This window comes from Thamnophis sirtalis, unplaced genomic scaffold (assembly GCF_051295495.1).
Source record: "Thamnophis sirtalis isolate CommonGarterSnake01/CBP01778 unplaced genomic scaffold, rThaSir2_p1.2 scaffold_1, whole genome shotgun sequence".
NCBI classification, from domain to species: domain Eukaryota; kingdom Metazoa; phylum Chordata; class Lepidosauria; order Squamata; family Natricidae; genus Thamnophis; species Thamnophis sirtalis.
This window is the reverse complement of record NW_028261381.1, coordinates 47,085,887-47,157,975: the sequence shown is the minus strand read 5'-3', so window position 1 is coordinate 47,157,975 and position 72,089 is coordinate 47,085,887. Positions and strand designations below refer to the sequence as shown.

The following is a 72,089-nucleotide window of genomic DNA, read 5'->3' as shown; positions in this document are numbered from 1 at the left end:
AACGTTTTAATATCTTCAATTAAAGTACTGAGACAGAGAGATGGATTAGACAGGGTGTCTTTTGTCTTGCCCTGGTTAGGATTTCTTAAGCAAATCCACTGGGCTTTCAACATGAAGCCAGAAAATCGGGACTTTTTAAAAACGCAGCGGGAAACGGGAAAAATTGTTATAAAGCGTGACCGTCCCACCATAATCGGGATGTCTGGTCACCTTATCATAATTCCCAACATCTATACAGAATTAACACTAGATAAATCAGAGTTCTTATATTGCTACCACAACAAGAGGATAGCCAGAGTGTGATAATTGTGTGAACAGAGGCAATGGAGAACTAAGATAAAATATTATCTCAACCTGGGGAACTCAATTTTTAGGACAAATTCTGTTTAATCAACACAACACACTGGCCTGATTCCTTATATGCATTTTTAAAATCTGTTCCAGCATCTAAAATACTGGAACCTTCCTGGGAGGCTGAATGGGGCACAAATAATGAAAGATTTGTATACTCCAGGTGCCCCAATATAAATCCCACTTTTTGGATTCGGCCCTTGATTAAATGTTTTATTTATGGTTTTTTTTTTTTTCATTTATTGTTCCATACATTGGTGCACCAGTGTTCTGCAACATCACTTAGGCTACATATCTAGAACATGTATCACAAGGTGAATTCATCCCTTGATTTTCACACATAGTATATTCATAGAAAGGCATGTATATGGACCTCATGCACCATTGGCCTGCCTTCTAAGGCCAAAGCTTGCAAATATGCTAGCAAACTCGAATAACAAAAGCTGCTGCTGGTGGCATGGAATGACAATGATATGTTTGAAGATAGAGCTGTCCTTTTGTCCACAGGAGTAGCGATGTTCTCCACTGACAAAACTGATGAAAGATTCAGCTGTTGGAATAATCAATTGCTGTGAGGAGTGAAAGACATATCATCTTGGTCTTTTCTGTAGACAAAATAATTTAAAAGAGGAAAAGCCACATCTCTAGGGAACAGCTTTATTTGCAATGGATTTTAGGTTCAATTTCCTAGCATTTCCAAGTAGACCTGGAGACTATGAAAATCTCCTATCTAAATACTCGGATTTACCCACCAGAACTACCATTCTAGTAATATCCATCGATAATACAATGTCTGTTGAGCATTTGTAATTTGATAGCATTTTATTTATATTGTCTGCAGGTTTTATATAATTTTATCTTTTTATATTGAAAACCGGCCCATGTTACCCTATGGTATGATGGGTGGCCAATAAATTAAATAAATAAATGATCCATGATCCTATTCACTAGAAGATTGTTACTTAAGTTCATTAGAGAACAAGTTCTATCTTAGTGAGATAAAACCACGTAAAAGAGGATTTTAGCAAGTTTGTAAGTCTGGAGTTTTATTTTAAAAAAATCATTCATCACTATTACCAGGCCTATTTTAATATAATTTTTCATGGAAATCTGCCTAAAAATGGATATGAATACATAACCAGCAGCAAATAAGTCACACTTTAGATTACGTATTTTAAAAAATTTCCTGTCAGGAGAGATGGTTGGTGGACAGACTTTTTGGAGTATATTCCACATGCAGAATATAAAAATAAGTCTTAACGGTATCTTTTGCAAATCTGAGGTAGTCAGTGAAGCTTTTCATTGACATTTATGAATTGACATAAGCTACATATTCTTTGATCTGTCCTTCAAATTTATTGGCAGATTTATTGGCGTGTCCCCATAACTAATTTAAGAAGCAGCTGGTATCCATGCACTGTATAAAGCATAGACTGATCGGCAGATTAAGGCATAATGCTTATTTTATTGTAGAAGAGGGTATAAATATTTGTCAGCATGGTCTGTGTGTCTCTGGTTTCATGCTGAGAGGATGCTACCCTTCAGACATTCATCTGAACTAGAAGGGCTCAAATTCAAGATCTCTGGGCAAAATCTATCATCAGAATTTGATGTTAACGCATTCTTTGCAAACAATTGTGATGCAATCAGGTATTTGCTGCTAGAGCGCCTCCAAATGACCTCAATTATTTGCTTTTAGTACTAGATCTGGGATTTCATAAAATCACTATCTTCCATAGATAAAGAAAATCATGGTCACAATGTTTCAATGGTCCATATTTTTGCCTTGGAAAGAAAGAACATTTCAAAACAAATCACTTATTTTAAAGTGGGTGTCATTTTGCTTATAAGCTCTAAGTTAAGCTTGGCAGTGGGCCCGTTCAATTTTTAAGGTTGAAACTACTTTGGTTGCAATTCCATGTGCGTTTATAAAAGAAAATGACCCACCCAACACAGGATTGTTTGTGTGCTTACAGCTTTTTAACACAAGCTCAGTGGACATTCAAAAAGCACCCAGCTGTAGAATCATCCATCTGACTCCATCAAACGTGCAGCTTGCCCATTTCCAAACTCAGACTTATGTCCAAACCCAGGACATTATTATTTTATATTCAGATAAATATGTGTGAAATTCCCCTTGACATTCAGTATGACAAGGCTGGGGAACTGGGCAGTCAGGCTGGTCCCTATTGTAGTTCTGCTGCATTCAGAAAACATGTGACAAGGGCTTTAGAGATGTCTCAGGGGTTCTATTTCTTTCTCTTTGCGTGTTGCTGATCGGAAACAATTCTACTGAGCTTCACAACTGAATTCCTCCTTCTTGAGAACTTGGATTAGTGAGATCCTTGCTTTCTGGTTGATGGCACTAAGGGGGACAGTATAATGCAAGGCATGCATTAGGGGAGGGTGTCTGTATCAATCTGAATTCATTGATTCATTTATGCATTAGCAGCACAAGTGTGTTGTGCTACAATCTGTATGTTGTTATTAGCAATATTTGCAGAGATGCTGGAGGCACTGGTGCTTCCATAACATTCTTGTATTTTCTGGTTATGTTACTTTGTCAGTCCCTCTTCTATTAACCATATACAAGGAGTCCTCAATTTACAACAATTCACTTAGTGACAGTTCAAAGTTACAATGGCACTGAAAAAAGTGACTTATGACCATTTTTCACATTTATAACCATCACAGCATCCCCATGGTCATGTCATTTACATTCGGATGCTTGGTAAGTGGTTCATATTTATGACAGTCCTGGGATCATGTGATCACCTTTTGTGACTTTCTGACAAGCAAAGTCAATGGGGAAGCCAGATTCACTTAACAACCGTGTTACTAATTTAACAATTTGCAGCGATTCACTTAACAAATGTGGCAAGAAAAGTCATAAAATGGGGCAAAACTCACTTAACACATTTTTCACTTAGCAACCTAAATTTTGGCTCAATTGTGGTTGTAAGGGGAGGACTACCTGTATTGAATTAGACTTCATTTGACTGAGCAATGGTCATTTTCTCTTCCTCTCTAATGTAATATGCCCAAACTCAGCTCTGTCCTAAGTGTTTAAAAATGCTTTTTTTTTAAATGAAAAAAACATGCACGTGCAAGTTAAGCTTCTAGAAATGATATTTTGTCCTACCTCATGAGAGTGAATGTATATTTGGCATTTGGGGCTTAAACTCCATCTAAATTATGCACCCACTTTCTTGCTCAAATGGTTTACCTTTGAGTCTTATGATGAGACTATTGGGGTTTCAAAAGAAAGATTTTATATTTGGGATGCCAGGACCATTATCGTTGACCTGCACTTCTCTTTTAGGGAAATTCTATTTGCATTGTAGAACATGGTTGTTTTGTTTGATGACCACAGCCATTTTCTGAATAAACAAGCTTAGCTGGCAGCCATTTTGTGATCATTTTGTGATAGTACCCAGGAGACTCTTGAAATTTAAATTGTGTCTACTAGGCCCAAAAACGCATTTTTAAAAAAAATATCCAGATAGACCAATAAAGTATCTGAAAAGAAAATATATAATTTGGCATATTTGTAAGAGAGATAATAAAATCATGAACTAATGCTGGAGCTTTAATTCTAGTTAGAGCAGTGTACTACCCTACTGAATGGCTTCCATTCATGTCAGAAATGATTAGAAGTGCATAATGAGGAACAATTACTATAAAATATGCTATTCTTCCTGCTACATTCCTGAGAGCCCGATCAAAGCATGTTGGGCTCAGTTAGAAACCCCTAATCCTATTCTTTAGAAAATACATTTCTAGAATATCTGGTAAATATCTCTGGTATAACTGTGCATCATTGATTAAATGCATTGCAGATAGAAAAGAGAAAGGATGTAATTTCTTTTTAAGGCTCATGTACCAGCCATACTGTAATTAGTAACAGTGAGATTAGGTTCATACATTGCACTAAGCAATAATGTGATTTTTCTTTTTGGTTTTTTGGCTTAGCATATTGGATTGTAAAGCAGTATTTATGGTTTAACATAGTGTGTAAATCCAGCCAATATATGGATGACAATTACCGTAAGTTCATCTGAAATGATACATATCATATTTCTAGGACATATTTTACGATGCTCTATTTAATGTGGGCTAAAATCAAGCCAACTCCCAAGTTAGCATTTAAAATTAAACTAAAATATGAGGGAGGGGACAATTGGCAACCCCATGGCTGATTTTGGTCTCTGACCTATACCCCGATTGTTGAAAACTTATGTAAAACTCATATAATATCTTTCTTTCAATTTTTAATCAGCATATACTAACAGCACAAATTTTAGAAAATTAAGTATAGGTAATTTTCAATTTACGACCAAAATTGAGCCCAACATTTGTTGCTAAGCAACACTGTTGTTAAGTGAGTTTTGCCCCATTTTACCTTTCTTGCGACAGTTAATTGAATCACTGTAATTATTAAGTCAGAAACACAGTTGTAAAGTGAACCTGGCCTCCCCATTGACTTTGCTTGTTAGAAATTCACAAAAGGTGATCACATGACCCTGAGATTTTTGCAACCATCACAAATATGAGCCAGTTACAAGTATCCAGATTTTGATTACGTGCCCATGGGGATGCTGTAATGGTTGCAAGTGTGAAAAAAGGCCATAAGTCACATTTTTCAGTGCCATTGTAACTTCAAATAGCCACTAAACAAAAGGTTATAAGTCTAGGACTATCTGTGTAACACAAAAAAACATCTGGGTCTAAAAACTATAATCACTTAATAACTGATAAATGATTAAGAGGTTAAACACTGTTAAATCTACTATAAAGCCAAACTCTCTCTGTGCTATTCATAGACATCTATGAAATTATCTCCTGGGTACTAGAATATTCTTTGATTTGCAGAATTTCCTAAAATATTTGCTTTGTATGGTAAGCTGAAAGTATTGTTTGTTATCTGACACCTTGAGCCGATTGTGAAAAATATTGCACAACTTTACGTTGGTTATATTTGTACTGATGGAATGAATCCAGCAGCTTTCGCTTCTGAACCCTTCAACAAATTATAAGAGAATCAGGCAACATTTAGCCAGCCATCCTTGTGCAAACTGTTTGTACCTCCCTAATTGTTACGTGTTTTAGTTAATTGCTGAGCCTAAGTGGGTTTTATTGACTTAACAGTAGTGCTCCTTTTATGATTGCTGTTCTAACTTATTTTATGAAACATTCAGGGGAATAGATTTTATGGCATAGAGATTTCCCAAAGAAATAAATACCTGGTTAAATATACTTGTTGGGCCATTCCCAACCAATGATTGAAGGTTGAACATGTTCTGATATTTGGTATATTCCTCTTTTTTATGGCATTGACTTATACTAATGTTAGTGCATTTGTCACACGGGTATAGGAGAGTCCAAATATGGACTGCAAAAATGCTACTTTCTCAACCGGGTTTGAAAGTATATTTTGGGGCTGGTGCAGTGGTGGGATACGACTGGTATGCCCCAGTATAGGCGTACCGGTCCCTACTGGGAGCATCAGGTACAGTTCTGGTACAATGCTCCGGAGGGCTCACCCGCCCGCCCACACACCTTACTTGTATTTGAGCCGATCGGGGCTTTCACACACACGCACAGAGCGTACGGCACCTGCGCGATGCTCCGCCAAGCAGCTGGAGCATTGCTGAGCCATCGTGGAACATTGCGGGCAGTAAGTACGCATGTGCATGCTATGCACATACTGCATGTGTGCATGTGGTGGACGTGCGGCCCCTTTGCACCGTACCGGTTGCAATGGGATCCGGAACCCACCACTGGGCTGGTGGCTGTTGAAGTAACATGATCCCCCACTTTTTAGTTGTTCATGCAATCCTACTTTTTCAGTCCACTCTTCTACTACTTATTACAAGTCATTCTTCTTTGCTATATATAGTTTAAGATGGATTTTTTAAAAATGTCTGTGCTGCAGAAACAGTTTTTCTCCCTCATGCAGGGGTTGGGAGAAAACCCTGTCTCTAGAGATGGCTTACATCTCTAGTATCCCTTCATGACCCATATATATTACACAGTTCCGAAGGAAACTCCAATCAATAGTTTTAGGAGGAGATACACATTGCTGTATGTGTAGAAGGCTGCTTCACTTCATGCTGGCAAACCATATAATACTTTGTGGGCTTCATATCTTTGTAGATCAGGGCTCTTTAAATAAATTAAAATAATGCAGCAAATACTTCAGATTCCTAAATGCTTCTAAACCTTTTCGTTGTGAAAACAGCAGCAACGCCAAAAGTAGGAAAAAGGTTTCAGCAAATCCTGGGTAATCTTCACGGGAACTAACAATGCACATTGATCATCAAAGAAGAGAAAACACTAGCAGAAAGGATAAATAAAGGAAAAAGCAGGCGGCTCTTTGTGTTGTGCTCATCATCCCCAAACTGGCAAAATGCAGATGCTTACATGAGGGAGGTATCAAAATTTGATATTCAAATTTTATCCATCTATCACATATGTAACTCAACCTGATGATGTTCTAAAAGTAAATTACCAATAAAGGAGAATATTTGTAGTTCAGGGTTGAAATGAGGTGCTTAGTGCTCTCTGAGCTTGGTTGTTTTCTTGCAGACGTTTCATTAGCCAAACTTGGTAACATCAGCAGTGCTGCTGATGTTATCTAGTTTGAATAATGAAATATCTGCAAGAAAATGACCAAGGACCCCTCAAAACTAAATTAGCTCTGATCTCAGCCATACACACATCCCAGCTGCTTCAATTCCTGTTATCTTTGGTCAATTGGGAGGAGTTTTCTGGGCAGCAAGTGCAGGAGTTCCATATATGCTGGCGGTAATAGCAGAAAAATTTAAGTTCGATGTAAAAAAAGAGAATTTATGTGCCTTTGTGTTTTGAGGCATGGCAGAGGATCATTGTAACCAGATGTAGTAATTGCCTCTTGCTTTGATGGCTTTCAAATACAATCAGATAAATTCAGGAGGACATCATAACTAAAAGGAGAACTCAACACTTCAAAACATGGTGGATGTAAAAAGGACAGCTTTTTCCATTATGCCCTGTTTAGGAACATCTCAAAGAAAAGAGATCGATGAAAGAGTAAAACTAGGGTGCACAGGTAGTCTGATCTGGCAGATCAGCACCCAACTGGATAGGAATATCCAAGCCTATGTAAGAGATGGGGGGGGGGGTCTCAAGGCATTCCAGAGCTAATATTTAATATACTTTTTCTATGTGTGTAATTGGAAAAGAGATTGTACTTGCCTGCAAATAGCCCATTCTGTATTTAGGATCAGTAAATAATAGTTACATCTCAAGCAATAGGTGTTTAAACAATGTAAAATCAAGCAAGGAAAAAAAAATTCTTAATTTAAGTTGTGTGATCAGTTTAGATACTGGAAAATTTGGCTTTCAAATTAAAGGACAAGTGTTATTAATATGCACCCAGAGGAGATTTTCCTTCTGCAAGTAAGCTGATGCCAAAGAGGCTGGAGTGGTAAAGGCTCACTCATCTGTTTAACTTCAGCGCCATCTGTTGCGACTTCAGAGAAAATGCCTGTAAATTGTTGAACAAAAAAACCAAGGCAAAAGTAGAGGGTGAAAAAGTAATTTTAACTTTCTATTGTGAAAATAAATAATCAGTAAAGGAAAAAATAGTATTCTCAAAGAAGAAGGAAAGTACTTTAAAATGATTAAAGTTCTTACCTTATTATATTGGTTGTGCTGGGGTTTTTAACAGTATTCTGAACCATAATTATTTTACAGCAAAAGAACCTTTTTCACCACCATGGCAATAAAATAATGATTTTATCATTTGGACTATTACGACCTGCAAAAATAAAGATTTATGAGCAAGTCAGTTTTTTAAAAAGTGCCAATTTTAGTGACATGACCTTTTCCGCTTATTCTTCTTCTCTTGCCATAGGTCCCAGTAAAACTAAGGATCTGTGAAACTACAGTATCTAACCAATATTTTCCTTTTCTCTCAGTAAAGACATGTATTTAAAGAATGCCACTGTAGTCAATCTGTCAGACAAGGACTGCTTTTCTTCAACTTAGCCCAACATAGTTCTATGGTAGTAATTAGGTAATTGAAAGAAAATGGAGTCTGGGTTTGTTTTAACCATTGACTGCTGATCAAACATTATGCAATTTATGCCATAAGCCAGCTATAGACCACAATGGAACAAAACCAGAACAAAACCAACCATATTATGATTTTTTTGGTACATGTTTTATTTACAGTTTTTTTTAACAATCAACGTTTTTGTGGACAGTGTAATGACTGAGTTGACATATTTTTCACACAGTGCTCACAGTACAATTACAATATAATTACATATACAACTTCTAGCATTGATGTGCTCATTATAATTATAATATATTTTTATATATCGATCGATATTACACAATTTTTCCAATTTATTACTCAGTGTTCCACCACATTTTCAATATATCAACTTTTTATAAATACCAATAAAACCAGTTGTCAATAAAATTTAAGATTATATCTCTAAGTCCCCTGAATTTATAGTCCTTGAAAACTATATTTTCCAATATATTTTTACATCCTGTTGATCATAATGCCTTTAGATATACCTAACCCTAGTCTTCTACCGCCTAATCTTAATGTATCTGTATTTATAATAAATTCCATTGTATGTATGTGTATACATATGCATATGCATATGCATATACATCATATACATATATATACACACACACATACATACACACACACACGCACACACACACAATTTTCCCAGTTTAAACTTTCTACTTATTTCTATTGTTACTATATTGCAAAATATTTTATCTCTATCCATCATCTCTCATCCGTTTTAGAATTTAATCATTTATTGATTTTGTAGTGATTCTTTTGTTTCTCTCTTGGAGTCCTATATCTCTTTCTAGCATTTTTACACAGACTAATTGTTCCCTCTCTTACCCTTTATCTCCTTCTGCTTCATTTTTTGAATATCCATCCATGACCCTTTCATTTTTTGAAAGATCTTCCTTTTTTTCTTCTCTATTCTTTTATAAGCTCTTAGGGTATTGTCTATTGGATTTTTAGTATTTATTATTGCTATCTTTTCATTATTTTTATCTATTTTTAACTTATTTACCGTGTTTTCCCAAAAATAAGACTGGGTGTTATTTTCTTTTGAGCCCCAAAATAAGCTCTTGACCTTATTTTCAGGGAGGTCTTATTATTTTTGAGGTGCAGGGTGAGCATGGTCACCTCATGGCTGCTGCTGTGTTGCAATATTTTTGGGAAGGGCTTATTTTTGTAACAAGTTAATATACTTCTAATGTCACAATATCCCAATATCTGAAAACTCCAGAAAAAATCACTTATTAATAAGATTTGGTCAATCCCAAAATTATTCTTCCAAGTCTCTAGATTTTCTATTAGTTTGTGCTTTTCAGTTTTTATTGTTTTCAATTTACACCCTCCCGATTGTTCAGGTTTTAAACTCTTTATTTATCTTTTCTTCTTTTGTTCCTTCAAGTCTTTCAAATCTGCTTTTCAGTGTACAGTTCCAATAGAGTTTTAGCATTTAATTTAATTTGCCTTCTGAATCTTCAAAAAGCTCAGCAAATATTTCCCAGCATCCAAATCACCTACTAAGATAAAATCAAGAGCAAGTACTGTAGCTTTCCAGATGTTGTTTACTTCTCTCACCACTTTCTTTTGAATTTTAAATGTTGCAGAAATCATCTTCCTCCAGTAGATGGCTTCCTGCTCCCAATTCCAGCTTTCCACAGAATGTAAAAATCAGAAACAGCTGATTGTCATCCAGTCAGGGGAGTTAGAAATAGAATTTAGAAAAACAATTTCTTCCAATAGTCACTTTTCACATTGTTTCCAGGCTTTCTATGTTTTAAATCATTCTTTAGGTTTTTTTCTTTTCCTTCTGAATCTTAAATCTTCCTCTTTAGTTTTTAGTCTTTAATATTTCTCCATAAATCCAGTTGCCACTTTTTAACATATGGATATCATTTTTGGGAACTTTTAACTTAGGTTATTTTCTAAGGTAACAGTTGGAAATTTTCTCACCCAGTTTCACTGTTCTGTCCACACATCTCTCCAGCACAAGATTATAGTGTCCTGGTTATCTCAGCTTATGACTGACCAAAAATGGCTGTCATCCCTGCTGCCATTCAGGAGAGCTTTCTTTGGATCCGTTAGAAAATTGCTGTTTCCTCACAATCAACAAAGTGCCTCTCCTTTCTTCACCTCCCCTCCAGGGACGCTTAATCCTGTAGGGTCTCCCAGCAAGCAGTTGCCAGCTGCATTTCACAGAACATGGCTCCACTATTTTCCAGCTATTCTTACTGCAGCATCAACTGGAAGTCATGATTTTATATGATGAGTGAATCCAGCTACTACAGGGCTGTCAAACTCCAGGCTCGCGGGCCAGATGCGTCACGCACTGGCCATGCCAATGCCCGGTTTAGTGAAGGGAAAAGTCCCAAACATCATGTGACGACATGAGTTTGACACTCCTGAACTATCACTCTAGTAGCCACAATTCTTTATACAGTTCAATGTGTGTTCTGTTTTCTTCCATTTAACTAGAATTTTGCTATTTTTTGACTCTACTCACTCATTTAATCCATAGAATTGTCCATGTTATACTTAACTAGTAGCAAGATCTTTCTTGTCTGACACCAACAATTTATTACAGTGTTGAATTCCTCCAGAAAGAGAATGTTTTATAGACATACCATAACAATGAAAGTTTAATCAAATTATGCTAAATACATGTTCGTAAGTATAGGCCTCAGCATACACCCTACACTTTCTAATCAGAACGCCTAAGCAGAAGAGACCTAACATGATGTAATGGTTAAGGCAACAAGGTAGAAATCAGAAAGCCATAAATTCTAGTTCTGCTGTGAACCCAAAGCCAGATGGGTGATTTTGGGTCTATCACTCTCTCTCAACCCTTCCAAAATCTTGCTAAGAAATCAAGTCAACAATGACTTGAAGATACAAAAAAAGAAAATCATCAAAACCCAGAAGTTAGATTTAACTTAAATGATTTTTTCACTTTGCAACTGGGAGTTCCCTCCAGCTGTAAAACTCATCTAATGATTTCTCACTGACCTTTGAAACTATGCTAAATGTGAAATAATCCAGAATACAGTATGATTTGCTTGGTAAACATGGGAAATATCAAATGCATTGTACAAAGGAACATATTAGGTCTTTCTATTTCACCACTATAACAAATGGTGCTTTCTGTTAAGATGAAGATAAGCATTTCTTTAATGTAAATTATAATATGAATAATGATGGCCTATATTTTGATTAAGTTAGTCAGCAGTACTAAAAACATATTCTTATCTGCATCTACAAGTAGATATTTCTAAATACAATTAAATTAATTTTTATAATCTAATTTTCATAGAAAATTAAACACATTTTATCTTTTCTGCATAATTATTTTTTCATATAAAATGCAAACACAGAGCAATTTTTGACATTTAATGTTAAGCTAAACAATCATAATTGTGGCAAAAATCAGAGCAAACAATTGTACAAATGCATAAAGTGCATACTGTAAAGTTGAAAACGAGGAATATTGTTCTGAAAAACGCTTATGAAAAGTTCTTTCATATCTGATATAAATTATTATATTTCAGAATATGATTAGTTCTTCTCTTTTTTTTTTTTGTAAATTATTTTTATTTCATTTTCATTTTCATTTTATACAATCACTTATATACTGTGCATAACAAAAAAAGAAACCAAAAAAAAAGAAAGAATCCACCATAAAAAAAACCCCCAACATAACACTTCAATCCCCCATACACCCTTTCTTCTCACCCTCCAACTTTCATTTCTCCCCTCCAGCATTCCCCTCTTCTACTTCCCTTCCCCCTCAAACATCTCCCCCTCCCTCCATCTCACCCTCCTTACATTCCCCTCTCACTCCCTCTTTACTTCTCCCTCTTCTTTCCCTCTTCTCCTCACTTTGGTGTATCCCTACAATTAATCTACTCAATTTATTTTTTAGAAAATAAAAGAGAAAAAGAAAAAAAAAGGAAAACGAGCCGCAGTATACAAGTGAATTCTTATTGTTCTAAGAATTGAAACTGTAATTCCACCCTCCACCCTCCCCCCTATAATATCCCCTCCCTAACCCCCTTACGGCTTCCCAGGTCCCATACCCGGCATAGTTCTTTAACAAGCATTTCAGTATAATAAAGCCAGCTAACTTTAAAGTTTAAAAAAAAAAAAAAGAAAAAAAAAGGGAATAATAAAAAATAGAAAAGAAAAAAAAAACACAAACACAAAAAGAAGAACAAGAAAGGTCAATAAACCCACTACATTAACACAGCTTCCCATCATCTGTAAATCTTAAACAATGTAGCTCATTCCAAATTTCGGTTATTTTACTACTTGCAGGGTTTCAAACTGTATTAGAGCCAGGTAAGTTAATCAATTAGGATTCCCCAACTAAAAGTCACATTGCTTTATCTATCTATTCAGACCTTTAATTTATCTCTTTTTTATCTGAATATCCAAACCTTTCTATAAAACCATTAAACTCAAGTACTTCTTTCATTTTTCATTTCCAACACTTCCCATTCTATCCTTACCCGCATCCACATGTAAATTTTTACCTTCCACCCTGCCTTTATCCATATCCACATATATATTTTATCCGCGTCTATTGCTCCCCACATATTTACTCCACTCCTGGAGACTCTCTGACTAATCTTTTTTAACCTTATATTGAAATAGCGACCCATACAAACATCAGCTTGCATTCTAGCCCCAATTAGTCTAGTTAAGCTTTCGCTACCCTTCCCTCTCCCACGCGCCTCCCAACTCCGTTCGTCCCAGACCACAACTCAAAAAGATCGCAATCTCCGCTCTCCTCGCCTAGGAAAATAATTCATGCGCAATTTGAATTAGAGTTCAAACAAATCTTATATACAATATGTGTCCACAATCAGCAACGCTTCTTTCAGTCTCCATATCTCATCATCGATATGCACCTTTTCCATTTTATCCCAGGCAGAAATCATAAAGTTTTAAGAACATCGCTAAGTCTTTATTCTTTACTCTTCTGCCCTTCCGGAAGAGGAAAGCAGCACCCTCCGCCTTGTGGCCACGTGTCTCGCTGCTTGTCTTCTCCTTCTCCTTGTCTCTCTCCAGGTCCGGATGAATCAGGAAGTCCCGCCTTCAAGGTCTTGTAAAAAAATTCTCGGGCTTCACAGACAGAATTAATGCGGTGTTTTTGATTGCCAAATGTAACTGTAATGCCAGCTGGAGCTTCCCATTTGTATGGAATCTGAGAGTTTCTGAGTTCTTCAGCTAAGAAATTATAATCTCTCCTTGTCCTTAATATTTGAGATGGTATCTCTTTAAAAACAATCAAGTCTTGTCCATCAACTCTCAACCTCTTGTTGTAAAGCCTCTGTATTATCACATTTCTGGATTCCCTTGTGGTAAAGTATATAATTATGTCCCTCGGAAGCTGTCGCTGTTTTGCTACCCACGAATTCTGGCGATAAATTTTTTGAATCTGCCAATCAAAGTTAAGTCCCGGACTTCCCACCGAGCGGCTAAGAGCCTCAAAGAAGATCTGTTTCAAATTCTCCTGTTCGTTTTCACGCAGTCCTCTAACTCTTATTGCGAAGGCAGTCTTGTTATAATTTATCATGACAAGTTGTTTTTGAGCAATTTCAATTTCCTGTTGTAACGTTTGAATTTTGGATGTCAAATTAAAGTTAGTTTCTTCCAAAAGTTCCAATTTATCCTCCGTTTCAGCAATATAATCTGTCATGACTGTCATTACTCCGATCATATCCTGCTTTGCTTGAGCAATTTTAGCATCAAATTGATCACATAAATCCGATATCAGTTGATTAATTTCCTGTCTAAAATTATTAAGCGTTTGGAGAAGAAATTCTTGTGTTAACAAATCTCCAGTGGTGGGCGTAGGAGGCAAGGGTAGCGGCTTCATAGCAGTTTTTTGAGATATGTTATTAAGGAAGCGCTTCTGTTTAGATTTGGGAGCCATTCCAGAATAAAAATAAAAGACAAGCAATCAAGCAAGCCAAAAATCAAAGTCTCTGCTCCCCTCAGTTAATCTTTTAACAGTTAATACGGAGAAGCCTTCAGGAGAGCAGGGCTGACTAAGTACGTCACATCAAACACAAAAGCTATAAGATCGCCATCTTGTGACGCAGCTGGAAAAGGGAGCCTTTTGCAAAGTTGAAGCTGGTATTTTAGATAGTGATAGAAGAAATTCCTCAGGAATGGTCCCCGCCCGGATTAATTTCTAAATAGCTTAGCTTTGTCCTGGGGGGGGGAGGGCAATCTGCCTAGGGCTGCAAAAAAAGCAGCTGCGGAGAACTGGCCGGAGTAAAAGCTCAGCTAATGTTGAACCTCTTCTCCATTCACAGCAAAAAAAGGCTATGAATTACAAAGAGATCCTAACGACTGACTTTCTCCCTGCCCCTTTCTGCCAGAAAGGGGAGATATCTATAGATCTTATAAGATATACGAACCAGATCCCTGAGAGGAGCTTCGTTAAGCTCCTGACGGCGGCAGCTCCTCCCCCCGAAGCCACGATTAGTTCTTCTCTTAAATAAGAGCTCCGTGTATGAAACAAACAATGTACTTTCTTTTAACATTCCTTCAATGTCTATGCAGACATCACCTCTTGCAATATTTCATTGTATTTCAATTTATTATAGTGTCATTTGTTTAACAGCCAAAACAAACCAAAATAAAAAGGCCTAATGAAGATTAGTTAAAGCACATTTGTCAATTACTACTTTATTAATGAAATAGTGAATCAAAGAACCATCGCCAAATACAAAATAATTTATGCACCCTATGAACATTCATAATCTTATTCCAATTTATTTCTATTGAACACAGCCAATTGTACAGGCATGCCATGGATGTTTTGCATGTGCACTTTTCTATTAAAAGAAAATAAGGAATAATAATCACCAAAATAATTATCTTACAGCTGACAGCAACCATATTTGCAACAAGACAGTTTGACAATAATTTCAACTTATATTAGATCTCTTTGAATCAGGACTATTTGCAGTGTGATAAGTACTGTAGTGCTAGAAGTCAGCATTTGCATTAATGTTAACAAATACTCATTTTGAGATCAAAATAGCTGATCTTGCTGTTATCTCATAATTTTAATAGCTGAGGTTCCAACCCTCAGAGGTAAAACCATGTACAAGCAAGTTCTACATTTATTATCTGCTTTGTTTGGCGAGTCTGTTTTGCATTGAAATGTCGAGTATCACCTACTGGCAGATAAAAGATACTCAGTGGGGCTGGCACAGCAGCTGCTGCAACCTGTTTGGCTTTCTAACAAATAATTATTATTACAGAAAGGCACATAATTCAGCAGCATTGTAGACTGAGATATTTTATCACACTTTTCCCATGCAGCAATAAGGAAATTGCCATCCTCCAACAATTTTCAAATCAGAATTACAGGTGCTGCTGATAACAGGTGTTGAGCTGGGAAGCAGCAAAAACATGACTTGATTTTCAGATACTGAGCTGAATTCTGTTACCGATGTAGTTAGAAATAATCTCGTAAAATGAGCATATGTGAATATAAATCTTAGCTGTGCTGAAATGGCATTCAGCTGCTGCTGAAGTAGGTTTCTAAAAGAAGTAAGTTGGCAGAGTGGCACAGAATATCAAGGGGCATTCTGATTGGATTTTCTTTAGAACCGAGAAATACTGTTTATTTATTTAACATATTTCCATATGGAAGTCAAAAAAGACACCCAGCAGCTTACATGGAAAGGATGCAATTTAAAACATACATGGTTAAAAAAAAAACTGCTATTAAAACAATTTAGAGGCAGGAACTGTTCAATATATGATTACCGGTATTTTTTTTTAAAAAAAATTAAGATGGCAACATTCACATCAGAGAACAGCTGAAACCATTTCAGTTTTCAAGAGCTGCTCAAAGGCCAGCAAAGAGGCAGTCGGACTGATCTCCATGGGGAGGCTGCTCCATAACATCCACTACGAGATATATGTGCTCTTGTAAATGTGTATCTTATATGTTTTTACAATACATACTAAATGTGTATCTTGTATGTTTTTACAAACCAATATGTTCCCAAGTGATCAGTAGAATTTATTGCCAAATAAATATGCATAGTATAGCCCAATTTTCCAGATCAACTGAAAAATGGGGTTACATGACACAATAAGTTATAATGTGCTTTACTTAAGTTTCACTTAGTATATCATACATATCATATGACATCTATGATTCCGCTGCTGGTCATTCAGTGCTATGAGTGATAAATTCTAGCATGTGTCCCAGTGTGGTAGAGTGTTTAACATGTCCAACAGGCCATAACAATAGTGTCTCTATTTTGAGTGGCCCACTCTCTTCTGGGGAAGCTAGGGCTTGAGCTCCACTTACTATTGAGGAATACACTCAGCTTCTTATGAATAAAGCCTCTCAGATTTGGAATCAGGCCTTAGTGCATGACCTTTGGAGTTGACTGAAGTGCGTTTTAGCTCCATTATCTGGGTTGAATTAAATGATGTTAGTTTTGAGATAATAGATGGGGTCCTTGGCTGTAGGTTCAGTTACCTCAGAGTTAGATCCATATCCTTTCTGACTACAAAGACTACCCAGGAGCCATGTGATTGAGTCTGAACAATGGTGAATGCATTATTGAAACGTATCTTAAGAAGGCAGTGGTCTGCTCATTCTTAAGAGGCCATCCCAAGATCCAACTGTTTTGGACACTTTCTGCCCTGCCTTCAGATTTTTGTAGAAATTGTTGTTAAGAATATGATTGTTGTGTAGTTTTAGAAGGCACTGGATGAAATATAGACTCCTTCCAATAGAGTTTCAGGCCAGGCTATGAGTCTGAAATGGCATCAGTTAAACCTGTGGATAATCTTTGGAGGGAGTAGGATGAAAGTAGTTTGTCCTTCCTTGATCTTTTTTTATTTCCATTAGCCTTCAATATCTTTGCCTATGATTAGGACACAATGCCATGCTAGTTCGTCTTCCTCCAGGGTTGGTTCCAGTAGGTATTAATGGTGGGATAGACCTGCCCTATAGCCATTCTTATAGGGTGACTCAGGGATTGACCTTCTCCCTACTTCTATATGAAATTGCCAAGTAAGATCATTCAAGTACTTGGGTTGTGGTGTCATCAATGTACTGATGATACTGTTAAATATCTCCATCTCTACACTCCACCTCTATCCAATGATTGGATGGAGATTCTGCCTCAGTACCTAAATGCTGTGGGGGAGGGGTCTCAATGGTAATGATCAGGCTTCAGCTCAATACTAGCTTTTGGATGTAAGGGCTCCCTGGATCTGGTTATTTCCCATCCTTAGTTCTGGATGGTGTTGCAGTATTGCAGACAGTACCAGTGGACCATATGGGGTCCTCTTTGACTCCAAAGAGTAAGTGGCAGATGGGTCTTGGGGAGTGGTGTCTTTAAACAACTTTGCATTGGGCACAGATTCTCTCACTTCATAGATCAAGAGGAACTACACACAATCATGCAAGCTTTGGTCACCTCGTGAGTGAATACTGTAATATGTTCTTGAAGAACATCTAGAAAAGCAGATCTCTCCATTGATCAAGTTCAGTCAGATGACGGCACCCTAGCAGGCTCACTTCAAAAGCTAATTTGGGATAGATTTGGTCAATACAAGTACTCCTCAATTTACGACTACAATTGAACCCAAAATTTATATTGTCAAATGAAACATTTGTTGAGTTTTGCCCCATTTTACAACTTTATTCACCACAGTTGTTAAGTGAATCAGTGCAGGTGTTAAGTTAGTAACATGGTTAAGTGAATCTGGCTTCCTCATTGCCTTTGCTTGTCAAGAGTTCGCAAAAGGGAATCAAATAACCCTGGGAGACTTCAGCTATCATAAATGGGTCAGTGGCCAAATGCCTGAATTTTGGTCATGTGACCATGGAGATGCTGCAATGGTCGTGTGAAAAACGGTCATAAGTCACTTTATTCTCATTGCTGTTGTCAGTTGTAACAACCGCAGTCATTAGAAGTCATGTTTACAGCAGACGACTATCTTTCCAAATGTGGGGTGTTTTCACTAATTTCCATAATGAATAAGAAACAGAAGGAATCAGACGAGAATAAGGGCCAGGCATTCCTTTACCAAAATCTGATTTCGGCCTTGGCGCATTCCTTCAATCATCAACTCGCCAGCCAACCTTCTGCGCGCCAAAGAGCAACTTGAGCGCCTCCCGTTCTCGCCTCCCCCTTTCTTTTTAAACAGAGTGGTACGGTCCGCGCTAGATCTGCGCGCTTTGGGTGAGTAGTGCGGTCCAAACCAAGGGAAGAAGAGGGGAGTGTAGGATTATGCGGAAGAAAAAAGAAGGAGCGCCACCCAAGCTTTCCCCACTTAAGTGGGCGAGTCTTTAGTCCGGCGTGAGCGGATGTGACAGAAGAGAAGGAAGCGGTGCTGCAGCAGCAGCACCAGCAGCTGAAGAGAAGGCGCGGACATGGGTACCCTTAAGGGGCAGGAACATCAGCCTGCACAAGAGGTAAAGGAAAGAGTCGTGGGATTGTTGGGTCCCCGAGCGAACCTTGTATGCACGTCCCGTGGAGGAGGAGGAGGAAAAACGATTCGAGAATGAGTCGCTTTCTTTGCAAAAGAAAGGGAAAAACAGTTTCTTTCCGAGCTTTTTTTTTAATGTTCTCTGTACAGCTGAGGACATGGGAGTCCGTGAAGTGTTACCTTTTAAGCATTATGTCCTGTGTGAAGTGTTGCGTCTCTTAGGTTTAACAACGGTCTTGCTTAGCAATAGAAATGTTAGGTTCAGTTGTGGTCGTAAATCAAGGACTACCTGTATTTCTGCCTCATTTTCCTGCCGATCCCTAACGTGCTTCATTAAATGTATTTATTTTATTTACTTTTATTTATTTATTTTATTTATTTCTTCAAGCATGTATTAGATAACATATGTAAGTATAAACATGATTTTGAATACATGAAATGGATAAGAATAAAAGGGAACATTAGGACAGGGATGGTAGGCATGTTGGTGCGCTTATGCACGCCCCTTACAGACCTCTTAGGAAGGTCCACAGGAGACAGTTTAAGGTTAAAGTTTTGGGGGTTTGGGGAAGAAACCACAGAATCAGGTAGTGCATTCCAGGTGTTGACCACTCTGTTGCTGAAGTCGTATTCAATCGAGTTTCGAGTGGTTTACCTTAAGTTTGTACCTATTGTGTGCTTGTGTATTGTTGTGGTTGAAGCTGAAGTAGTCATTGACAGGTAGGACATTGTAGCGGATAATTTTATGTGCTGTGCTTAGGTCATACCGAAGGCGGCATAGTTTTAAATTGCCTTAAGCTCAAAATTTCAAGTCAGGTGGCATAAGGTATTCAGAGAGACAGTTTTCACTGGTGTTTCTGTTTTTGTAGTCTCCATTACATGAAATAATCAGTTTGTCCTTCTACAGTAGCTTGATAATGTCTATTAAAGGAAGTCTACCGTATATAGAACATAATAGCCAAAAATAATGTGTTGTACAGAAGAGCATAATTCAGCTCACAAAATAGCTTCCTATAAATTTAAAGGTAATCCCATTTTGCAGCAGAGGGCTGTCATTTTGAGGGCTGTCATGACAATAGGAACACCATTGAGCCAATGGTTCTCAAAACAACAGATTTTCCATCCTTCCTAAGAACAAGGGAAAAACATATTGAGCTCTGCAGATGATCCCTTTCTGGATTATTAAATAAGCATTTAAGTGTTTGCAGGAATCCCCCACTTCCCTATGTCTTCATTCCTAAAATCATGGAAGTTCACTTTTTATTATGAACTAGAGAGTTGTTATGGTTGCAGGTATACATACCTTTCTATATCTTCCCATTTTTAAAGGCATCTTTAAGAATTGTACCCCAAAATTTCTAAAACTAATATTTTTTTGAATGTTGTATAATGACACTCATTACATAACCGCAACAGGTTTTAATAGGAGCTTGCTGGGATCAAGAAAGTTGTTTATCAAAAAATCTGATTTTTATGTGACTAGAAAAGCACAGTCTTAGATATTCATCACTGCATTTCCTAATTGCACATTTCTTTTGGAGTTGCTTATAAAATAATTATAGTTATGTAGACCCACACTTGGTAAGAGTTTTGAAATTTAGTTAGTGGAATGTTAGTTCTCCTGCTATTTGTACTGGGTTTTGTGAGTTTTGATGAAGTCGTTTTCAGCCACTGATCCATTCTCACAAACAAGCTGCCTTGGTTCCAAAAGAATGGCCTGAAACAATGCGATTGGGCATTGAGCTGTGAATATAGAGAGGCTGCAGTGCAGTAGTCCAGGTGCTGGATCTATAATCAGTGATCCCTTTTTACAATGATTACTGAGATTTAGAGGTTTACTTTTATGGTGCGTTTGCAGATACCCATGATTTTAAATTTGAAGTTTGTTGTCTTCACTTACATTCCTGTGTTGTGACATGTAATTGGGATTGGTACAAATCAGTGGTGGGCTCCTGCAGCCACTACTGCCGGTTTGCTCGGGGATGCACTATGCACTATGCACTTGCTGTGTGCTTCCTTCACGTGCTTGATGTGTGTTGTGCGTGCATGTGCAGTACTATAAAAATGCTTCTGCACATGCACAAAAAGCAAAAAGAAGATGGCGCCACCGGGAGAACTGGTTTGGGGATGTAGGAGGCCTGGGTCACTGCTGGTTCTAGCGACCAACACCGCCAAGCTACTATTGGTTTGTCCAAACCCATCCAAACTGGTAGAAACCCACCACTGGTACAAATGCAAAACCATAGCAGTTATTTCTATTGAATTAGTAGCATATAGCACAATAAAAATGCTCTTTATTCACAATTTTTGATATTCCACATGTACTGTTAACCATAACTGACTAGATACTTGAATTGTATCACTGTCTTTGAGATTGTAGCATACTTTAAGCTTTAGCAGCATTTTTGAAGAGATCTAGATAGCAATAGCAATAGCAATAGCAGTTAGACTTATATACCGCTTCATAGGGCTTTCAGCCCTCTCTAAGCGGTTTACAGAGTCAGCATATTGCCCCCAACAACAATCCGGGTCCTCATTTTACCCACCTCGGAAGGATGAAAGGCTGAGTCAACCCTGAGCCGGTGAGATTTGAACAGCCGAACTGCAGAACTGCAGTCAGCTGAAGTAGCCTGCAGTGCTGCATTTAACCACTGCGCCACCTTGGCTCTAAATCCACAGAATTGTATAAAAGGGTTGCTTGGAGTCAGGTAGCATCAAATTGAATAAAATAAATAAGCTAAACTTAAGGTTTATAGGTTTATAGGTTTATAGGTTTATTGGGATTTATATGCCGCCCTTTTCCCTGAGGGGACTCAGGGTGGCTTACAACCACAGGGGAGGGGAAGTGCAAGGTCAAAACAAACACTTTGTGAACAAAAGAAAAATAATAAAACACAACTTTCATTCAACAATCAAACACTCGGGCGGGTAATTGAAGCCTATCCCCAGGCCTGCTGGGAGAGCCAGATCTTGAGGGCTGCGCGGAAGGTCTGGATCGTGGTGAGGGTGCGGATCTCCATGGGGAGCTCGTTCCATAGGGTCGGGGCAGCAACAGAAAAGGCTCTCCTCCGTGTGGTCGCCAGTCGATATTGACTGGCAGATGGAATTCGGAGGAGGCCCAGTCTGTGCGATCTGATTGGTCGATTTAGGGAGGTAATCGGCAGAAGGCGGTCTCTCAAGTACCCAGATCCACTACCATGGAGTGCTTTAAAGATGGTCATCATTATCCTGAAGCGCACCCGGAGACCAACAGGCAGCCAGTGCAGCTCGCGGAGGACAGGTGTAACGTGGGCGAACCGAGGTGCGCCCACTATCACTCGCGCGGCTGCATTTTGGACTAGCTGTAGTCGCCGGATGCACTTCAGGGGCAACCCCATGTAGAGCCCATTGCAGTATTCCAGTCTAGAGATCACAAGGGCTCGAGTGACTGTTGTGAGGGCCCCCCGATCTAGGTAGGGCCGCAACTGGCGGACCAGGCGAACCTGGGCAAATGCCCCCCTGGTCACAGCTGACAGCTGGTGGTCAAAAGTCAGCTGTGGATCCAGGAGGACTCCTAAGTTGCGGACCCTATCTGAGGGGTATAAAATTTGACCCCCCAGCCTAAGCGTTGGTGTATTAGCCAAATTATTAGGGGGGAAACACAACAGCCACTCGGTCTTATCCGGGTTGAGCACCAGTTTGTTAGCACTCATCCAGTTCTTAACGGCCTCCAGACCCCGGTTCATCACGTCCACCGCTTCATTGAGTTGGCACGGGGCGGACAGATACAATTGCGTATCGTCCGCATATTGATGGTATTTTATCCCGTGCCTCCGAATGATCTCGCCCAGCGGTTTCATGTATATGTTAAATAGTAGGGGGGATAGGACCGAACCCTGAGGTACTCCACATGTTAGGGGCCTCAGGGACGATCTCTGCCCCCCTACTAACACCGACTGCGACCTGTCCGAGAGGTAGGAGGAGAACCACCGCAAAACAGTGCCTCCCACTCCCACCTCCCGCAGTCGTCGCAGAAGGATACCATGGTCGATGGTATCGAAAGCCGCTGAGAGGTCAAGGAGAACCAGGATGGACGCATAGCCTCCATCTCTGGCCCTCCAGAGATCATCGGTCAATGCGACCAAAGCGGTTTCTGTGCTGCAACCAGGTCTTTGTTTTTTCCACAAAGTATTTTGCAATAGGATAAAACCCCCTCTCTTAAGCATTATTTCGGGTGAAAAGACAATATATTAATTTAATAAAAACATAATTATTTTCATCCAAAGAAATCTGACAGTAGTACGGTAGTATTAAAATGAATAGTCATATAAAAATAATAATTTGGCAATATGATAGCAATTTTTTAAAGTGTAATTTTATACACCCAGGGATTTCTCACATTTTATAATCATTGCTGAGGAAGGTACAGGACCATCCTTTGAAATGAAGAACCAATCTTGGACACTTTTTCGAGTGTGCAGAAGTGGTTATGGTAATGTTGATTTGTATCTTGAGGTAATTTGTAGAACATATATTATGACATAAATATAACATGCATCGGGAAATAATATTTACTGATTATATTTATATTCATCATCCCACTCCATCTTGATAACTTTTATTAATATAGATACACACCTAATTTTCTTTTTAGGTTGAAACTCGAGAGGATGAAGAACAAAATATCAAGTTAAGTGAAATTTTAGAACTCTTAGTTGCTGCTGGATACTTCAGGGCAAGAATTAAAGGCCTGTCTCCTTTTGATAAGGTAAGATTATATTCATATATCATTACTATAATACTGTGTGCAGGCTGCATGCTCTAAACAGATTTAATAGTTTTTCATCATTTTGCTGATTTTAACCACCAATTCAACTGAAGTACAGATTATACAAACAACCGTTTTGTTTTCTTGATTCTCTTAATGTTTCTTAGTAAAAGAAAATAAATATGGCTAGTATAAGTTGAAAAGAAACATCTTGCATTCAACAATAAATTCTGGAACTGCTAATAAATTAAAATCTCATTACTAAGTTAAAGTGAATTACATTTTTATGTGATATATGGCATCAATTGGATTTTTCACTTTAATGAATATGTTTATCCTGTTTTTAGGTGGTTGGTGGCATGACTTGGTGTATCACAACATGCAACTTTGACATTGATGTTGACTTGTTATTTCAGGAAAACTCAACAATTGGTCAAAAAATGTAAGTTGGTAGGGAAACACTTGGAAACTAATTTATTGGCATGCATGACCCTTTCAGCACAAAATTTGTTTATCTAGGAAAGTTGTGCAATAATTTCTGATTATCTTGAATTGTTTTATAGTAGCTCTGAAAGTAAGATAGACACTTTGTTCTATGCATTATTCTCAAATCAGTTTTTAGGTAATGCCAAAATAATCACATGCTCTTTTCATTGATCCAAGCAAGTGGGAATGAGGTACTATTACTGCAATAGCAGTAGCACTTATATTTATATGCCACTTCACAGTGCTTCACAGTGCTTTACAGCAGTCTACATAGTCAGCATATTGCCCCCTACAATCTGGCTCCTCATTTTACTGACTTCGGAATGATGGAAGACTGAGTCAACCTTGAGCTGGTGAGACTCAAACTGCCAAATTGCTGGCAATCTGTCAATAGAATTAGTCTGCAATGCCACATTCTAACCACTGCACCTCCATGGCTCTTATACTCTGTTATGAGAATCACTTTATGAAAAAAAAACCAATCTGTTTACTGTATGTATCTCGATGTTTTCTTAGCAAGAGGCAACTTAAAGGTGACATAATAGTTTTAAACATTTAAAAGTTTGTCTCAGAGTTTTTTCTTCCAAAAAATAAGAGGCTATGAGTCAAATTATTTGTCATAGAAATTGGCAGACCTGTCTTAATATTGTTGAGTTCTTGTGCGCAACGTTTTTTTAATCACTCCAGCCATTTAGATTGCAATCCTATTCTGCTTACATGAAAATTAAGGGTCTTTGTATTAGGTGAGATTTCTAAACAAATTAATGGGATGTGTTGTTTATTGGCCATTCAATTGTATCCACAAGGGGCCCTTTCAGGATGTTCTGTATATATATTTGCACATTTCTAAATTGTCTCCTATTTGTCTTTTTTCAGTGCCTTAACAGAGAAAATTGTATCAGTTTTACCTAGAATGAAATGCCCTCACCGCTTGGAGCCACATCAAATACAGGGATTGGATTTCATTCACATCTTTCCTGTTATACAGGTACATGCTTATTGGTGTATAAAGATGGTGCTGTTGGAAAAATAGCTCTGCTGATTAAAAGAAGAGGTTCATTTTCTCAATTATCTTTTTTATAGATGTAACATATCCAGATCTTATTTTTTTCCCTTCCCACAACTTTTCTTTCTTTTTCTTTGTTGCTCTTAGTGGCTTGTAAAACGTGCAATAGAAACCCGGGAAGAAATGGGAGATTACATCCGGTCATATTCCATATCTCAGTTTCAAAAGATACACAGTTTACCAGAGGTAAACATTTGATTGCTATCTTCTGTGATTTGAGAACTGGCATCAAGAGTGATCCTCTTCAGCATCTTTAAATTGTACAGGATTGAAGCAAAGTTTGCAGAGCTGTTTCAGCTCATAGAGTTTAAGGACAGAAACTGATGTATCAAATGTCAGGAGCTGATACTGGAGAAAAACAAATGTCAGTATTCCCTCTTTAATGTTAAATATCCAGTTGTATTGTTAGCCATTTGGAGCATTTCTAAAATCATATTGAAAATTGTTATCAACAGCATTTTAAAGCAATGTGCTTGTCCAGCACTGATAGACATATAACTATTTTTTATTACAAGTTTAATTTCTGTAGTGACATTAGGATTCGATGTTTAATGACCCATTCAACATGCTACTGTGACATAGTACTGTACAGTTCTACATGGTAGGTTTATCTGTTCTTAAGAACATCATGTTCAGTTTTTCTTTGTTAGAAAACCCTGAATATGTTCAAGTTATCTCCAATTCATTTATGGAAGGAAAATATAATTGTCAGCTTTTTATGATTAAAAAAATAGGTATGTGCAAAATATTTTGAATTTGAGCTGTTTTGTATTTGAAACATCCGGCTTTTGATTTGAAACAGTTGTATAAAAGATTTTGAAACCTTTGTTTTCTATTCAAAGCATACTATCTTAATACTTTTGGAAATATTTTATCTCAAAATACTGTTTCATAGCCCAAACACTTTTTTTTAAAGATAATCAAAGCAGACCATTTTAATTTTATAATAGCTAAATCAGAAACAATAACTTTTTAAAACCTGAAATGAGACATACAGTATATCAGAACAGTTTGAATTCAAATGTTGAATTGTCATGATTAGTTTTCAAGATTCACATTGTATTTTTTGCTGGAACAAGGTGCTTTAGATGTTTTTAAGAACTGTCATTAAGAGTTTGAGATGCTGTTAAAACATTCAGTACTAGAACAAGTATATCTTCCTGTGTTAATTGGCTCTATTTATAAGCTGGTAAGCATATTTTTCTGGCTCCAATGCGATAACTAATGTCAAAGTCTTTGCTTTTGATTAGACAAGTATATTTTCTAAAACTATATTACAGTATATTGTAGTATTAGGATGTAAGCATAAAAGGCACTGTTGTATCTGTGGATATTTAGAAGTAAGTCCTGCTGAGTTTAATGATCCAGATAAGTACTTGTGGAATTATATTCTCAATGTGAAAGAGACAGAATGACATAGCTTCCATTTTTGAGTATTTGAGCATCACAGTTATTTATACAATAAGGTTTGCTATCTTTGCTATCCGCGTAGAAACCAAAAGTTTGTTGCTATTGTTTAAACTTATCTCACTTGCCTTGTAGGATGATGAATTCATGCAAAGAAAAGAAAAAGCTATAAAAACTGTTAATGAGATCAGTGTAAGTGTAAAATGCAATGCACTTTAATTCAAAGATTTTTCAAAATGAATGTTTGATTTGCCATATTTTTTATTTTATTTTACCTTATTTTTTTCAACTAGACCCCATATATAAAATATTTGCTTTTTTTCAGTTAGGAAACCTTTTCAGATGAATTATACTATAACTACAGTAATAATACCCATTGTATTTCTTATTAATTTTATGTTCTGCTACGAATTGGTTCTAACTTGCAAAGAATATTATAAAAAGAAGTTTATATGTCATTAGCAATTACATTGAACTTGCCTGGATTTGTGTATTATGAATCATCATGGTTCATTGTGGTTTAGCATGACACAGGATGGGATGCAAGATTCCTAGCAGAAAACTGGCCAACTTCGGCTGTTCATGTATTTTATAGCATATAGCTGTTAATTTTATATTGCAAATTTATTCCTCTTTTTTATAGTGAAAGTTCTTAGAGACAGTAGAAATAAAAGAGAGTTCTCTTTTTTTATTTTTCAGATAGCTACTAGGTTAATGCTGGATTAATTTTCTGTGGCATATAGATTCGTGGTATATTGAAATTCCAGTGTATGTTTTGAATATAAGCAATACATTTGGGTTTTTCTTTTGTCCTTGTAGGAAATGATGTGTCAGTTTCCAATATCACATACAAAGAAATTTAAAGATGCATAATTTGTATGGCTTACATTGTATTTCATCTGATGTACTGTGGTTTAAAACAGATTTACCCACTTGTGTATCTGCCAACATTGATCAAAACATCAAAGAGAGGGAGGGGACTTTCTCTGGCAGAGTCAATGAAGGAGAGAAGCCAAGTTGTAGAAACAATGATCATATATGTCACTGTAGCTAAGAGAAAGTAAAATGCCTTTGTCAGAGTATAATATAAACAAAGGGTATAATATCAAATAGAATTCAGACATTGCAATTCTAAAGTAGTTTTCTTCAGAAAGGCACTTCTTTTGTTTTCTTCATTTGTAAAAAATGTAGCACTAAACAAGAATGGGATGCAATGAGGGACATGTTTTGAAAATCCATTTTAATTTGCTTTTTAATCTTTTTTGCGTGTTTCTATTCCTTCTTCCCTCATTCACTGGGATTTTTTAAAAAAATTTAATAATTTTTTAAAAAATTTTAATTTTAAAACAAATACAACATCCTTCTTTACATGATATATAAAAAGTCTATCAGTTGGTTACAAAAAGACTTTCATGCATCTCTTCCACAGTCAACAAACATAATTCATATTAACTTAAGTATTTTAACTCAAATATTTATACATGTCACCATCATCATCTCTCCATTTTCATTTGACTATAATTGTTTAAGCGTCCATCATAAAATATACCAAAATTTAATACATAACCACATACTGGCCTTTCAATTACTATTTCTAAAATCCTCCACTAACATTAAATCCTTATGTCCTATTCTAGCTAAACATCCATAATATTTAATAACAAAAATTTTTAATCCTCCTTTCCAAATCACTGTTTAAAGTTTACATCCAGTTTCCTTATGTTATACCCATATCTATCAGGGGTGGGTTCTTCCCGGATCGCCCCGGTTCGTGCGCACCGGTTGGTCGGTTAATTAGTAAGTAATTATCTTCTGGGAACACCGGTACCGCTCCTGACCCCTGTCGCTGCAAAGCGCCCTTGCTGACAAGGCAGCGCGACATGCTCTGCATGTAGAAACAGCAAAAGAAGGAACAGGAGAGGAGTTCCAAGCGGGGCTTTTCAAACAGCCGAACTCCTCTCCTGTCCCTTTCTTTTGCTCTTTGAACAAGCCGTGCAGGTTGCACTCCCTTGTCCCAGCTGCCCCGCTGCCCGCACGCGCCTATGTTTTCCAAGGCATGGAACAATTCCGGAGCCCATCCGTCACCCCCGTGGAAAACATAAGCATGCACGCACAGCCTGCACAATTGCAGCCCCGGAGAGAGGCTGCAGGGCAGCCGGGTCCCTCGGCCTCAGAGGGAGGAAGGGCCAATTGGGAGAGGGGCTTTGGTCCTGCTGCCTCTGGTGGACAAAGCTTTACTAGCCCACGGTGAAGATTCCGTCCCTCAACCCAGAGCCATTGGTCTTGGGATGTTCTGCAGAGCCCCCCAGGGAAGAATGCTGCTGCCAGATACTTTTAACCATATATTTTGCCCCCATGTCTGCAAAATGCTGCAAAAAACCATGAATACAGGCCAGTTGTTGAGTGTTTCAAATGTGATTGGAACACTCAACAAGGTGACCACAGTATGTGTGTGTGTGTGTGTGTGTCTGTTTCTGTATCTGTGTGTGTGTGTGATAGAGACAGACAGACAGACAGACAGGCACAGAGAGATAGAGGGAATGAGAGAGACACAGACACAGAGGGAGGGAGGAGAGAGATACACAAAGAGAGAGAGACAGACAGACACAGAGAGAGAATCACATAGAGAGACACAGAGGGAGGAGGGAGAGAGAGGCAAAGAGACACACACACAGAGAGAGAGAGACTCACACAGAGAGAGAAAGAGAAAGAAAGGAAGAAAGAAAGAAAAAAGAAATAAAAAGTGAGAGATGAAAGAAAAAAATAAAAAAGGGACAGAGAGACAAAAGGAAGGAAAGAGAGAGAGAGAGAGAGAGAGAGAGAGAGAGAGAACACATGGCCGGCAAGCCACTCCCACCAGATCACCTGGCCGGCAAGCCACTCCCACAAAGGAGGCCACACCCACAGAGTCAGTTCAAAATTTTTTTGAAACCCACCACTGATATCTATATATACATTGTTATTCTTATCCCTCCTTTATTTGACTATATCCTGTATCATAACATTTTCCGCCTAATAATCAAAACTTTAATTGTATATAACTTAGTTCTTGTTGTTGTTGTTGTTGTTATTATTATTATTATTTATGTATAATCCAAAGGGATTGCTAATCTTCCTTACGTGGGTGCCATTCAATATTCATATCCAATTATACTCATCATAACAGTACACATTGTATACATTAGTAACATTATCAGTTATTTATTTAAGCTATATCTATTATCAATAAATTTCACTAAGTTTAACTAGTTTTAAATTATATTCTTCCATCTATCAACCTGTATCTTTCCAATAGCAAAACAGTCTCATATCTTCTGCCATTTGTGGTGCCAGTCCTCTAATCATCTTCTTGGTCAGCTTTGTATAGACTTCTCTTAGCAACTCCTTGCTTATAAGATATATCATATAATCTCGATGCCCTCTTTCTGTTTCCTTATTCATCTTATCTTTGATTATCAGCAGTGTTATCAATGTTTTTGCTAATAGAATTTCTCTCTTTAAGTCCATAGATTCTTTAGTTTTTTCTTCTTCTGTATCTTGCCCTCTGGAATATATTTCCTCTCCATTTAATTCCTCTTTCAGTATTCCATTCTTTCCATTTTCAGAGACAAACCAATCACCATAAATATCAGCAGGTTTGATCTCTTTATATTTATTTTCCACTTTGATTTTTTGAGTTTCAAGCACCCTATTTTGCATTTGATAGACATCCTCAATTTCTTCATCATATTTTATTGTTATGTGCTCTAAGTATTCCAGTTTTTTCTCTATTCTTTCATGTATATTTGATAATTTCTGTATTTCTGAAAGTATCTTTTACAAACTTGAGACTTCTATTTTCTTTTGAAATTGTGCCATTGTAACAAACACAGCTGCTCTAACTTGGAATGTTAATAAAATTAAAGCATATTTTCACAAAGAACGTTGTTTTCACTTTTCTCTGATTAGACATATACTTCAAAGGGACATCTATGTGCTTCCCTTCTTATCACTCTCTGTAGCCAAGCAGTAAAACCTTGTATTGCCAAGTCAAAACAATCCGTGGAGGAAAAAAAAGTGTTCCATTTTCAATACACAAACTTCAATCAACAAATCCTCCCAGCCTCCGAGCAGCAGTAATACTGTTGAAAATATAATTTCCTTTTGTATCTTTTTTGTATTTCAAGTTAGAAAAAAAGAGTCCAATCTTTAAATGAATTAGAAAAATACCTACAGCAATGAAAGAAGAAAACTTTAGTCTACAGGTTACAGAGAACAAGAAAAAAATAGAAGAAAACTTAATTTATCTGTTTCAAAAGGCTTGCATAAATTCCATCCATGAAGATAGCATTTAAAAAGTAAGATAACCACTGTCCAAAACCATTCCAAATTTAATTCTGCCGCTTGTTTCTTCTATTCTCCAATTTAGATTAATTTTAAGTTTTTATAGGCAGTCTCTTTTTAAAATAGTAAAAGTTCCTCACCAGCTGGAACCACTTTCCTTTTCCTTATCCTTCCGTTTTGGAGCTTCCCCGACTTTGTCAGCCTTGGCTGGATTTTTTGTCGCTGGCTTGAAGAATTTCTCTTGCTTCTTTCAGGGATTTTGCGATATCCCTGAGCTCAGCAAGACATATTCTTCCTGTTAACCGTCTCTTTGGGATGGTTTAGGTCCTATTGGACCGCCCATTCACTAGAATTTTTATGATTGCCAATTATATGGATCAATTATTTCAAACTAATGATAACTAATCACATTTTTATGGCAGTTTTATATCCAGTGAAAGAAATAGCAGCTAAAAGATACTGAAATCCCAAATAAATGTTTAATAAAAGTGGTCTATATGTGGTCCAACCACTAGACTTTAGTCAGAATTTAAATATGAAATATACTTATGTAGTTAGAATGCTTCCCTTCTTAAAATAATTTAAAGTATCAAATCTGTGCACAAAAAAATGATAGTATGTTTGCCAGGAAAATGATATAACATTCATGTAATCTCTAGAAATTTACCTCAATTCAAGGAAGACTAATTAATTTTCTTGATAGTTCTGTTTGATTTAGCAAAGTCATATAGATAGAGGAGGTAAGGTGAAGTTTGCTTATTCATGTATTAAAATGTCACATATAAAATCTGTTCCTGTTATATATTATTGTCAAAAAAGTAATAATCAAAAGTATCTTGTCTATTTCCTAGGACCAGAAATAAACTAGTTAAGGTGATCACTACTATCTGAATCTAAGTGGATTATTCATAGGGTCATACATTGGTCATTCTTTTTTCAATTCATTTGTTTTACCTTAAATTTAAGTACATTGCCTTGTTTTATAGCTTTTAATAGCTTATTATAGATGAAATGCATGTTTTTCATTTTTCTCCATCTTAATTATGCTAAAATTATCCTTATATAGCTAGCTAAAGCAGCCATAATTAAGCCTCTGGTAATTAAGCATAATTATTCAAGACTAGAGAAAATTAATGATCAATTATCTTCAGTGATTCAAAATTAAGTCCTATTTAATTATGGAATGTATTCCTTTTCTTTTATTATTTTCAAGGATATTACAGATTTTAAAGTTAGAAAGTTTGCACCTATGTGTGTCTTTATCGTTTTTTAAGTTTGCAACTGTGTGTGTCCTTATTGTTTGTTTGTTTGTTTAAAAAAACTGGACAGCCTGTTCAAAAGATGGCATAACCGAACACATTTGAGTGATCAGAAATTAACTGAGGCTAGCCAATTCTATAACACTGAAAAATATTCAACCAATTTTAAAACCTGTTTCTATGTATATAATGATTAAGGAATCTCATCAAAATCTGTTCATTAATTTTGGGAATTAGCTATAGTGAGCCATAAAAAAGAAACAATGTTTTTAGTGATGGAGAGTTGTTTCATGGAGCTAAGTTTCTCTCCTCCAGCCAAGGCTGACATTTCCAGGCTGAGGAAGGATTTCCCTTCTTATCTGTCCACTTGAGAAGAAATGCTTCATTGGGCTGGAGAAACGGAGTTAAGATCTTCAGGATCATAGTTCCATTCTTGCCACATAATAAAGGATTCGTAGGGCTCCAACAAAGAATTTCCTTGTGTTACACAGAAATCCGTCACTTGCCTGCAGGAACAGAGCTAAAATCTTCAGGATTTTAACTGTGTTCCAGCAACCCAAGGAATGATTTTCCCTCAGTATATCTTAAAGATATCAGCTCTGTTCCTGCAGTCCCATAAAGGATTCCTCTCCCCTCCTGGCTGTCTTACTCTCCACACACATACAAACGTGAAAACAAGGATGCTTATGAAAATGACTAGAATGGAGAAGTACAGCAAATGATATTAGTGTTGGAAATTATTTAAATTTAGCTCTATTTACTTTTCTTACTTCGTACCTTAATTTCTTTGTCTATGGAGATTCTCAGTCATCCAGGTCATGGTTATCCGAAAGGTGCTTTTTTCAAGAAGCAACTGGACTTTCTGGTTTTTCTTTGAAGATGTTTTGCTTCTCTTCCAAGAAGCTTCAGAGAGCTGAAGAAACTCCTTGGATGAGAAATGAAACATCTTCAAAGAAAAACCAGAAAGTCCAGTTGCATCTTGGGAAAAAAAAGGCATCCTTGGAACTTAATTTCTCTGGCTTACTATGTTTTACTCTATTTCAATACTTTGCATAATTCTGAATAGTGTGATGGGTATTTACTGTATTCCAGGACGTGTACAAGCCACGGAGGAAGTATCAAAGACGAGTGGAAGCAGATAAATTACTAGATGAGGATTCCAAAGTTCATGCTACCCTTCTGGAATATGGCAGGTAAGTTAAGAGTGAGGTCCCTTAAGCTACTTTCCAGAAAAATTGATGGCTTCATGGAAACTTACTAAGAGTTTCTTTATGACAAAATCATTAAGATAGCTTACTATACAATACTGATATCTTCACAGCGGTTAGATGTTTTGAGGATTAGTTTACATGAGAGGATAGTGACCCTACAATGCCTAGCTTGTATTTTGCATGAAATATGTCCTCTAAAATACATCCTGAGATTTTATAAGCTCTTAGAACTGTTGCAGTGAAATACAGGTACTCCTCAGCTTATGACCATTCTAATATAAGAGAATATTAACAGCCCAATCAGTGAATCACCAAGATAATTCCCACCAACACTGTTAGCGCAAGCCACTAATAAATAAAATGAGAACCACCCCCACCCCCCACTCTTTATTAGCACAGATGATATTATCTAGTTTGGTAATGAAACCAAACTAGGTAACATCTAGTATACAACTACTATGAAATATAAAAACTATATAAAGGTTAAAAACTTTAGAAAGTGCCAAGAATGTTAAAACAGAATTAAACATCAGTTAAATGGCAAAGAAGATTCACTAGTCAGCCCCATAGTCGCACACTTCTCTGAGCTCCCCGTGGAGGCTATGGAACCATGGTTTAACTCAGAGGTGGGTTGCTCCCGGTTCAGCTAACGGTAGTGGAATTCAGGCCTGGGTCGCAGAACTGGCAGCGACCCATGCCTGCCATGCCCCCGAACCGGTTCCCTCGCCACCGCTGGGCCTCCGCCATTTTGGTTTTTAGTGACTGCGTGTGCGCAGTTCACTGTAAATTGTTCTGCGCATGCGCGAAGAACAATTTACATTTAACAGTGCACACACCTATAGCATGGGTTGCGAACTGGTAGTAAAACTGGTAGCAACCCACCCCTGATTTAACTCTTTTTCAGAAGGCCAAGAGAATGAGAGCCTGCCTCACCTCCAGGAGGGGGAGAATATTCCACAGTTCGGGGACTAATTGTAGTGTCAGATTTAATTTTTTTTACATACTCATTGAGAAACAGTGGCTAATTTTACAAATTATGGCTTTTCCACTGCAGTCTTTGCTATATTTTCAAATCTCCATCTCTTTTTGTTATCCCTCCTCTTAGTTTCACTGAGTATTTCTTGTGAGTATTTTCCTTTGTGTGTTTTGTTCTAATTGAGTTTACATTGTTCTCATTAATATGGCTGCATTTTTATTATTCAGTAGTGGTATTTGATGAACATTCTTAGTTATTTAAATGTTCAGGGTAAAACATTTCTTTTTGGGGAGGGTGGAGGAGAGAGGTATTAAATGAAAATTAACTTTTCCTTAACCCCAGCTATATCACATATTAGATGGTGCATTATCACAAAGCCAAAGTAGTCCGATTTCATTCTTTAGCTATCACAATGATTTATAATTTATTTCACTCTCATTATTTCCTCCAGGCCAAAATATATATTCCAAACAAATCAGAATATACAGATATTCACCTTTGTTCCAGATCCACATTTGGTGTGATACCCTTAATCTTGGCTTGTGTTTTACGCAATATTAATGATTAATAAAACATGGCGGATTGGATTGCTAAGCCTAAATACCAGATACTAGCCCATCCCCCCCCCAGTCACATGATTACACTTCAGAGACTCAGCCATATTTATGGCCGTTTGTAGCATCCCAAGATCACATGTCCATGTTTTTCGGTGGTTTTGCTGCACTTGCGGTTTTTAGCAAAACTGCACTCATAGCTAACAATAGCTTCATACTTACAATCACTACATTCCCTTAACAATCACCACAAAAATAAAATCCTAGAATCAGGTCGACCACATGTCCAACCTGTTTTATGACTATTACAACTTACAACCATAATAGGCAGGTTCCATTATGGTCTTAATTTGAGGATTGTAATCTTAAATGATCTCTTAAACAATAAGGATTCTGTTATTTTCCATCCAGAGTTTAGCCTGAAGCCTTTTCCATGCAAAGGAAAGATGTCAGGGACTGGACCTTTGCATGCTAAACCTATGTTCCATCCCCAACCTGCGGCCTCTCTCACCTGCTGTGTTTTATAGCTTTGTTGGAATACAAGTTAGAATGTATTTTGTATTGCAAAAATTACAGAATCATTCAGACAGTACATGGCAATGTTTAGTTTGCATTTATGTTTATAATCCATGGTTCTGTTTGTTCTGAGGAGAGTTTCGTGTGACAGTTGAGAAGTTAAAACCATTAAGCAGCAAGGCCCACGGTGACTGTACACTGTACCCTTTATTTTGATCTGTATGGCTATGTAACCATCCTCAGTTACCAAGCTGTATGGCTATTTAATAATCTGCTGTAATTTCTGTAGAACAAAATAGAATTTCTATAGAATAGAACAGAATTCCTAACCAGCTTTGACTGCTCTTAGGGAAAGGTGAGGTAGAGCTGCAGCTGAAATAAATGTTCAAACAAGAAGTTCACCAGAGAGGGCACGTGAAAAGAAAATGTACCACATTAGGGAGAGTCTAGCTTTGCAGAGCTCTTGGAAGGAAGATGGACTTTTATTAGATGTTCCAGCAACAAGCAGCACTAGAGTAGCAAAACTGTGAGCAACTATTTATTTATTTTATTTATTTATTAGTCATTGGGACAGTGTACTGGTTTTTTTTTATTTAATTATTAAATTTGTTGGCTGTCCATCTTAAACACAAGGTGGGTTTGGGTGGCTTATAGTGTTAAAAAAAGAATGAAACTATACAAAAACATGTCTGCAATAAGAATAGAATACCATAAAAATACAAATTATCAGCTATAAGTGAAGGATGGGGATGGAGGGAATAGACTGAGCAGGAGAGGGGGGTGGCATCTGTTATTAATCTATCAACCACCTCCAGCGTGATACTCCCCCATTGGAGCTCCAGCTGTTATATTAGTTTAGGCAGTCTTGGGTTCAGGTACCCTTCTCAGCATCCAGGATTGAGCTGCTGAATTTTAATGGCAACATTTTTTTGAGTATGGCTGATTTCTCTTTTTATTGAAATTAAGGTTGGGGAGGAGAGTTGGAGGCCTCTGAAGGCAAATCCCTCCCTTCCCAAACCATTGAAAAACCACTGAAAAATAACAAGATCAATGAAAGAGTAGTAAATTCAGATTGCTTATAGGAAGATTGAAGGTTAAAGTTCTCCCAGACTGTCTGAAAGGATTGAAAAGGACTTGCTTATTACAATGAAGCCATATCAATCACCTCCTTTAGTCTTTGAAAGGATTGGAGGCCAAGAAGTAATCCCTCACTGTTCATACATTTTACAGTATAGGGAATTGCCCCATGGCTTGTTGCTGCACTGTTATGGAGTGTTGGTGAAAGTTCAATTATTATAGATAAGATGCTTGTTCACCATATTATTTTGAACTCACAACTAACCCAGAGCTGCCACTTCTATTTTTTGTGTGGAGAGTGCCTTATGCATGGGCAAAGTGGCGTCTTTTATTAAACTAAAAGGAAGCTGCAAAATCTTTTTGTTCTCTCTGTTTACGTATTACAGGAGGTATGGGTTCAGCAAGCAAGGAAAAATTGAGAAGGTAAGATTGTTTCTTTCTTGATAAACACACTGTACACAGCCCCTCAACTAGACTCCTGAATTTTATTGTAACGTATCTGGCACCAGTTTAGTGTTAAACTTTAGTTGACTAGATTCTTATGTATAGGTTTGAATAAATTTTCTATGCTAACTGATGGTTGTCTGACAGAATTATGTCTTTAAATGTTTAAACCCATCCTGTGTTTGACTCAGCAAACCATGAATTTAGAATCATGTGTGAACCAAACTGTGCTTGTTTGGATTCAGCATTATTTCTTTAATGAATTTAGGCTGTATGTTGATGGCTTTTTTTGTCTTGTGAGTTTTGTCTTGTGATTCCATCCATTTTTAATTTTAATCATACAAACATCCTTTCCTTTGTAATAGCCTGAAGACAAGAAAGTTGTACTGCCAGCTGGGCTTGCATCATCAGGAAAAAATGATGCTTATACTGAGGATGACTTTCAAGCTGCTGAAGAGGTACCCATAATTGATATTTCTTGACTAAAATCCTTGGGATCTTATTCAGAAGCTAACTTTCTGATGCTGCCCCCTCTTTTTTTTTTAAATCAGCTTCGCATCAAAACATTGATGACTGAGATGGCTGCAATGGGGACAGAAAAGGTAAATTTAGAGTCTTAAGAAAGAAGTTATTTATTTGCTTTTAATGCTTATTATTTAATTGCATTTGGCAGTTTAAGAGGGAGACACAAGTGCAAATATTTTTGAAAATGGATGTTTTATCAAATTTCTTATTTAAATGTTCTAACTATGAGCTGAAATTAAGCAAAGAACTGTAACCTTTTAGAAAAAAATAGTATGCATGTACCATTTTTCAGTTGCCTTTTGCATCTAATAAGCCAGTTCGATAGCATTAGTTCATAAATAGCATAAATTTGGAATACTGCGGCTTTCCACTATATACAATTTGATTGCAACTCTTGAAGTAGAATTAACTGGGTGGGACAACCTGAGCCATTAAACTACAGTATAAATTGAAACAAGGAAAAAAGTAGGAGGCTCAAGGAAAAATATTCCCCATTAAAGGTTTTTTCCACTATCAACTGTTTGTGCAGCTTGTAAAGACATGGTGGTGTTCAATTTAAAGGAGTAGAAACAAAGATTGTATTTTACCCAGAAATCCTCTCAGTCTTTCAAGGGTTTCATATTATTGCTATTTTTTATTTGCTCTTTTGCCAAAAAGTCCATTTATTTAAAACATTTATATAGCTACCCATCTTTCAATCAATTCTGGGCAGCTCCCAATCCAAAAGTAAAATATACAGTATAAAATCATATTAAAATTATAAAACTCAACCGATTAAAACATTAGAAACAATAAAAACCTGGTACCAAATTTGTTGTAATATGCTTCTCCTAGCATTTGAGAGAAAAGCTGGATCTTCAAAGCCTTAGGGAAGTCTAAACGCCATTCTTAGGAAGGCCATTCTTAAGAACTCCTTAAGTAAATACCAAATACAGGTAGACCTCGAGTTACAACAGTTCACTTAATGACCATTTAAAGTTACAACGGCACTGAAAAAAGTGACTTATGACTATTTTTTCACATTTATGACAGTTTTAACATATCTATGGCCATGGGATCAAAATTTGGATGCTTAGTAAATTACTCATATTTATGACCGTTGCAGTGTCCCTAGGTCATGTCATCCCTTTTTGCAACATTCTAACAAGCAAAGTCAGTGGGGAAACCAGATTCACTTAACAATCGTATTAAGTGCTAAGTGAATTTAATTTAACAATTGATTCACTTAATAAATGTGGCAAAAAGGTTGCAAAGCGGAGTAAAACTCACTTAATATATTTCTCACTTAGCAACATAAATTTTGGGTTCAACTGTGATCGTAAGTTGAGAACTACCTGTACCCAGTTATGAATTGGAGAGAGAGAGAGAGAGTCACTGCCTATGGGATAACCTTGCAACCAAACAGACATGATTCTAAAAGGAAAAAGTGGGATGGGAAGGAAAAAGGAAAAAACACAATGGAACTGGAGCATCGGTGGAAACCATTAAGTTCCTTGAAACAGTTTTCATTGTATCCCTGATCTTCATGGAGGTATGCATTTCTATGCCTTAAACCAACTTGAGCTATGCTTTCAGGGCAGATTGACTGCAAGCACCGTAGGCCAGATAGTTGGACTTCAGTCTGATGAAATCAAGCAGATTGTATCAGAATATGCTGAAAAGGTAGGAAATTCTCATTTTTAAACAAACTTTGATCTAAGGCTGTTTTGTTTTCAACTTCCTATATGTCAACTTTTTTTTTTAAAAAAAAAACTTCTACCCATTATGGGGTGAGCCAGTGCTAATTTTGAATTTTATTTGCAGAAAAGTATACCACCACACAAAGGGAAAGTCTCAAAACCCAATATATAATTTATTGCCAACATTTAGTTGAGTTGGAAATAATACAGAATGAAGCAGTAATACCAAAAGTAATGCATTAAAATTCTAAAAAAATTGGACCACATGCCTTGGTCCCAATTCCTATCCATGCTCATTTTCTTGTTTTCTATAGGACTTAAGTCTTAAGAAAGAACACATATGTTCATAGCTCAGTCTTTCTGTAACTATCTTGAGAAACTGGACTTGATCAACATAAGGATTGTAGTTACTATTATTAAATATTGCAACGCATGTTGATTAAGAAGGTGACCATATCAAACAGTATACATCTGCCCTTTTGTAGAGACCTGTGCATAAACTGCAGCCAAAAAACTGTACTTCAGAAGCTGGAAAAACCTTAAGTGACAACTTTCTTCTCTGTTCTTTTTTTACATCCCTCCTCGTCCCATCCTACCCCACATCCAGCAATCAGAACTTTCTTCCGAAGAACGCCCAGAGAGACTTGGAGCTGCCCAGCAGCATAAAAGGAAGGTGGCGTCCTTAAACAAACAGATTTTACAGAAAACCAAACACTTGGATGAGGTATGTTTTGACAAGCTTCTTCCCTATCTTTCATGAATCATTCAGATACACAACTTAAAAACTTATCAAATTTGTGATCAGTTAATTTCTTTTTGCTGTTTTTTTCTTCTCTGATAAATAGTTGAAGACTAAATGTGCTGCTCTACAGGCAGGATGTGATGAGGCTAAAAAGACGCTAAATGAGGTAAACTTTTTTTCCTCCATCCCTTCTTCCTGCTGTCTTTTCTCAGGCCTACTTAGAAATTGCAGAAAACAAATGGAGCTATTTAAAATGGTGTGCATACACACCAGTAATTCACAGGAGCAAGAGGCACTTGAAGTAGGATAGGTTTCATTGTTGCTTTTTAGTGAAATGCTGAAACCTTTCCATGGGGTAACTCTGTCAGTTATCCAGATGTATTGCATTGCTTCCATAAAATGCAATTGTTATTTGCGACAAAAGAATTGTTGGCAATTATTCCCCACCAAGATTGTTGGTTTTACAGTCTTGATGAACACATTTTTAATAATAATAATAATAATAATAATAATAATAATAATAATAATAATACAATGAAATGATGAAACATCTTCCTGTCCCAGATACATGGAAGGTAATAAAAATGCCAATTCAAATCTAAACATCTGGCTGACTGTGTCACAAATAATAATAATAATAATAATAATAATAATAATAATAATAATAATAATAATAATAATAATAATGTGCCAGAGGTTTACATTTGAGTACAGCAAAAACCACTGGGAACATCAGGTTGAGAAGGTTCTAGAGAATGAAAAAGTCAAGATCTTGTGGGATTTCAGAATTCAGACTGACAGGCACTTGGCCTACAACACACCTGACATAACAATAGTTGAAAAGAAAAAAATATGGTTCATTGACATTGCTGTACCTGGTGATGCGCGAATTGAAGATAAGCAGCAAGAAAAAAATTACAAAGTACCAGGACTTGCAAATTGAAGTTGAACGACTGTGGAAAAAGAAATCGAGTGTTGTCCCGATTGTTAATTGGGTACATGTATGCCTAATTATGGACAAAACAAATCGAGATGAATTCAAGTTATATTTTATTTGATGTAGGATATCTTAGTCTGAGAAACTGAATCAGATGTTCAAAGGATTCAGTCACCACTGGAAATATTGAATAGATTAGTGAAATCAGCATACTTCACCATTCTTAGATTTCTGCAGAAATAAGTGTTATATCTGCTTCATGTGTCCTGTTTTCTAAATTTCAAAGAATGTAGCAATTGTGCTCAGACAAAAAAATTATGCTGAGTGTAATACGTTTAGTCATGTGATCTACCACTGTTTATTGAGGGAAAACAATTATGCTTTTAGAAATCATGCTTGTTATACAATGAAAACATTGCCAGATGTTGCCAAGAGTTCATAACAGAGACAGATAAAATCTTAGAGGGTGTTTCTTGCTGATTAGATTTATTTCTTTTAACCATCTTTTGATCCACAAAATGTTTACACCATCTGTTATAAATTCTGATTTCATAGGTTAAATCATATAGTGAAAAATTAGATAAGGAGTTGGCAACTTTGGAAGTGGTGGAATCCCAAGCAGATGCAAAGTACGTGCTACATCTATTCCCCTTTTGCTTTATTCCTTTCATACTGGTGTACTTTATTGTTTATTTTGCCCCCCACAAATATTTCATAGCACAGCATTTATGTCAGAAGCACCAAAATTCTTCTTAGTTAAAAGGATTAGCTGGTGATATCACTGTTGTCTGGGGGATGCCCAATTGTGGGGCCTTTGCTCCAGCTCCAGCAGGAGTTGGAGCGAGAGATGGGAGCTCAACTCTGCTCCATGGGAGCATTTGGGTCTCAAATGTGAGCTTGCTAATCTACCCAATGTCCTAACCACGTGACCACTGTGCTTCTTATATTTGATAGCAAATAGAATCTTACATTAAGTAACATTTACTCATTCTTACTCATACATGCAGCAAGCATTGGCATTTAGAAAGAATCAGAAAGTTTGGCAGTGGCTGGATACAAAATACTGCGGACTAATTTATTTTTAAAGTGTTATTGCTTTAAATCACATACTTGTTTTTCTCCCTGGAATTAAATGGGTTACAGTTTAATTCTAATTTACCAAGAGTTAGGGCATTAGTTTTGCTAGAGTGTAAATGAGTTTAAAAATTCTTTTTCAAAAGGGCTCTTTATATATATATATATTTAAGAAGTAGAACTTGTGAATAACAATGTCATGTTGAACCCTATGGATTAGGAATGGGATGTCACTTACAGTAAGTTCATATGCGAGTAAAGGCAGGTGAGCAAATACTTTTGGCAATATAGTCTACATCAAAACAAATTATAGACCAAAATATTTTACAAATGTTCTCACTGAAACTTTTAATCCCTATTTTTACAGTATACAATAATTTTTGAAAGAATACCATACAATCAACACAATGCAAGTGCATTTTAGTTTTACTTGCTTGAACAGAAATGTTAAGCATATTCTTTTTAGGAACTTCAGTTTGAATCTATTGTATTTATAAAAGAAGTCTAATAGGTAAAGTTCAGACAGAAATGCAGTACGTTCAACTGAAGTTCCTATTCTTTTTTTTTTCTTCCAAAATTAACGTTTTAGAAATATTTTATGTAGGGTGAAATGTAACTGCTGGTAGTAATTTAGATGGTTGATTTTCACAAAGTTTTGTTTTATTAAGCCTATTTTCCAACTTTTATTCTGTAGCATTGGCTAGGCAGGGGTGTCAAACTCGTGGCCAGCTGCACCACACGCTGGCCATGCCCCTGTTTTAGCAAAGTGGGGAAAAAGTCGTGATACGTCATGTGATGACAATGTGACAATGCAAGATTGACACCCCTGAGCTAGAGTGCTTCAGATAATTGGGGAACACATTTTTTCTTCAACCACTGCTTACACTTGCCTGGAAGAGATGTTCTAAATCCTCAAGTTTAATTCATTACACATTATTATCCTAGTGTATTACAGAAACTCCGAGCGCTGGTGGCAATGAATGAGAATCTTAAAGGTCAAGAACAAGAATTTAAAGCACATTGTAGAGTAAGTTTAAGAAAGTTATTTAGATATATTTCTGTTGCTGTTTGTGTAATGCTGTATAAGAAGCTCTTTTAAGATATGTGTTACATATGTTGATTTTGCAGCATGGTATAGGAAAATGATTGGCCACCTGTGATCAAACCATGCTATATAGGTAGGATACGCAGGAACGAGAGACTATAAATTTGCAAAGGCTTTGGAATCCTGATTGTTTCACAATACTAAAAGCAACATGATTTAAAAAAAAAAGCTAAATTAAGCCACTGGAATTAAGAAAGTTAAAATAATGAGGAGTTGACTTTTTATTTGAAAAGATGGCTCTGTGTTCTTTAGATGAGACTTATTTCCATCTAACAGTTGATTGTGGAGCTTGGTAAATAGCAAAGTTGAACTGAATAGTCTTGCCTTATCATTTGCTAATTTAGATTAGCCAAGTTAAATGTCAGTTAAATATCAGTATTAGTGTTACATAGCTAGTGTTCTAGTGGTCTTTGTCCAATTGTGTGTACAGGCAACTTCAGGTAAATCTGGTCAGTGTAAACTTAGTTGGATTGACTTGTGCAGATATATGCTTTCTAATTCCCAGAATTCTTAACGAAGAGAATTTTCTAATTACATTACTAGGCTGAATGGATCATTCATTTAACCTGGTATAAGGTTGCTTCCTTTATTACTATGTCTGTAGTTGTAGGCTGCAATTAAGGTTTTCATGAGTTATTAATGTTACGTAGAGGCTAAAACAGCACCTTGTTAAGAGAAATTGGGGGCATAATTTTTTGCTGTGCAGATGGCATGCATTTTATTCTGAAAAGGCATTAGGATAAAAGTAGGACTCAAAATAAGAGAAATGAAATGTCCTATGAATTTTCAGATCCAGTATCTTAATGCCTTTTAGGATAACAGTTATAGATTGCTAGAGAATTGTTTTTCCCGAATTCATTTAAATGCCCTAAAATGTTGTGGCTTCATAATCTCCTTTGATTTTTTTTAAATGAAAGTTGCTTTGCAGGTACATCTTTCAACTATTTTTTCTTGTAATCTTGATGGTGGATGCATTTTTAATCAATATAGGTATACTAACATTTTCAAGCCAGCGTGCATCTTTTATTTTCCGCTGCAAGAAATATTTCAGGAAAAAAAATCTGCGTCTCTCCCCCCCCCCCGCCCCAAGTGTGCAACTGTCAACAGTAGAGCATCCTATTAAGTTTGTAAAAGAAGTTCTATCTTAAAATAAAATTAAATCATTGTTATTTAAGATAACAAATTAATTTTTAAATAAAATTAAAACATTGTCTCTAGTCCAGGGCTGTGAAACTTGCGTCCTGTGGGGCAGATGCATCACACGATGGCCACGCTCACGCCCATTTAGCAAAGGAGGGAAAAATGTCACGATATATCACAGGATGACTCCATGATGATGCAAGCTTGACATCCCTGCTCTAGTCCATGTGTATCTTAACTGAATTTGAACACAATATGTGTTCTTGATTATTCAGTTCTTGGCTTCTTTTTTCATAACTTTTCATAACACATACTTGTGTTTGGAGATGAACTATTTCTACTTTTATTATTGTTTAAGGAAGAGATGGCACGCCTCCAACAAAACATTGAAAATTTGAAAGCAGAAGCAGCTGAAAGTGGAGAGGAAAGGGTAAACAGCAAGTATTGGAAATTTCTATACTTTGCTTCTTTGATAATTATCTTTAATTGAGAAAACCCTTGCAATTATCTGCTAGTTCTGGTTAGAAACTGACATGGGTTTGTTTGTTTTTTGCCAATCTCTAGCTGGCAGGTCCTAGATCTATATGATGACGTTTACCTATAATCACTTTCAGATTAATACACTTCTTGATTTAATGTTTGTCCTGTCTCATCCATTGAATAAGAAAGCTGTTTCTTATTCAAAACCCGGTAGTTGAATACATGGTAGATAATGCTTAGATGACACTTAACTCTTTTCTTTTTAATATTTCTTTATTGAAGGCATTTTTTTTTTACAAAAATGGATAGTGATCGTGTGATTTAATGTGAACCAAAATATGTCTCTGTGAAATTATAATGGTAATAAAAGTTTGTAAAATGTATATAAAATTAAATCAAAAATTAATTTTGTATGAATGCTATGTAGTGATGTAATGGTCACAACATTTCATACATATTGTCATCCCACATTATTTATTGAAGCTATAAAATGACATTAATATTAAAATGCATTTAACATTAAAGTATTTAAAAAATCAGAAATATTAAAAATGAAGAAATGTATATAAATCTACAAGAAAAATAAAGATCATTAGCAAATTAAAAATAATAGCTTAGAAAACGAATGAATGAATGATGTCATTCTGAAAGAGAGTCTCTTTTAAAGTAAGCAGAGTCTGAAATACTTCAGTCCATTCATGGATAATCTATGTTATTATGAATGGGGAGAAAACATACCAAGAAGCTGAAACACTGAGAGCTAATCAAAGGATACTAGATGGTCTAAATTGGTCAGGAGAGAGCAACAGAGCCTGGAAAATTCAAACTGATTAATGAATCAGGGGCAGGAAAGTTTTCACCTCTTTCAGGTGAGTTTCTAAAAGGGGGAAGAGCTTCATTGACCAAGTTTCATTGTTCCTTTGGTCTTAGACCTTTAATATCTATCTGGTTTTCTACTTTGGCTTCTGTCAAGTAGGAAACATGCCCCAACCTGAACAAGAGTTTTTAAATCAAAATATATTAACTTTTTTGGGGGCAAAGGGAGGGTTAGGTATAAATTAGGACTGTATCATGTGTGGATGCTTGTTAGAAGAAGCTCCAGAATCCGTTAAAAGTTATTTTTTCTTTCTCTCATTACCTTTAACTCTCAGTTACTCCTTAATTTACACCATTAACCATTTGTATCCTCTTCTGAAATCAGTAACCTCTTTCTGACAAGTAGCAGGAATGAGGTATTTCATTTGGTATAGAACTAAATGATGAATACAGGCACCATATTTTTCGGATTATAAGATGTACCGGTGTATAAGGAACACCAAGATTTCAAAGGTAAGTAAGAAAAAAAAGTGTTTGTCCTCCCTGGCCCTCAGGAGCACTCTGCAGGCTTCAGCAGAGCTGGGGGAAGGCAAATGCGGGCTGTTTTTCACCAAAACGGGGACATTTTCCCCTTCCCCCAGCCCTGCTGAAGCCTGCAGAGTGCTTCTGGGGTGTGGGGAAAGGGAAAAACACCCCCATTTTGGTGAAAAATGGCCCGTTTTTCACCAAAATGGAGGCATTTTTCCCTTTTCCCAATCCTGCTGAAGAGTGCTTCTGGGGATGTGGAGGAAGGCAAAAACGCCCCTGTTTTTGGCCCGTTTTTCACAAAAATTGGATCCGGGGGTGGGGCTTCGGGAGGCAAAAAATGGCTGCATTCGGTGTATAAGCCACACCAACATTTCCACGCTCTTTTGGGGGGGAGGTGAAAGGTGCATCTTTTACTCCAAAGAATACGGTAGTTCTCAAGTTATGATTAGAATTGAGCCCAAATTTATGTTAAGTAAAACATTTAAGTGAGATTTGCACTATTTTACGATCTTTCTTGACACTGTTGTTAAGTGAATCACCACAGTTGCCAGTAACAAGTTGATAAGTGAATCTGGCTATCCCATTGACTTTGCTTGTCAGCTGATCCCATGATCGCAGGATGTTGCAATCATCATAAATATGAACCAAGCATCTGAATTTTGATCATGTAACCATAGGGATGCTGCAACGGTTTGTAAATGTGAAAAACAGTCATAAACCATTTTTTTTCAGCACCATTGTAACTTTGAATGATTCCTAAATGGGCTGTTGTAAGTCGAGGACTACCTGTATTGTTGTACACTGTTCTGCTCCTCATTGGTTTCAATAGATCTTAATTCAGCTCACATGAATATGGATATTTTTATGTCTTGAATATTAGGAACCTACTAAAATTATAGACCAACAATACAAAATGGAGAAAGAGAAACTGCAGAAGATCAGACTTCTTCTGGTAAGTTAGCGGGGGTGGGGGGGGTGGGGGGGAGGAATTTAATAAATTTCTTCCCATTTTTCCATCATGTTCAACATAATTTCTGGTTAATGTATGAATGTTAATTTCTTAAAATGAATGTTTCAAAATGTAAACATCATTTCATGTAACTATTTTTTTAAAAGCTATTTCAACAAAGATTTGTCCCAGGGAAGTAACTGCACTGTAGCACAATCGATTCTGTTACCAAGTTCTTTTGGAAGGTTGCTCCATTTTTAAAAGCTACCTAGTTTTTATTTTTTGTTTTAATTCCCTTCAGGCCCGCCGAAATAGGGAAATAGCTATTTTGCAACGTAAGATTGATGAGGTGCCCAGCAGAGCTGAGTTGACACAGTACCAGAAGAGATTTATTGAACTGTATGGTCAAGGTATGTGTATCTCTCACTGCTAAATAGCATGAACTTATAGAGCATGACAACGCACCTCGCTAATAGTAGCTCTGTTAGTTTCCTTTGGATAGTTACTTCCTATGCCTCTCCTCTCGGGTACTTTAAAAATTGCCTGCAGGTTGAAGATTTGATACTTCTGTGACTTTGAGGGTGGGTAGGTAAAAGATAATAAGCATGTATTTCAGCAGATGGCAGCATCTAAATCAACCTTGGCTGATCTCAGAAGCTATGTATGTTTGGCCTTTGTTAGGATTTTGATGGGATTCCCTCCTCGGAATTCCAGAGCTGTAGACTAGATGGTGGTGATTAATACTTTTGAGTCAGTTACCTTCTGAGAGAAGTCCCTGCAATTTTCTTGGCAATATATTTGGAAGTCTGCCTTACCTGCTTTTTGTGCTGAGAGAGTGACCGGTTCAAAGTCACCCAGCGGGACTGGAACTCTCAATCTCCTGGTTTCCACCTTGGGGCCTTAAATCTCTACTGCCCACCAAACTGGTTCTCTGTACCGCAAGATTAGGAAGTTAAAAACAATAACCAACCATTGAAAACAATAACCAAGCAGTGTCTATAACGCTGCCAAGAAAACCAAATTAATGCAGGATTGCGCATCCAGAAGTTTGTTTTATTGGGAGGTTCACTTATTTCTATTAACTCCAAAAATTAATAAAATTAATTTATAACGCTATTTATAAAGGTTGGGTAATAAATGGCAGACGGGTTAGGTTTTTTTAGAGTTCTGAAGTTGTTTAAAGTCTATTTACATTTGAAAAGTCCTTTGGATAAATACTAATGTTAAGAGCATTAAAACATGGCATCTGCTTCCCAACAGATGCATTTGACAGAGCTATCTCTTGCTGCAGGTAGTAGATGAATTATAAAACTGGGAAATTAAGTGGGGAGCACAACTGTTTATCCTTTTCTGGATTCTTTTCTTCCAGAAGTGTAGGTATTTACATATCTTTGCTTACAACCATAAGGTCTAGGAACTTTTTAAGACATTAGCTCATGTTCCATGTAGACCAGTGTATTCTGAAATTGAATGTAGTTTGTGTCTCTCAGGTTTTTTTAAACGGAAGTTGCATATTTGGTTTGGAGATGAGATTGACAGTATATGTCTGTGTGTTATGCTTTGTGAAAGCAGAATTTACTCTGTATATGGAATGTGACCAATACTAAAGTTATCCTGGTAGAAAATGCCATTATCTCTGCACTGAATGGGTTCTTCCCATCACTGGTGTGGTACTCCCAGCCTGATGTTTTGCCAGTCTGCAATTGTAGTTTGGCATTTGTCATTACTTATCCTTAAAAACTACTTTAAATTAAAAAAATACATCAGCTTTCCTCAAAAGCTGGCAGTGAATTAAACATTGTGTGTGTGTGTGTGTGTGTGTGTGTACACATACATATAGACACGGAAGTAAAGAATGTGGTAAAATAGAACCACATATCAAGCAGTAAGAGGCAGTAAAAATATAATAGAGCAGATTGATCTGTTTGGTCCATTTGTGTGTGCATAGCCATGCATGCATATGATGGATCAGCAGGCACATCAGAATAATATATGAGTTTTACCATTATGCCTTTTCAGGCTCTCCAGTACCATTAATAGCCTGTAGAGTGTTTTGTGTCAGATTCTGCCTTATTTCTTTCCAGAACAGATATATTTTTTTTCTTGGTTGTGCTTAATGTAGTGAATGGATGATTTAGGAGAATTCTACCTTTTGCCTGCCTGATAGATGCTTAAACGAGCATTACAAATCATTTAGAATAACCCTTTTTCCTTTACTAGCTGAAGTTCTGTCACTTCCAATAAATTTATGTGAGCTACAATTCACAGAATGTTGATTTTATGTTAAGATCTATTGCCTGGTGTTTTTAGACTGGCTGATTGCTTGCCAGCTTAGTCTTTTCTTTCTTTTTATTTTATTTTATTCACAACGTTAAAATACAGACTCCAAGAAAGAAAGAAAATACAATAACAGAGCCAAACAAGCACCCACCTCTCCTATCTATCTATCTATCTATCTATCTATCTATCTATCTATCTATCTATCTATCTATCTATCTATCTATCTATCTATCTATCTATCTATCCATCCATCCATCCATCCATCCATCCATCCATCCATCCATCCATCCATCCATCCATCCATCCATCCATCCATCCATCCATCCATCCATCCATATGCATGCATAGTAAACAGATTCAGCCAACCTCTTGGTCACTTCTTATCTTTTGATAACCTCTTGAAAATTTAAAAGACACTTGACCCAAAATAAATTAGGGCTAGGTATTTGAGGTTCCATTATATCGATCATGGGTGGTTTTCATAACAGAAAACAGTTCCAGTCGTAGTCTGATGCTTAGTCCCAAATTGGGGTATTATAATTGTATTTTTTAACATTTTTAGATGGTTGAAAATACTTGATTTTACTAGCGGGTTTGTTTAGTAATTTGATGACTGTAGTATGAACTGCCTGTAAAGTTTAAATGCAATAATTTCAAATGAGCTATTTAAGATTGGGGAAATTGCAGAATCCATGGTGTAGACTAGCATTCCCTTTCAGGTTTGGTGGCATTGGGGTGGGGGAAAGGGATGGTTTTGTGTGAGGGGCAGGCATGTGTGCATGCACATACAGTTTCATTTGTGTGAGTGGGGTTGCAAGTGGGCTGCGAATGCACTGCCTGCCACTCATGTGCAAATAGACCACAGCCCGGTAGTGGGCCACGGGCCACAGGTTAGGGACACCTGGTGTAGATTAAGGATGCAATTTAGTAATTCGCTGTTTTGGAAACAGAACTATGTAGGAACAATTCCATCAAAAATGGATGCACTTCTTAACATAGGCACCCAGAGGAATGTCTGCTGAAATCCATAACCCATACAGTTACTCACTTAAATGAAATGGTTTTATTAGATCTCTTTCTGAGCATTTAAGTATAGAAAGGGTGCTACTTTAATGGTATATAAAAATATGAAGAGAGCAATAGTGATCTGTGAAAAGAAAACATCCTGAATGCATAAACATTCTTTTAGCATAATGGATCAAACCACTATAAAGGCAAATACAAACTTTCAATCCTGATAATCATCATTTGGCATAAGGAAAGAACTAGACTACTGAAAAATATATCTGTGCACACACATTGAGATAACATTGGATTCACTGATGGCAGCTTAGTGAGGATTTCCTTTGAACAAATGTGCTAGATATCTGGATTGTGACATATTCTGAGACAGTTAGATATAGCATGCCTTGCCTTGCTACATCACATCTCAACTACTATAATATAGATAGTCCTCAACTTATGATCATTTGCTTAACAACCATTCAAAGTTACAGCAGACCCCCTCAAAAGGTTTTTTTTTTTTGCAGTGTCCTGCAATCACATGATAGAGATTTGCAATAAGTCTGGCATTTACTTCCACTTTCCAGCAGAAAGAAAAGGCCATAATGAACAATGGATTCACCTAATATTCTCATTGTTCGGTTAACAACCACTGCATTGGCGTAACAACAGCTGGATTTGGCCAGACATGATTTTTTCAAACCACTTTACGATTGTCATGTCTTACAACCATAATTGCCAGGTTCAATCACAGTTGTAAACCAGGGACTACTTGTAGGAGACTATCCTTAAAAGGTATATACTGGCTTGGGAATTCTGGGATTTGAAGACCACCTATCTTAAAATTGTCAAAGTAAGAACCCCTGATCTAGACATTTAAGTCTTAAATGATTTGGGAGCTAGTTCACTGTTCATTTTATTCTGTATTTTGAAATTATTTTCCTTGTGTTTTAATTTTTGTTTCAGCATCTTTGAATATTTGTTGGAGTAGGAAGATGGCCTTTAAACTAAATAATATACAATCAGTTGTGGTCTGCTACATTTTTAACTTGTTTTTCTGAATTCTTGATTTTCCGCAGTATCAGCAACGCACAAAGAAACAAAGCAGTTTTTTACCCTCTACAACACACTGGATGATAAAAAAGTGTATTTGGAAAAAGAGGTAAATAAAATTTGCAGTAATTTGGGAAAACACAAAGCCTATTTTTGAGCTTGATAATATCATGAAATAATTCAGCTGCTTCAAATCCTACATCTGCTTATTTAGCACTAAAATACACTTTATGCTTGCTTATTAAAAAATTATATTGGGGTACACTTCGAATTTGTAAAGCAAACAACCCTTTGCCTTAAAATATTGTTAATGTTGTAGATATAAAGATAGGTTCAGCAGTGACTGATGTCCACGGAATGTGAGAATTTTCCACAGTCACTTTCTGTGGTTAACTCACAGTGGCCAACTCACCACAACCAATTCACCACAGTGTAATTTGGCCATTTTCTATGGGAAAATTCAACAATTTTATTTAATTCAACAACTGTCTAACATGTAAAAACAGCCCAGGTTCAAATCTCAATAAGGGTATGGTTAGCTGATGAGAGCTAAATAGCTTGAAATAGATATATACTAGTCTCCTTTATTTATTTATCAGCATAAATGTAACACAAAAATGGTTTCCTGCCTAGAAGGCTCCTAGGGTGGAATTGAAAGCCAAAAGGGAAGCAGTATGCTCCCTCCCATATTTGGGCATAAATATCTGTGCTTGCTTGAACAGTGGTATATTTGTAAATACAATAAATATTTGGATATTTTAGACTGCGGTAATCTAAATTTCCTGCCAGCACACATTTTATATAGTGCTGGAAATGTGATAGCATATAGTATTTGCATTTAATATACCAAGGTAAACACAAACTGGTTCATAGATAAATATTCTTACCACAATGATTGCAAGTACATGTTCATGTGCCAGTAATCATGTAATCAATACTCTATTGTATAATATACAATCATACTGTATATAAATTGCTTTTTAACAAGTCTATTGCTTGAATGACTTTAAATGTTAATGTTGTAGATATAAAGATAGGTTCAGCAGTGACTGATGTCCACGGAATGTGAGAATTTTCCACAGTCACTTTCTGTGGTTAACTCACAGTGGCCAACTCACCACAACCAATTCACCACAGTGTAATTTGGCCATTTTCTATGGGAAAATTCAACAATTTTATTTAATTCAACAACTGTCTAACATGTAAAAACAGCCCAGGTTCAAATCTCAATAAGGGTATGGTTAGCTGATGAGAGCTAAATAGCTTGAAATAGATATATACTAGTCTCCTTTATTTATTTATCAGCATAAATGTAACACAAAAATGGTTTCCTGCCTAGAAGGCTCCTAGGGTGGAATTGAAAGCCAAAAGGGAAGCAGTATGCTCCCTCCCATATTTGGGCATATTGAGTGCTTTGACATAACACTTACTTATTTCTTTGGCACAGCTGATAAGGGAGGAAAGCTTGTGGCTTAGTGGCTAATACAACTGCCTAACATGTAAAAACAGCCCAGGTTCAAATCCCAGTAAGGGTATGGCTAGCTGATAACAGCTAAATAGTTTGAAATAGATCTATACTAGTCTCTCTTTATTTATTTATCAGCACAAATGCAACACATATTTGTGCTTATGTTGTGTTTATTTAAATATCTGTGCTTGCTTGAACAGTGGTATATTTGTAAATACAATAAATATTTGGATATTTTAGACTGCGGTAATCTAAATTTCCTGCCAGCACACATTTTATATAGTGCTGGAAATGTGATAGCATATAGTATTTGCATTTAATATACCAAGGTAAACACAAACTGGTTCATAGATAAATATTCTTACCACAATGATTGCAAGTACATGTTCATGTGCCAGTAATCATGTAATCAATACTCTATTGTATAATATACAATCATACTGTATATAAATTGCTTTTTAACAAGTCTATTGCTTGAATGACTTTAAAAAACTTTTTACTTGGAAAACTTTATATTTTGGCTTTTTCAGGTTAATTTGCTTAATTCCGTTCATGATAACTTCCAGCAGTAAGTAGACTGATGCCATTCCCTCCCGCTCCTTTGTGCTAAGCATAGTTTCATGACTTCTTGTGTTCAATTTCAATTTAAGAAACATTGTTAAAGCCTTTACATATACATTACAGTGTATCATGAATTATAAAACTCTACCAAATAGCTATAGTTGCTAGTGCAAAATATATACTCCTGCTACTTTTTCTCTGAATTTTTAAACAGTGTAGAGCAGTGATGTCAAACTTGCAGCATCACGTTGTCATCATGTGGCATATTCTGACTCCCCCCCCTTCATTAAAATGGGGGTGAGCGTGGTCAGCGCATGGCACATCTGGCCCATGGGCCAGGAGTTTGACATTCCTGGTGTAGAGAATCAGTTTGGTATAGTGGCTAACTAGTGGCTAATTAGTACTGGCCTAGAAACCAGGAAACTGTGCATTCAATTCCCTTTTAAGCACATAAAGGCAGCTGGGTGACCTTGGACCAGTCACACTCTCAGCCCATCCTACTTCACAGGGTTGTTCTTATGGGGAAAATAGAGGGAGGAGTATGAGGTATGTTTGCCATTTTGAGTTATTTATAAAGTAATCAAGGTAAAGAAAAACTCTAATAAATAAACAATAAATATGCTATTTGTTGTGTTTCAGGGAGAAATAGAAAATGGTCCTCTTAAGTATTTGGTTTTTTGTTCTTGACTCCTGGCAACTTGCAATCTCCCAGTTTCTATCCTGGTGCCTTAAACACTATTCCAAACTGACTTTCATGTATTTGTTGTACTTTAGCAATATTCTTCTCAATCAAACTTATTTACTTAGGGCACATAAGTAAAATTGTTTGTCCTCAGGCAGCATGGCTGGAACTAATAACAGTGTCAGTTTTGTACATCATCCAAGAAACCATAAAAGGTTGGTTTGCAGCTATACCACTTTAAGAAACGAGTCCCTAGGCATGTTTTCAGCTAAACCATAATTGGTCGTGGTTGTATTTGCAAACACACAGAGACTTTTGTTGCAAACAGAAATATTTCAGGGGGGTTCCTGAGAGTGTTTGCCAGCCAGATTGTCTTGTTTTAGCAAGAGCTCTTTATCCTCATTGAACATGATTTGGAACACTTGTTAAAAGGATGTATGTGTGTCTCAAACTTAAATCATAATGAGTGCCACATGAGAACTACTTCCATTAACTGGAAGGTTGCCACACTAAAGCTTTCCTCTTATTCCTAAATTGATACAAAGGACTTTGACAAGTGAAAAATAAAGAGAATGAAAAGTATCACAGCATGCTGTTAATCATACCTTTATTAAATTAACAACAACAACAACAAAACCCTCCTTTTCTCCAGTGTGCTGAGTAGAGAATCCAAGGAATGGGTGTTAACTCTGCTTCTCTGCCCAGAGATCATGTTTGTCATCTTTTTACTCACGCCTCCCTTGCCTGGTGGCCTCCCAGTTTCGACTCAGTCTTCGCTTAGTAACAAAATCCCTCCTTTTCTGTGAAATAGAAAATTGCCATCTGGTTGACCCCTCTCAGCCCTAGGCAAAGGCAAAGCACTTTTGAAAATATTGCCAAGAAAACGTCAGGCAGTTGCCAGAAATCAATACAATACAATAGCAGAGTTGGAAGAGACCTTGGAGGTCTTCTAGTCCAACCCCATGCCTAGGCAGGAAACCCTATACCATTCCAGACAAATAGCTATCCAACATCTTCTTAAAGACTTCCAGTGTTGAGGCATTCACAACTTCTGGAGGCAAGCTGTTCCACTGATTAATTGTTCTAACTGTTGGGAAATTTATCCTCAGTTCTAAGTTGCTTCTCTCCTTGATTAGTTTCCACCCATTGCTTCTTGTTCTACCCTCGGATGCCTTGGAGAATAGTTTGACTCCCTCTTCTTTGTGGCAACCCTTGGCACACTGCTATCATGTCTCCCCTAGTCCTTCTTTTCATTAAACTAGAAATACCCAGTTCCTGCAACCTTTCTTCATATGTTTTAGTCTCCAGTCCCCTAATCATCTTTGTTGCTCTTCTCTGTACTCTTTCTAGAGTCTCCACATCTTTTCTACATCATAGAGACCAAAACTGAATGCAGTATTCCAAGTGTGGGCTTACCAAGGCATTATAAAGTGGTATTAACACTTCACGTGATCTTGATTCTATCCCTCTGTTTATGTAGCCTAGAACTGTGTTGGCTTTTTTGGCAGCTGCTGCACACTGCTGGCTCATATTTAAATGGTTGTCCACTAGGACTCCAAGATCCCTCTCACAGTTACTACTGTTGAGCAAGGTACTACCTATACTGTACCTGTGCATTTCGTTTTTCTTGCCTAAATGTAGAACCTTACTCTTTTCACCATTGAATTTCATTTTATTAGATACTGCCCAATGTTCAAGTTTGTCAAGATCCTTCTGTATCTTAAGCCTGTCTTCTGGAGTGTTGGCTATTCCTGCCAGCTTGGTGTCATCTGCAAAGTTGATGAGTTCCCCATTTATTCCCTCCTCCAAATTATTGATGAAGATGTTGAGCAGTAAAGGGGCTAAAACAGAGCCTTGGGATACTCCACTGCATACTTCCCTCCATGAAGATGCAGTTCCATTGAGGACTACACGTTGAGTGCTGTTGGTCAGCCAGTTATGAATCCATCTGGTGGTGATGCTGTCCAACCCACATTCTTCTACTTTATCTAGTAGTAGGCTATGGTCTACCTTATCAAATGCCTTACTGAAGTCCAAGTAAACTATATCAATGGCATTCTTCTGGTCCACTAATTTTGTCACATTGTCAAAGAATGCAATAAGATTAGTCTGGCATGATCTGTTTTTGACAAACCCATGTTGGCTTTTGGCTATTACTTTGTTTACTTCTAGATGTTCAAGTCAAGATGGATGGATGGATGGATGGCAGGCAGGCAGGCAGGCAGGCAGGCAGGCAGGCAGGCAGGAAGGAAGGAAGGAAGGAAGGAAGGAAGGAAGGAAGGAAGGAAGGAAATGTAGGAAAAGTATCAGGCTGCCCAAATCCTGCCTTTTTCTTTTTCTGGTCTCTTCTTGATTGGAGTTATAGTTTTGTCCCTTGGTTTCTTTTCTGTTCCTTCTCTTTGCTGGGCAGAGAATTCTTGCTTGCTTTTTGCCTTTTCCAGCCCTTGCCTATGACAGGGAGTAGTACGGAGGGATGGCCGGACTCCTCCTCTTCAACTACCTCTCCTCATGGCAGCCCTAATCTCCTATCTTTCCTTCCTGACCAAACTTCATTTCCTCCTCGTCTTTACCTAAAGGCATTACCTGCCACAGAGTCTGAGAACAGGAGCTATTTGCCGTGAGCAGCTTTGAGGTTATCACTTGCGAGACCACTTAACCATAATCTCCTAGGCTGGAAAAGCCATTGGATGGGACTGTGGCAAGTTATGGGAACCAGACCACTCCTTACCCTGTTGTGCATCTTGGATATCTAGTTCAGTGCTTTTGCGTAGGTATCACTTAGGTGGTATCTCAGGGTCTACAAAGCATTCTGGACGGCTACAATGAGGTTACATATGGCCATGGACTTTAGGTTTGAGAGCCTTAAACTTTCAGTTCTGCTTTTCATAGATGCAGGGTACAATTTCCAAATAATTTTTAATGAAGTAAAGTCTACATCTTCCTTCTCATTATAGGGTGGTTTATTATCATAATCTTATGATAACCCCACTGAGTATATAAAGACCCAGTTTGGTATAGTGGTTAAGGCATCAAGCTAGAAACCAGGAGACCACGATTCTAATTTCACCTTAGGCACAGAGCTGAGTGATCTTGGGCCAGTCACTCAGTCTCAGCCCTAGGAAGCAAACAAAGGCAAATCACTACTGAAAACTTTGGAGAGAAAACTGCAGGGACATGTCAAATGCAGGAAAATAAGACTACATAAAAAGAGTAGAATGAACACCTACACCTACACGTATATGTATGCTATCCTCCTTTAACTGTAGATTGCTGTAGAAAAATAAAGTGGGCAAAAAATCTCCTTTTTCACTTTTCCATTCTCAGTCTTCGTGTCTGCCATCTAAAACATTTTCTTTTCCTTTCAGAGCCATGGCTTCCCCTAGTGCTCGAGACCAATTCCTGCGACAAATGGAACAGATTGTAGAAGGAATTAAACAGAATCGAATGAAGGTTAGATAGCCTTTTCTAGATATTTGATATGTGTGCATGTTTCCTTTTTCAAATGTCAGTAGAATTCCTTGCTGGTATCCTTTCGCTTCCTCTAATTATGAGCATAGCTCAATGTGCTACAGAAAATTGCAACAAACATTTTCAGAGAAGCACATTTCAACTGAAGGGTTAAGAGCTGTTCAGCCACTGAAAATTTTGCCTTGATTGGGGTATCTGAGGCTGGATAGGTCAAAACCTTTACACTGAAGTATGGCAATTCATCTTGGCAAAGGAATTGTAGGGGTTTTTCTTGGATGAGATAAGAGAGTTGTTCAATATACTGCCTGCACCTTATATTATTTGAACGTGATCCCTTGCTGTAAATTAACAAACTGGATGATATTGCAAAGCATTTAGTTTTACTTAATCAGTTTTGACTGTTGTAGTTCAAAGCAGCCAGTGCTTGAATCAAATATGATCTGCTCTGCTTTGTTCTGGCTAAACTTCATTTGATCCATTGTGGATTCGGGTAGGACAGAAACTAACTGTGAGAGAAGAGTAAAAGTCTCTTTGATCTAGATTTTTATATGAATATGGATTGTGAAAATGGAGGCTCAAGAGTTTTTCTAAGTTCTATTTTTTTAAGCAGAAGGAGCAAGGAAAGATACAACACAGGTAAAAGAGTTAGGGTATTGAGGAGCTTATAGAACTTTATTATATGATCTTTCAGGGTCTGCCTGTTTTCCGCATTTCCCTTTTTAAAGATTTACAGATTAAGATGCTGTAGAACGTAGTTTTTCGGGAGGAGGGAGGGTGGAGAAAAATCTGGAAGTTTTTATTTCTTTTGATAGGTAGGTAGGTAGATTTGGTGTAGTTACTGTGTATTGAATAGTGTTGCATAGTCTCATTTGTCTTTTTTCTTTTTCCTTACAACAGTTGGAGAGAAAAAAACAAGAAAACAAAATGAGAAGGGACCAGTTAAATGATGAATATTTGGAACTGCTAGAGAAGCAGAGACTTTACTTCAAAACAGTCAAAGAATTTAAAGAGGTAAAAGAGGGGTGGTGGTTATGGAACTGGTATAATTTATATTTTCTCTACTAGAGTTCTGAGCAACTTGCCACTCCGGATACTGTACTGGGGTTTTAGAAAGGAAAGAACAATCAGCAAAATGTGACAGCTATATAATAGACAATGCACAACCAAACTTTATTCAGAGAGTTCAGGTCATTCCTTAAACCAGGTTTCAATGATATTCACAATGATTATGCTATGTGAAGGATCAGAAATTACTTTTGATGTTGGTTTACATATCATAGCTTGATAATGTTTTAAAATAGGGTTGCTTTTCAACAAAGTTTTTTTGATAATCACCATATATTCTTTTATCATCTAATGTCACATAAAGCAGCTTATGAAATCACTGAATTTAATTTTGGTAGTTAAAAGCTGAAAGCAGTATGTGGGATTGTTATGTTCATGCATTATGACAGACCAGAACTTAGAATATTATTTGTTTGATTGATTGATTAATTTCTATAGCTAGACATCTCAACAAGTGACTTTTGTGCGGTTTTGTTCCTAATCACAGGAGTCCCCAACCTGTGGGTCACAGCATAATGCCAGGCAGGACTAGCCTTGTTTATCCTAGATGTCTCTTTTAAATTTTGAAGCACCCACCTGTCTCTTTTGCATCAACAGGAATGCCGTAAAAATGAAATGCTTTTGTCGAAGCTGAAGGCCAGGGGTCCCTGAAGAACTTCAGGCAGAAATTTTTTGTTTTGCTGTGATCAAGTTCATTATTTCTTAAACATTTTTCAGTATTATTCAAAAATGTTATCTGATTTTATCTTTGCACTAGTTAAAATTTCAGTTGCAATATGCACATCATGTTTGAAGCAGAGAATAAATCAGTAATATGTAAAATAAAACCTTCTAACTTCTTTGGCCAACTTATCATATTGAACTTGGATTTACAGTGCTCTGTTTTGCCCTCTTGTGTGCATAAGAAGCAAAACTGAACCTGGACATAATCCACATGGAAAGTAATGATCAAAAAGGAATATGAAAGTCCAAGCATCTGTTACCATATATGCATATATGTTTCCTTCATAAAGTGGTAGTCTGGTCCCTTTTTGAGTCTGTGAGTCTCAAGCAAGAACAATTTTACTTAGCCCAAATTATAGCATTCAACTTTCATTCAGTTGACATGTGCAATAAATATCCTGAATCCAAAATGCCCTATAAGTAAGTAGAGGGCACTTTTGGTGTTATACTGGGGAAATGATGAGGTCCTACTGTGGGGGAATCATTTGCACCTTCAGACACACACATATGTACACATCCTCACTGTGCAATTAGGATTTAATATTCCTATATTGTCATCTGCCTTTCAACATTGGAATTTTGTTTTAAACAGTGTCCATCGATAATAACGGAAACTGGTTTTGGACAATACAAGTTATTTGAAGATGGGAAATTGTTTTGATCAACTTGTTTCAATAGGGAAGGGAAGTCAAAAGATAGGGAATAGGGAGGAAGGATTTTGGCACATATTCTACCCCCAAGTCTGGTTTCCTTTTGTCTGTCTTCCGTATTTCATCTGTGTTTCAACCCATCTGACTTAAATTCTGTGCAATGCTTCTTGTAGCATTGTGGAAAGTCATATAACCGTGAAGTTGCTTTTGAAAGCTGGCAAGGATCTTAAGATTTTTAAAATGTATTTATTTACTAAGCAAATGTATATTACTGCTCATCTACTGGGAAGAATTCTGGGCAATGGGGAAAAAAAGTTCAAACTGCATTTACAGTACTATAGGCAAAACATTCTACCACAGTCTGTATTAGCTGTATTCTTCAGTGAGAAAACTAATAAAAATGAAGTCTCATTCAAATTGAGTTTGACTCAGTGATTCATTGAAACATGTCCATGATGTTTTATGTCTTGACAGAGAAATAGTTTTCCAGTTATCTTCTGAGATGTTTTTTCTTAGCTCCAGGATTCTATGGATGAGATCCTGTTTAAATTTTTTAGAATATCCAAGGTTCACTATGTGTTGCCACTGTTGATGTGGCTGGGAAATTAAAACAGGGAACAATCTATTAGCTCATTTCTATAAGCCTAATTTCTGTATCAAACTAAAATGATTTGAGGCATCACTTGTCAGTACAACAGTTACTCAAAAGGTCTGAAATACCAGAAAAATAATACCAATTATAAATACAACTTTTAGTGCTTCATATTCTTCAAAAAAACTCTGTAAATGTAAATTACAATTCCCTTATTAAATGTGGATTCCTTTAGATATATTTATTGGTTATTCAAGTTATCTTCACAAATCCAGACATCCACCAGATGGTGATAGCTGAAACAGCAATACATGTTTATGTACTGTAGTAATACATGTTTATTACTGAAAAGTTCTTCAAATGCAAAAAGCAAAGGTGTTTGCTTTACAGATTTCCCATTGTAAAGTTGCCTCCAGCAATCATTCTTGGAGCCATGCTGAGTGGTGGTGAAGCCAACCATTCATCATTTATTTCTGCATTCAAGCTTTTTATGGGTTTACTTCTTTTCAAAATGAATGTGAATGAAAATGAAATGCATTGTACTGTGCTAAAGACTCGAGTTATGGTGCTGAACCAATATCTTTTCCAAAAAGATAAAGCATTGACATACTATTGCTTTTTAAATATTTAATCCCTCTAACATGTAATAGTCTTAACTGCTTTTTGCCTAGGATACATACAATAGTTGTCTCTTATAAGCTTAGTTTTAATTCCCCAGTAAAATCTGAAGATGCTTGTACAGGTAGTCCTCAACAGTTCATTTAGTGACCATTCAAAGTTACAACAGCACTGACAAAAGTGACTTATGACTGTTTTTGACACTCAGGACCGTTGCAGCATCCCCATGGTCATGTGATCAAAATTCAGATTCTGGCAACTGGTTCGTGCTTACGACAGTTGCTGTGTCCCAAGGTCATGTGATCACCTTTTGCAACCTTCTGACAAGCCAAGTCAATGGGGAAGCCAGATTCTCTTAACAACTGGGTTAGTAACTTATCAACTGCAGTGATTCACTTAACGGCTATGGCAAGAAAGGTTGTAAAACAAGGCAAAACTAATATGTCTCACTTAACAGAAATGATAGGCTCAATTGTGATCGTAAGTCAAGGACCATTTGTACTTGAAAGTGAGGTTGCATAAATACTGCCAAAAATGCTCATTACTTTTTTCCTAGCCCCGTGATGGCAAATCTATGACACGCGTGCCATAGGTGGCACACAGAACCATTTGTTAGGGCATGTGAGGTGTTGCCCTGTCAGCTCTAGTGTGCATGTGCGCACTGGCCAGCTGACTTCAGCTTTCTTTTAAGGCTGTTTTTCGCCCTCTGGAGGCTTCCTTGAAGCCTCCGGAGCACGAAAAACCAGACCTATGGGCTAACCGGAAGTTCTGAAACGAACAGAAGTCACTTTTGGTTTGCTCGCGGGACCATTTTTTGCTCTCCGGAGCCTTCAGGGAAGCCTCCTGAAGCCTTTGTGAGGGGAGGCTGTCTTTGCCCTCCCCAGGCTCCTAGAAAGCCTCTGGAGCCTGGGGAGGGCAAAAAAAGCACGCCAAAAGCAGGGTGGTTGTGCTGGTCACACGCATGCATGTGGGGGGATCGCGCACATAGCATTATGGGTGTAGGCACACCCATGCATGACCTCCCTGAATTCCCCCCGCTTTTGGCATGCTATCCAAAAAAGGTTAGCAATCATTGTCCTCGCCTCTACTATAAACATGATCAGTTGGTGATGGAAGTCATATGAAACCCCATACATGGGGAAATGACATAATGTGTCATCTATATCTCTGTTCTGATAGCTTAAAGGAAGGTAGATTACAGGCAGTCCTTGACTTACAATGGTTCATTTAGTGACTGTTCTAAATTACATCACTGAAAAAAGTGACATATGTCCGTTTTTCACACAATCATGGTCACATGATTAAAATTGAGACGTTTGTCCACTGACTCATTTGTATGATGGCTACAATGTCTCGGGGTCACATGATTAGCTTTTGCAACCTTCTGACAAGCAAAGTCAATGGGGAAGCCAAATTCATTTAACAACTAAGTTAACAATTGCAGTGATTCACTTAACAATGGTGGAAAGAAAGGTTGTAAAACTCACTTAACAAATATTTCACTTAGTGACATAAATTTTGGGTTCAATTGTGTTCATAACTTGAGGACCACCTGTATACCATTCTGATAGATTCCATTCAGGATACCTGAAGCAAAGACTGAAGATCAGGATAGGTAATTGCTGCTCTATTAGTTAATTATATTTTTATATATTTATATATTATATATATTTATAATTATATAATTATATTTTAAGAAATAATCTTCACACCCATATACATAATGTACATAATGACAATGTGATTAGTCATTATGACCAGACTAGGATATCCAGAACTGGTCAATTTTTTTTTCAGGACAAAGCTTTCACAATTCTGTTACTATTTGGATAAACATGGAATGAACAAACTGAACTTTATTGGTGAACAAATAGGCTTAGATGAAAAAAATTTTTTTTATTGAAAATATAGTTTAGCTTCTTAATAACAAAGATAAAGCTCTCAAAAATATTGGATATCCTTTGGAATGCTCTCCTCAATAAAAGTTTCGCCAACTTCCAATAACTTAATACTTGTCAAATGCATTCAATTATGAGTCCAAAATTCCTTTTGTAGCTTCAGGATGACTGAGTGCTCCTCAAGCCCATATTCAGCACTTCGTGGCTCTTGGGTTTTTTTTTTAAAGAGTTTGTCTCTATCCTATTGAAAATACATATGTGGGCTCTCTAGGTTCAACACTGCATTAGTGAGCCTTCCCTTTGGACACCAACTTATTTAGAACTAATCATCAAATTGGCTGTTTGAAAAACAATGGTTTGATAAGGTGGTCTTTAATATCTGTGAGACAATTAGTGGAGCCTGTAAGATGCAGAACGATGGCATTACCACCAAATTGTTTGTATAGTTAGCTTTAGAGGGTGCACAAGGGTGGACAGAAATAATTGCTATCGATGAGGAAGTCAACTTTCCTCCTCCATTGATGGTTTTCCCTAAGGAGTAAGGGAGTTACTTCACACCTTAAGATCCATTTTTTTACTTGTCAAACACTATTCCAATGTTTTTTTGGGAGGGTGAGGGAAACTGTTTTTATTTTGTATTTAATCATGCTGCAATAATAACCTTCCATTCCCTCAAGGGCAAGCTATAATTTGGAGTAAAAGAAGACAGGCTTAGATTAAGTTAAATTATTTCTATATTTTCATAATATATATAAAAAGGAAAGCATTTTCCCTTTAAATGGGAGTATGCAAAAAAAAAAGGGGGGGGGGCGGTGGCTCAATGGCTGAGATGTTGAGCTTGTGGATCAGAAAGGTTGGCAGTTCTATGGTTTGAATCCTTACCTCCACGTAATGGAGTGAGCTCCCGTTACTTGTCCCAGCTTCTGCCAACCTAGCAGTTTGAAAGCATATAAAATGCAAGTAGAAAAATAGGAACCACCTTTTGTGGGAAAGTATCAGCATTCTGTGCGCCTTTGGCATTGAATCATGCTGGCCACATGACCACAGAGACATCTTTGGACAGCGCTGGCTCTTCGGCTTTGAAACGAAAATGAGCACCACCCCCTAGAGTTGGGAACGACTAGCACATATTTGCAAGGGGAACCTTTAACTTATAACAAAAATTCAGAGATGTGGATTTTCTTCTTACCTAGTAAAATTGTAAAAAACATGGGAGGCTAATCGTAATTCACATTTAAGTTTGCAACTATTACTATGCATTGATTTTTTTTTTAAACGTTCATTTTTTCTTCATGATAACTGCAGTTATGAGTAGAAACATTTCCTGTTTCTATCTTGTCCCAAGAAACGCAGTGCTTTGACAACCAGTACAATCAACTCTTTAACCTTTTATCATTTCTTTTGTTTCTGAGTTAGAATAATCTGAATGAGGAAGAGTACAAAGCAAACACTGCTTCATTGGAAACCATGTTTGCTAAGATAAAGCAGAAAGCATAGAGATAGCATCTCTGTACAGAAATGTTAAAAATGAGAATTTTCCTACAAAAAAATTGTGAGTTTATCACCAAAATGTGTGTTTGTGAGCGAGCAAGTGAGTGAGCGTAAAGCCTGTATCAGAGGTTAGTGTAAAAAATAAGATTATAGAAAGACGATGTCTAAAATAATTAACAAGGGAAAAGGCTTGCATTCCTCTGCTATATAAAAGCAATCTTATAATAGTTTTTCAGCTCTTTAATGATATGGGCGAGGAATATTTAAAACCATCTTGTTACAAATGTAGAAGCATTATCTTGTGGAAAAGTGTAAAAAAAAAATGAAGTTTTCTTTCTCCCAGTGTATTGGTTAATATTGACAGCTGAAGCTTGGGAATAAAGCAGGCTGCAGAAGTTTCATGAGCAAAACAATTTGCTATTGTTACAGCCTCTGATGAAAACATTCAGATCATCTATGTGCTGTGGTGGATGCCCTACTTAATAAAAGCTGAAATATGAAATACTTCAGACAGCAGCTTTTCACATTGTAAGTAACTTATGTGGCTGAATTATTCACATACATAGAGAAAGGTATCTCCCATACAATAAGTATACGTATTATCTTTATTGTCATTGTACTTAAATACAACGAAATAACGGACCCTTTTTGTAGGTGAGTGCCAAAATTATCTTCCTCTACCCCCAAAAAATATATTTTAGATTTCAGAATTGATCTTCACAATTCTTTCCTTGTGCAATTTACTTATTTGAAAAGCAAGGTAGCATATATAGTGGAACAACTCTAGTTGGTAGTTGTTTTGTCTAGCTGCTATTATGAAACTAGAGTTATCTAATTTATGAAATCGTCACACCATGCAGTCGATATATCATCTATCTGTACCATTTCATCTTGATTGCAACAGCTTTTTAATGACTGCATGTGACATTTCAAGTGAATAGGCTTGGATTGTACCAGATTTATCACTATTGGGAACCACAGCAAGGCAATTCTTATTTTAAAAATTTCCACGTGATCCTATTTTAATCCCCTGCTTTTAACTGGCTTACAAAGTCCAATTTTGTTGTCAAGGTTCTCTGAATGGGAGACAATTCCTCAAGAAACACAGGGTTAGTGTTCAAAGCATCTTTCATCTTTATGAGACAAGCCTTGAGTGTGGGAATAGTATAGTCTATTAAGTAACCTTAAGATTGATAACAGGAAAAGTGCACAGGAAACTTTAGTTTTCCAGTTAATGTTTATCATTGTTTATAGGTTCCTATAAAGCTAAAAGTAATGCACAAAAGACAAGTCTTCTATTTGTACACTATTGTATACATTAGATCATTATTTCTCAACCGTGGCAATTTGAAGAAGTGTGGACTTCAACTCCCAGAATTCCCTGGATTGAAGATATGAAGTTTACACATCTTCAAGATGCAGATTCATATTATTAATCCAGATATTTTTTTTCTTGGAAGAAAGAAAACACTCACCACCTGCCCACACCTTCATACTACATCTACACAATTAGATGCGGGAGAAAAAAAGAGTCAACAGGACGTTGCATCTAGGACAGGGGTGTAAAACATGCAATGACACATTATTGCCATGTGACGCATCACAACTTTTTCCCTTTGCTAAACCGGGAATGGGCATGGCTAGCATGTGACGCATTAGGCCCATGAGTTTGACACCCCTGATCTAGGAGAAGTCACGTTATTAAAATAGAAAATAGTGAAGCTTTACATGCAGTTCTTATAGAGCCGAGGTGGCGCAGTGGTTAAATGCAGCACTGCAGGCTACTTCAGCTGACTGCAGTTCTGCAGTTTGGCTGTTCAAATCTCACCGGTTCAAGGTTGACTCAGCCTTCCATCCTTCCGAGGTGGGTAAAATGAGGACCCGGATTGTTGGGGGCAATATGCTGACATTGTAAACCGCTTAGAGAGGACTGAAAGCTCTATGAAGCAGTATATAAGTCTAACTGCTATTGCTATAGTTCTTAAATAGTAATAAAAATTTCACAAACTGACAATAAGCAGTAATATGACTGCTTGGCTAAAATTATTCATTGGAAATTGCCAGAGGTTTGGATTTGAATGTAGTAAAAATTACTTGGGCCATCAAGGTGAGAAGGTTTTGGAAAATGAGTGGGTTAAGATCTTATGGGACTTTTAAGATCCAAACACATAGGCATAATTGTAGAGCAGTAACTGGAAAGAAGAAAATCTGGTTCATTGACCTTGCTATTCTGGGTGATGCTAGGATTGAGGATTGGAAATAGGAAAAAAATATATGAAATATTAAGACAAAAACCTGGATTGAAACTGCCCCTGTTCTTAAAACACCATTTTAATAATTCTTAGATCTTTGAATCATTTTAGTCCCATAATCTTAGTCTATGAATCTAACTATATATTACTCATAATAATATATTATTAAATAATATAATATTAAATTGCTATTGTGCCAAATTCCCAGCAACTCATATAAACAGCTCTTCCTTTAAGCATGACCGCCAGCTTACCAGTGTTGTGCTATGGCAGCAATTTCAAAAGGCAAATTCTTCCAAATAAGCCAGGTATGTAAGCAAGATATAAATGCATTTTCAACAGAAGTGGAAGCATGTATAAGAGATTTAAGAAAGCACTTACAAATCAGAACTGGTAACTTTGAATGCGTAGCCCAGATGCTAAATCAACATTTGCTATCTTTCTGATTGTAACCATTTAACTCACACAAAGTACAAGCTTTCCCAATGTATTTATTTTATGATTTTCAACGTATGATTTTTATATAATTGCAAAATAATAGTCCTTTCTGCTTCAAACTTCCTTTACTATTTACAAAACATCATTCTGAAGGCATCACTAGATCTAAGAAGACAAAACGTTTCAGGTGTAAGTATAATCCTAGTAGCCAAACTTTGACTTAGAAGATCATCCCAATAAAAATCTTTACAGTAGAAAAATCATGTTTTAAAAACCACTACATAGTTTATAGTCAAATTCCAGAATATGCCCAATATTTCAAACAGTTTGTAGAAGAAAAGTAAAAAGAACCAAATAATATACTATACACTGTGATCATGAGATCTGCTTTTGGGAGATTTCTAGGCAACCAGAAAGCTTTGATTACACTGGTACCTGCACTGCAAAGAAGCTATGAATTAGCTTATATCATCTGGAGTACAGGATTAGATCCCATTGTACAACTATTCATGGAACAGCTGGGGAAACAACATACAGGATTCTTCCACATTAAGATGATGATTAGAATGGACCAGATCATGTTGAAATATTGAGCTTTAATTTGAAATCTGTATATACAATCTGTAAATATAATTCTGTCCCCAAATGAATAAGATTGTACATTGGTTGAAAAGTAATACGGCCATTTCTGTCAACACGGAATAAAGCAATTCAGCGGGAAAATTGTCTGTTGTCGGATTTTTTCTTGTTAATATGCTTGAAGATTTTGGATTTCTGAACATTCTTTGCCTTCTGGTAGCCAAAGCCGCCTCCTCCACCTCTTTTTTGCAGTCTCTTTCCATGGCTACTGTTTACATCTGAAGAGTATGTTAAGGAACATAGGCTCCAAAAAAAAAAAAAGTGCACTGGATAAAAGCTAAGAGTTTAAAAAACATGTCACCAAAAGTGGAAGGTGCTCTTAATTTCTACAATATATTTGCAATTCATTCCTACCTATAGATAGACTTGGCTGCTTATTATTGGTCTTAGTTTTCCCACTGGTTTTCCTACAGACAGTTAATTTTGGTACCATCATTAAATGTCGAAATGAACTTCTAGAGCATGGGTGTCAAACTTGATTGTGTCACATGACATATCATGATGCATTGGTGTTTTTTGCCTTTGTGGAGCCAGGGTGGGTGTAGCCTGCATGTGACGCATCTGGCCCACAGGCCGCCAGTTTGACAGGCCTGTCAAACACAAGTGACAAGTCTTTCACTTAAGCACAACATTAGTTTGCTGGCAACACATTAGTGGTTCAAAAGAGGACAAAGAAGTAGTTGATTCAAGACCAGCTTTCCTTAACTATGGCACTTTCCAGATACATTGGATTTTTGCTCCCATCATTGACTGTCAGCTTATATCAAAGGTTATTAGATGTCTAAGCAGTCCCTGCCCACAACAGGTACAAAAATACAGTAGTTAACATGTAAGATCTCTACAATAACAGCAGTCAAGCATCACAACAAATGATATTATCTTTATGACACAAATGAGTAAGTGTGCATCTAAAGCTTGTTTTTCCTCACATCTAACCGGGATAGGGAAAAAATCTTACAGTTTACTAGTACCTCACTAACTTTTAAATGATTTATTAACATCAACAATTGCTACCAAGCCGCTCAAGCAAGCACATTATTGAGTGAGGGGAAAAAATGGAAACAGAGAGAACGAGGGAGGAAAAGTAATTTAACTTGTAGTGAAAGGATACTGAGATCTACAAATGGTGGGACCTTAAAGCCAAAGGACAAAGCAACCTTGATCAAATCCAAGTTATGGACATTGTAGATCTGCTTCAAAGAGTGGGAATCATAAGCTCTTATATAGGCTTTGTATGCTTCTTGGGCTGATTTGTGGAGGAAGTAGTTCTTCTCAATCAATTTTTCCAGCTGAAAATTTATAAATAAAGAGGCATAAAGAACTGTATTTTTTACTTCATAGTCATGAACAATTTATAGGAAGGTAACATTTACCCAAACAGAAAAACATGCATGTTTGCATTACACTCCACTCTAAAATTCATGGTACCGAAACATATCTTGTGTCTTTATGGATATAGAATATTTTTGTTATTATTTCAAATATCAGAGTAGCTACTACCAGTATACCAAGATCATAGTTAGGAAAAGACCACTCCTCAAACATAAAGTACTTGATTTGCTTGCGAGCAACTTCCAGATAGATGAGGCTGGAGAAATTCTTGCCTAAAATTCTGCAGAACACTCTTAAGCCATCACAGATAATTGCAACCATCTTACTATAAAGCAACTTACTTTAGTTCCTTGAATTTAAACATTCTCATCTCAATCTTTCACACTTACTAAAACAATCACAATTTATTGCCACAACTTGATTCTTCTCCATGAGTACATGCAACATCTTAGAAGTGAACTTTTTAAAAATATAATTAGAATTGGCCTTGCTCTCCATCTATCCCTCCTATACCAATCTGCATCCCTGAGAATTGTTCTAAAAAAATATATCACAAATCCAAATGCTTATACATACATTCGTGTTTAAGGCTCACTTCTTACATCCAGAGGACATAATTTGGGTATTAGAGATTTAGAGATTTATTAATATTTGTAGGCCGCCCTTTTTCCCTGAGGGGACTCAGGGCGGCTCACATAAAACCAGGGAGGGGGAAATACAGACATTGACATAAGAACATATAATAAAATAGTAAACAACATACATTCATCATTCGGGAGGGGCGGCTATCCTTGTCCCCAGGCCTGACGGGCTAGCCAGTTCTTAAGGGCTGTGCGGAAGGCCTGGACGGTGGAGAGGGTACGAATCTCCACGGGGAGCTCGTTCCAAAGGGTCGGGGCTACTACTGAGAAGGCCCTCCTCCTTGTAGTTGCCAGCCGGCATTGGCTGGCCGATGGAATACGGAGGAGGCCTAATCTATGTGATCTTATTGGTCGCAGGGAGGTAATTGGCAGAAGGCGGTCTCTCAAGTATCCAGATCCACTACCATGGAGGGCTTTATGGGTGACTAATAACACCTTGAAGCGCATCCGGAGCTCGACAGGTAGCCAGCGCAGTTCGCGGAGGATAGGTGTTATGTGGGTGAACCGAGGTGCACCCACAATCACTCGCGCGGCCGCGTTCTGTACTAGCTGAAGTCGCCGGATGCTCTTCAAGGGCAGCCCCATGTAGAGCACATTGCAGTATTCCAGCCTAGAGGTCACAAGGGCCCGGGTGACTGTTGTGAGAGCCTCCCGATTCAGGTAGGGTCGCAACTGGCGCACCAGGCGAACCTGGGCAAATGCCCCCCTGGTCACAGCCGTCAAGTGGTGGTCAAACAATAGCTGTGGATCCAGGAGGACTCCCAAGTTGCGAACCCTCTCTGAGGGGTATAGAATTTGACCCCCCAGCCTGAGAGATGGAATATTGGTGGAATCTTTGGGAGGGAAACACAACAGCCACTCGGTCTTTTCTGGGTTGAGCACAAGCTTGTTAACCCTCATCCAGTCCATAACGGCTTCAAGGCCTCGGTTCATCACGTCTGCCGCTTCATTGAGTTGGCACGGGGCGGACAGATACAGTTGAGTATCGTCCGCATATTGATGGTGTCTGATCCCGTGCCTGCGGATGATCACTCCCAGCGGTTTCATGTAGATGTTGAATAGTAGGGGGGATAGGACCGAGCCCTGAGGCACCCCATAAGTTAGGGGCCTAGGGGACGATCTCTGCCCCCCCACTAACACCGACTGCGACCTGTCCGAGAGGTAGGAGGAGAACCACCGCAACACGGTGCCTCCCACTCCCACCTCCCGCAGTCGTCGCAGAAGGATACCATGGTCGATGGTATCGAAAGCCGCTGAGAGGTCAAGGAGGACCAGGATGGAGGAATGTCCTCCATCTCTGGCCCTCCAGAGATCATCGGTCAATGCGACCAAAGCGGTTTCTGTGCTGTAACCGGGTCTGAAGCCTGACTGGAAGGGGTCGAGATAGTTTGCTTCCTCCAAGGAAGCATCTTGTGTCAAAGCTGCACAGATGGCAATTTTAGAAAATAAGTCAATTCTTATTCATTCCTAACAAGAAATTTCATACTGCCCGATTTAATCAGATGTTTGGATCTGTACTATTACATTTCACAAGAATAGCAAAATAAAACCACTACAAATCTTTTGTTGTTTTTGGCATCATTGAACTGCTTTTGAATATTTTATTAGCTATACAAATGAAAAAAAAGCTTGTTTTTAAAATATTCATAGTATAGTCTATATTTACCTGAGATTGAATGTCAGAAATTTTAGACCAAGAAAATTCAAATTCACTTAATGGCACCTAAAAATATAAAGATAAGTTCTCAACAAAAATTCTATATAGTGAATGTAATATCTACACAAGTTATTAAGAATATAATACATTTCACCACATCTAAACTTAGATCTTCTAAACATTGGCTGGATGTATACATGTCGCTAAACTAGATTTTTTAAACTCCTAATCTATTGAAAATCTAATGGCTTCCTTCAGACAGGAAATTTAATAACAACAACAAATTTTTTTAAAAAAATAAATAAATGTGATGTGGTATGCTCTATGTGTGAACCCAATCACTCTGATTTATAGGTTCATATGTGAAGCATTAGACATTTGCAAAAAACTTCATGTTTTAATACAAAGTGCACAACCAAACTGGATCGATATTGTGCTTGTACAAAGATCAATCCCCCTGCAATTCTCATTCTCCTATTCTAGCCAATTTAGAGTACCATAAAGAAGTTATATAGCAAATGTTTTATACGGTCGACCAAGTTCTACCAGAAAATGTTTCAGAAAAAAACTCAGTTTTAAATATCCACTAAGGACAGCTAGCAACCGTGGCCATTTTTGATTGTACGTC

At 37.1% G+C, this 72,089-nt stretch overlaps 2 protein-coding genes across 2 annotated transcripts in view; one reads left to right on the top strand and one right to left on the bottom strand.

Moving 5' to 3' along the window:
• The first annotated feature begins 18,743 nt into the window (after positions 1-18,743).
• On the top strand, positions 18,744-60,322 carry CCDC93 (CCC complex scaffolding subunit CCDC93). The gene is made up of 23 exons (XM_014056550.2): positions 18,744-18,896; positions 23,544-23,657; positions 24,005-24,099; positions 25,020-25,131; positions 25,297-25,395; positions 26,752-26,808; positions 33,291-33,391; positions 36,919-36,955; positions 37,342-37,434; positions 37,528-37,578; positions 39,077-39,163; positions 39,788-39,904; positions 40,026-40,088; positions 41,415-41,488; positions 42,879-42,960; positions 44,537-44,608; positions 46,883-46,954; positions 47,253-47,361; positions 51,313-51,395; positions 53,285-53,322; positions 57,363-57,447; positions 58,363-58,476; positions 59,128-60,322. Exons 1-23 carry the CDS (start codon positions 18,855-18,857, stop codon positions 59,179-59,181), a joined length of 1,851 nt encoding a protein of 616 aa, XP_013912025.1. The 5' UTR covers positions 18,744-18,854; the 3' UTR covers positions 59,182-60,322.
• A 6,903-nt stretch (positions 60,323-67,225) lies between these two features.
• DDX18 (DEAD-box helicase 18) overlaps positions 67,226-72,089 on the bottom strand; it is an 18,957-nt gene continuing 14,093 nt past the window's right edge. Inside the window, exons 12-14 of the mRNA XM_087711328.1 lie at positions 71,471-71,527; positions 68,943-69,120; positions 67,226-68,049 (exon numbers count right to left, since the gene is read on the bottom strand). Of these exons, the coding sequence (XP_087567454.1) occupies positions 67,904-68,049; positions 68,943-69,120; positions 71,471-71,527 (381 nt within the window). The 3' untranslated portion in view covers positions 67,226-67,903. The remainder of the gene's footprint in view (positions 68,050-68,942; positions 69,121-71,470; positions 71,528-72,089) is intronic.

Excerpts from the sequence above, each read along its gene's own strand:
- CCDC93 (XM_014056550.2), top strand. The coding sequence starts at position 18,855 with ATGGGTACCCTTAAGGGGCAGGAACATCAGCCTGCACAAGAG. Across the intron at positions 39,905-40,025 it reads AAACCAAACACTTGGATGAG|TTGAAGACTAAATGTGCTGC; the intron begins GTATGTTTTGAC and ends TCTGATAAATAG. Across the intron at positions 47,362-51,312 it reads TATTGAACTGTATGGTCAAG|TATCAGCAACGCACAAAGAA; the intron begins GTATGTGTATCT and ends GATTTTCCGCAG.